General features: G+C 45.1%; 2 protein-coding genes across 4 annotated transcripts; both read right to left on the bottom strand.

Moving 5' to 3' along the window:
• Window positions 1–24815: 24815 nt before the first annotated feature.
• CABP5 (calcium binding protein 5) lies at window positions 24816–30188 on the bottom strand. The gene is made up of 6 exons (XM_003766396.2): window positions 30126–30188; window positions 29346–29376; window positions 28750–28893; window positions 27140–27249; window positions 26350–26497; window positions 24816–26133 (listed from the first exon to the last, which is right to left on the bottom strand). Exons 1-6 carry the CDS (start codon window positions 30186–30188, stop codon window positions 26108–26110), a joined length of 522 nt encoding a protein of 173 aa, XP_003766444.1. The 3' UTR covers window positions 24816–26107.
• Window positions 30189–37120: 6932 nt separating this feature from the next.
• On the bottom strand, window positions 37121–54544 carry LOC116422913 (zinc finger protein 664-like). 3 transcript variants are annotated; one of them, XM_031963382.1, is made up of 4 exons: window positions 54489–54544; window positions 49908–50080; window positions 41251–41766; window positions 37121–38913 (listed from the first exon to the last, which is right to left on the bottom strand). In XM_031963382.1, the coding sequence occupies exons 2-4, from the start codon at window positions 50076–50078 to the stop codon at window positions 38212–38214; spliced, it is 1389 nt and encodes a 462-aa protein (XP_031819242.1). In that variant the 5' UTR covers window positions 50079–50080; window positions 54489–54544; the 3' UTR covers window positions 37121–38211. The 3 variants fall into 3 exon arrangements, with proteins under 3 accessions (XP_031819242.1, XP_031819240.1, XP_031819241.1); XM_031963380.1 differs by lacking the exon at window positions 54489–54544 and adding an exon at window positions 53470–54465; XM_031963381.1 differs by lacking the exon at window positions 54489–54544 and adding an exon at window positions 52653–52996.
• Window positions 54545–60948: the final 6404 nt, after the last annotated feature.

Here is a 60948-nt window from a genome sequence, read left to right on the forward strand (position 1 = left end):
TTTCAAAGTCCAATTCTTTTTGTACAGCAAAATAATTGTTTGGACATGTATACATATATTGTATTTAACATATTTAACATGTATTCGTCAACCTGCCATCTGGAGGAGTTGGGGGGGAAGGAGGAGAAAAGTTGGAACAAAGGATTTTGCAATTGTCAATGCTGAAAAATTACCCATGCGTATATCTTGTAAATAAAAAGCTATAATTAAGAAAAAAAAAAGTAGATTAGGCCAAATGGAAAAGAACAGATCACTGAAGAAAATAATTCCTTAAAAAATATAATTGAGCAAACACTAATGACTTTACTTTGGGGAAAAAATATATTCATTTGATCTTAATAATAGTAATAAAATAATATTTGTACAGAACTTTAAAGTATGCAGAGTGATTTACTATGTTATACCATTTTATGCTCACAGTCTTGGAAGTTAGGTATAATCATTATCTCCACTTTCCAAATTAAGAAGCTGATGCTGAGAAAGGATTAAGTAGGCTAGTAAATGTTAGAAGCAAGGTCCTGATCTGGAGGTCAGGAGAAAGAATGCTGGATGTTTAGGTTTGGGAGTTGTCTACAGAGAATCCACAGATGCCGATAAAGTTCCCGGGGAGAATATGTAGAGAAAAAAGGAGGAAAGGCCCAAAATAGAATTTTGGGGAACATCCATAGTTAGGGGATATTATATAGATGATGAATGAATAAAGAAAACTAACATAGGGCAGATAAACAGGCCAGAGCATCTAGATAGCGCAGTAGACAGAGAAATGGACTTGAGTCAGGAAAATCTGAGTTTCAATATGGACTCAGATACTTAATAGCTACGTATACCTCTGGTCAAGCCTCTTAACTGATATTTGTCTGAGTTTCCTCAAGTACAAAACAGGAATATTAGCATACCTCCCAGGTTTGTTGTTAGAATCAGGTAGATAATATTTGTAAATGACTTATATAGTTCTATATACTTGTTAGTTATTATTATTATCATTGGTATTAGAAAGAAAAGAACCAGGAAAGAGTAGTGACTCAAAAAGAGAGAATATCCAAGAGGAGAGGAAGATGTATAATGTGAAAGGCTGCATAGAGATCAAGAAAGATGAGGATGGAAAAAGGGCCATTGTATCTAAGAGTTAAGAGATGACTAGGACCACATGGAATTAGGAAAATGAGAGGAGAATGCAATGAGATACTTAGAATCCAAGGAATATTCCAATGAAACCCATTTTCTAAAATTTATTGGTAAGTTGGTTTGGATGACCTTTAAGATTTCCTTCAAAATCTGAGAGTCTGTTTCTGAGAAGAAATGGTGATCTCCCTTGTCCTAGAAAATATTTCATCAGGGTTTACTGAGTACATGTCAAGGATTTTGTAGCAGGAGGTCTTGGTCAGCAAGGGACTGAATCAGTGGCCTCAGATACCCTTTCCAGTTTAACTTCATTCAGAGGTCAGCAAAATACTACATCCTCTTTAATACCCTTTCAGATTTCCCCAGGTATCAAGACCATCTCCCTTCCCAGATTGCTTTGGATGGATTTTTCTTATCCCCAGGAGAACGAAAGCTTCTTTAGGGCAAGGACTGTCTCACATTGGGCTTTGCCTCTCAGTGGACATAGTAAGCATATAATAAATGTCCATTGTATTGAAGGGAACAACATGAGCAGACATGGAGGTAAGAGAATATGGAACCTGGGGATGGGACAGAGAGCCATCTAATTTGGCCAAAGTAAATGTAGTAAACCAGGAAGGCTGGAGAACCCTGAAGAGTCAGGTTATGAAAAGCCTCAAAAATCAAGGAGAAAAACCAAAAACCAAAAACCAAAACAAACCAAAAAAATCAAGGAGAGGAGTCCTGAAATTTTCAGGTTTCAAACCAGCATGGACAGAGACATGGAGATTATTGAGGTATTGATCCAGTTGGGGCAGGGAATAGGTGCCCCTAGCTATCCCTCAGGCCCCTGGCCAAATTCAGTACTTTATGCTTAGGACCAAGAACTTCCTGCCCTTGATGGGGCTATATTGGGCTTTGCTGGGGAGCTAGTGTCCTCTTTAATTCTCAGCAGGAGTTCCTATAATCCCCGGAGGGCCCTGGTTCCCCAAGAAGCCCGCATGCCTCTCTGGACCACACGGACTTTGCCAGGCTTTCCGCCTGAATCTCATGTATAAATCTATAATTGAACACATTAATACCAGAACTAACAAAAATATGATTATCTCTACAGAAGCAAAAAGAAGCTTTTGATAAAATACAGCACTTATTCCTATTAAAAACACTAGAGCATGATGGAATAAATGGAGCTTTCTTTGAAATGATAAGAAGCATCAGTCTAAAACTATCAGCAAACATCAGATGTAATGATGATAAACTAGAAGCATTCCTAATAAAATCAGGGGTGAAACAAGGATGCCCATTATCACCCCATTATTTAATATTGTAGTAGAAATATTTGCTTCAATAATAAGAGAAGAAAAAGAAACTGAAAGAATTAGAGTAACCAATGAGGAAACAAAAGTATCACTCTTTGTAGATGATATGATGGTATATTTAGAAATAATTAACAACTTTAGCAAACTTGCAGGATATTTAAAAATCCATATAAATCATCAGTGTTCTACTTGTTACCAACAAAATCCAGCAGCAAGACATAGAAAGAGAAATTCCATGTAAAATAACTGTAGACAATATAAAGTATCTGGGAGTCTGCCTTCCAAGAAAAGCCAGGTACCATATCAACATTATTACAAACGCTTTTCACATGAATAAAGTCAGATCTGAACAACTGGGAAAAAATATCAATTACTCATGGCTAGTCTAAACTAACATAATACAATTCTACCTAAATTAATCTATTTATTCAATGTCATCCTGATCAAACTGCCAAAAAATTACTTTATACAGCTAGAAAAATTAATGACAAAATTCATATGGAAGGACAAAAGATCAAGGAAATTAATGGAAAATGCTAAGGATGATGGGCTAGCTATACCAGAACTAAAATTATATTATAAAGTGGCAGTCATCAAAACCATTTGGGAGTGGTTAAGAAATAAAATAGGATCAATAGAATAGATTAGGTCCACACAATAGCAAATGACTATAGTAATCTAGTGTTTAATAAACCCCAAAATTCTAACTTTTGAGATTAAAAACTCACTATCTAACAAAAATTACTGAGAAAATCGGAAAATAGAATGACAAAAACTAGGCATTGATCAACATCTCACATTTTATACCAAGATGAGGTTGAAATGGGTTCTGGATTTAAATACAAAGGATGATATTATAAACAAATTCGTAAAGCAAGGGATAGCCTACCTGTCAAGAAGGGAAAATTTATGACCAAAAAAAAAAAAAACCTAATGAACATATAAAATATAAAATGGATAATTCTGATTACATTAAATTAAAAAGGTTTTGTGTAGAGGGCCAGAACTCTGAAAAGGTGTACTTAAATTTAGATCAGGATGGTGATTATAGTTAAGTACCTTTTCAATGTGAGATAATGCTTCTCTATGGTAATGTAATGGTTTCTAGTGCTCATTGTGGTATAGTGATGTAATTGTACTGAATATTTAAGGGCTGGGACAACTGGGAATGCTCTCTCAGCCACAGACACAAGAGAAGATGCCAGATTCCAGACTCCATCTTTGATCAACCAAAGGCTCTCATGCCTCCTGCCCCCTTCACTCCTCCACTAAGACCAAGGACTCAGACTGGTCCCAAGGTCCTCCAGAGAGCTAGTCCAGACATTACAGTTTTGCACAAACAAATCAATGTAGTCAAGATTAGAAGGAAAGCAGAAAGCTGGGAAACAATTTTTATCTTCAGAGTTTTTCTGAGATCATTCATATGGAAGCAATTCAGTTTCCTAGAATGCCACTAGTATACTATCCAGGTCCCTATATAGCATCATTCTGGTAAACATTCTAACATCTCTTCTCTCCTATACTTCCTTCAGGAGCCTCTCAAACACTAAGCTAGCTCTGGTAATGTGTGCATCAACCTCATCACTATGTTTACATCCCTAAAAAGCATACTGCCAAGGGAAATGAACTTATTCACCGCATTTAAAATTTCATTATCATAACCAGCGGTTCTATGTAGGAATGCTATAGTGCTGATGGAGAGAGAAACTCAGTTTCTTTGGTGTTAATTGTCTGGCCAAAATTTGCACAAGATGCAGAGAGTCCATCCATGGTCTGTTGCTATTCAGCCGCAGCAGTTGCATTAAGTGCACAATCACCTGGGAATAAAAAAGCCATGCACTAACACTCCCTCCACTTTAGTATTCTGCCTAAAAATCTATTTTACAAAGAACTTTCACTAGGCAAGGCACACGGATATCCAAAGAAGTGATATAAGGACCCTCTCAAGGTCTCTCTGAAGAACTTTGGAATCACCTTTGAAGCAGGGAAAACATTGGCACAGACCTGCCCAACGTGGCATGCCATCATCAAAGAAGGTTCTGAGCTATATAAGTAAAGTACAATTGAAGTAGCTCATAAAGAAACATGAAATGTGCAAATTTAGAAACCTCTGTACTTCTGATGTTCCTATGGACCAATCTGTGCCCAATATGTGCCCAATCTGTGATAGAGTTTGGTCTGATCATCCATTGTTCCTTGACTCCAACATAGTGATTTCATTTTGGTTCTCTTCCAGCACGCAGGACAACTTTTAAGCACCCAATATATGTAAGGCTCCCTCCTGAATCACTGACTTATCATGAAAAGTTCAATGAACTATGCTATGTGGGTTACCAAGGTGGATGGGTTATAGTGGAGAGTTCTAAAAATAGGTGATCCACTGAAGGAGAAAATGACAAACTAGTCTGTATCTTTGCCCGTGAACAGTGTCAAAATTGTAAAAGACATAGAAGATGAGACTCTCAGGTTGGAATATGCTACTGGGGAAAAGCAGAAGACAGGGACAAGTAGCTCCAGCGTTAATGAGGCACCGGGTTCATAGCCAAAAGTAAGCTCAGCTGGAAATGTGTCTGTGGATGAAAAAAGACACTGCTTCTGTAAGGATCAATATTGCATGGAAGCTGGAATGTAAGATCACTGAACCAAGGAAAGCTGGGCATGATCAAACAGGAGATGGAAAGGAAAATTTAAGCAGTGACATCTTGGATTGTCAGTGAGCTAAAAAGGATGGAAATGAATGAATTTAAATCAGGTGATCATTACATATTCTACTGGTGATCAAGAATCCCTTATGAGGGTGGGAGACATCCAACCCACAGGCCGTATAAAGCCCACAAAATCATTTGCTAAGGCAACCACAGGCAATGACGACCTGAAAACTGGCCATTGCTTGAGTTCTATACATTTTCAATGTTGTATGGCCTGTGAATGATGTAATAAATAGCCAAATGGCCCTTGACAGAAAAAAAAGGTTTCTCATCCCTGTCTTAGAAGAAATGGAGTCGCCCTCATAGTCAGTAAAAGGATGAGAAAGGCATTATTGGGGTATAATCTCAAAAATTACAATATGATATATATTCAAATGGAAGGTAAAACATTCAACATCACAGTAATAGATACAAGTTTATGCTGCACAGCCTTTTTTGTAGTTTCAAGAAACAAAACTGAGTGGATGCCCATCAGTTGGAGAATGGCTGAATAAATTGTGGTATATGAATGTTATGGAGTATTATTGTTCCATAAGTAACAATCAGCAGGATGATTTCAGAGAGACCTGGAGAGACAGAAACTGATGCTGAGTGAAGTGGGAAAAAGCAGGAAAACAACAACAGCAAGATTATATGAAGATTAATTCTGATGAACGTGGCTCTTTTCAACATTGAGATGATTCAGGCCAGTTCCAGTGGTCTTGTGATGAAGTGAATCATCTGCCCCAGAGAGAGGATTGTGGGGACTGAGTATGGATCACAACATAATATTTTCACTCTTTTTGCTGTTGCATTTTGTTTTCTTTCTCATTTTTTCCTTTTTTATCTGATTTTTCTTGTGCAGTATGATAATTGTAGAAATATGTATAGAAGAATTGCACATGTTTAACTGTGATGACCGCATATTTTAAAATCAGCCAGAGTCAGGAATTCAGGTTAAGGGAAAATCTTCAATCTTTATTCTCAGTAGAGGTGAAGAAGGATCGGAGGTGAAGGGGGGATCACGCAATGTGTGCAGCTGCAACAGGAAGCCAGCCAGACCAGAAGCCAGCCAGCTCTTCCTTTCCCCGCCTCTCTTCCTGACCCTCTGCCTCCACCCACCAAAATCTTCATTTCCTATACTACACATCAGGACTTGCACAAAGAGTGGGCGGGGGCCATTCTTTCTCCAAGTATATATATTAATAGAGTATGGTACAATTACTATTTAACCTCACATGCTTGGGACCTCAGTGCATCAACTTGAGCTTCAGCCCATTACATTTAACATATTAAATTAACATATTGGGGAGGAGGTGGGAGGAAAGGAAGGAAAAAAATTTGGAACACAAGGTTTTGCAAAGGTGAAACTTATCTATGCATATGTTTTGAAAATAAAAAGCTTTAATTAAAAAAAAAGTTTAAAAGTCTATGCTACAATCACTAATGCTGAAGAAATCAAAGTTGATCAGTTCTAGGAAAACCTACAGCTTCTAGAAATAATACCAGAAAAAAAAATGCCACATTCATCATAGAGTATTGGAATACTAAAGTAGGAAATCAAAAGATAATTAGAATAATAGGCAAGTTTGTCCTTGGAATACAAAATGAAACAAGGCAGGTAATAATAGAGTTTTGTCAAGATAATTCCCTGGTCACAGCAAGGACAATGTTTCAGCAACTGGAAAAGCAAATCTACACATAGACATTACCACATGATCAACATCAAAATCAGATTGATTATATACTTTGCAGCCAAAAGTAGAGAAATTCTATAGAGTTAATTAAAATAAGACTTGAAACTGACAAAGACTCAGATCATGAGTTGCATTTTTAAATTTTTTATTTATGGAACAAAACAAGTATTTTCATAACACAGTACAATAAGAAAAACAATTGTACATGAAACTATAAATCTACTACGTACAACTTACTATTCTTTTCAAATACACAACAAAAATTTTCATGTAAATTTTTTGTTTTTTTAATTCTTCCCTCCCATCACCCTTACTCTAGAAATGGCTATCATTAGACACAAATAAGTGTATGTGTTTGTGTATATACCTATACATGTATGTATATATATTCTCAAACATACATGCATACATACATATATCTTCAAACATGTATGTGCATAAAATTGTTCTGATCATACTTCCATGTATTCATTTTTTCTCTGGATGCAGAGAGCATTTTTCTTCATATTCCTTTATGGTTAATTTGGGTATTTATAATAGACAAAATAGCTTATTGACTAAAAGTCATTCTTAAAACAATATTGCTGTACAGTATACAATGTTCTCTTGATCCTGTTCATTTTGCTCTTCATTATTTTTATTAGTTTTTCCATGTTTCTCTAAAATCATTGAACTCACCATTTCTTATGGCACAGCAGGATTCCATCTCAGTCCTATACTACAACTTGTTCAGTTTAGAATCCTTACAAAGTAGTAAGTCACTGGAATTGATAAAAACAGTGCTTATGTGCTTGGGTTTACAACTTTGAGAGTTCACGCATTGGCTCACACATTGGAGTTCACAAGTCTGGGAGATTCACAGAGTTATACCTCTCACAATCCCACTCTCAGAGGAGGACTCAATCTCTGGGTTCACACCTTTAAGAGATCATATATAAGAAGCTCTTAGAGTCACTGAGGATTCAGTTGAAGAGATTGAAAGCCAGAAGCCAGTCAGTTCTAGAGACTGACAGAGTCAGAATTCAGTCGGGAGATTGAGAACGAAGGATTCGGAAGAGGAGAGGCTAAAGCTGACAGAGGCAAAAGACTAGCAACGAGAGCTCTCAGAAGCAAAGAAAACTAACCGGTCTATTTTGGAAGAGAAAATAAAAGACTTGAACTTTTAACAACTGATTGCATTTGGGGTGATTATTACTCTGAACTGAAACTAAGGCTGCCTCCAGAAATCTCCCCAAGAAACCTGCTCCCAGAGAGCCATCATATTATAGAAAAGAAGAGAACACCACAGTTCAGCCCTTCCCCAATTGATGGACATCTCTGCGATTTCCAATTCTTTGCCATCACAAAGAGAGCTGCCCTAAACATTTTAGAACATATAGGTTCTTTTTCTTTTCCCCTAATTAACTTTAGAAATAGATCGAGGACTGATATTAGTGAGTCAGAGGGTATAACTCTTTGGGCATCATTCCAGATTGCTCTCCAGAATGGTTGGATCAGTTTATAATTCTACCAACAATGAACTGGTGTCCCAATTTTTCCACATCCTCTCCAATATTTGTCACTTTCCCCTTTTATCATTTTAGTCAGTCTAGTAAGTATAAAATGATATCTCAAGGCTTTTTAATAAAAATTTCTCAAATCAATAATAATTTAGAGCATTTTTATATGACTATAAATTATTTAGATTTCTGCACTGGAAAACTGCCTGTTCACATCAATTTATCAATTGACCAATTATCAATGACTTGTATTCAAATTTCCCTCCATCTTATTGTTATTCACTATTTTCTTTCTCAATCTCTCTTTTTTACCTTATCCCTGTTGCCTTATTTTTTTCCTCTTGGTCTCTTATTCTTTATTTATCCCACCACTTTAAAATTCCTTCCCTTATCTTCTCCCTCACCCTCCTAATATTATTCAATATACCCTTTGCAAAGTCCCTCCCCCATGTTATCCCCTAATTTTCTCATCACTCTAAAAATTCAGTAGACTTCTAAATCTCTTAAGAAGTTCACTTTGTTTCCTTTTCAATCCATGTGAGCATAAAGTTCCAGCATTACTAGCCCTGGACACCCACCTGCTTACATTGTATTCATTTTTCCTTTCATGTCCTGTTTTTATGAGATAAGTGTTCCTTTTTTTTTACCTATTCCTACTCAATTTTGTTTTGTTTTTAGAACCACCCACTATACACAAGTCAGTCATAACTTTTCTTTCAAACTACCTTGGAAATGATAATATTTTTAAGAATACTAATAACATTTTCATATATCATAAGTAAACAACTTGACTTTGATCAGTGTCTTATCATTATTTTTAATAATGTCCTTATATTTCTTCTGTATCTTTTATATTGTTTTCCATTGAGTTTTGGTCTTTTTGTTACAAATTCCTGAAAGTATTTCAGTTTATTAAATATCCTTTTTTTCCATTCAAGATTAAGCTCAATATTTCTGGATAAGTTATTTCTAGATGCAGCCACAGATCCTTTATTCTTTGAAATATAATGTTTCAAAGCCTATAGTCTTTTAGTGTAGAAGCTGCTAGGTCTTGTAAAATCCTGATTGTGGTTTATTTGTTCGTTTGTTTTGTAGAATTTAAATTTTATTTTTTTTCTTTTTGTTTGCAATATTTGTTTTTACTCTAGGGATTTTGAAACTAGCCTGTAACATTCTGTAAGTTTTCTTCCTAGGATCTCTTTCAGGTAGTGATCAATGAATTCTATTAATTTCTATTTTATCTTGTTCTAAAGTGTCAGGACAATTTTCCTTAACAATTTTTTTGTAATATTGTATATAGATTCTTTGTTTTTCATCATAATTTTCATGTAGTCTGACAACTCTTATTGCATGAGTTTCTTCTTGCAAAATTCAAACGTAAATTAAAGAAAGTGGAGAAAGCTATTAAACTTTATATGTATGACCTAAATAACTTCCTTTATGAATATGAAAGAATAGATTTATGAGAATAGATCTTGTATACAGAGTGACTGAACAAGAATGGACAGAGGTTTGTATGGTAGTATAGGAGGCAGTAACAAAAAAACAGCCCAAAGAAGAGTAAGAAAGCATGACTGCCTGTGAAAGCAAGAGACATATGGGATGATGGTTATGGAGCTGATCTAGAATAATATCATTCGGGAGCTTAAAGGACTCTGTCTTGGCAAGGAAAAGAGATACCTCTTCACATGAGACAGAAATGCAAAAGGAGATAGTGGAGGAAATCACCCGAATGATGTAAAATGAAGAGGGAAGAAAAGGGAGCCCTGGAAGATGACTCCAAATTTTTCAGTGAAACTGAGGCAAGGTTCTCAGCTGAGGCAATGAGGGCAGGTGGAACAAAATAGATTTGAGAAGGTATGAAAAGATTTATAATAACCCTGCAGTGACTGGGAGAGTAAATGGATTAAAGAAATATAAAAAGATTGTCTCAATTCAGTGGAGCCCTAGTTGCTTTTATATGGTATAACTTTCTAGTGAATCCAGTCAGTACAGTTTTATGATTTTCTCTAGCTTTATTCAGCAGCACATAAATAAACAGAGGAAACAACAGATGGTGAGAGACATCCAGGTGTGAGGTTTGGAAAGACTAGATCTTCAAAACAATAAGGGGGAATGAGATCGGAGAGAAAATAATGTAGAGTTGAACTGGTTAACCAAGTGGTCCATCAGTGTTGGGAAGGGAGAAATATGTATCTAAACAAGGATGATGGCCTGGTGAAGAGTAGAAAGAAGAGTAAAGGTCTAAGGATTAGAGGAAACAATGAGGATGAAGAACAGAGTCAGGAATCCAAAAAGAAAGAGACAAGTTGAATGATAGTAGATTGTGATTTAGGGGAGGAAATTGCAAGTATTTTGTGAATGATGGCAAGATCAAGGGCTTTACCATTTCTTTGATAACTGAGATGTGATAGAAGAAGAATTTATGAGAAATGTGCAAGTTAAAGAACTGACAGTTTAGGGTGTTTGAAAGGTAGGTATTAATAGGAATATTGAAGTTTCTTAGTCTGAAGAAAGCCAGGAACTGGGGAAGCGCTCAAGATTGTAAGCCCTGGCAAAAAGGGAACGGTATTGGAGGTCAATAGACAATAGCTACCAGAATCTTGGTTCTAGGCTACCAAAATCTTCAGATCTCAAGTCTATGAGCCAATATGTAATCTTATTCATAAAGGTCATATGCTATACTGGAAAGCATGACTGACTTCAAAGCCTTCTATTCTTTACTACTTCATGTTGTTAAGTCTATGTTTCCTCATCTGTTAAAAAAAAAAGGTGGGGGGGGGGGTTGGGGGAGGATTGGACTAGGTGACTTCTGGGATCCCATTGATCTCATAAGTATTTATTCAATGAATGAATGAATGAAATGATTGCCTACAATCCCCATCCTTTGAAATTTTTGATGAACTTGCTAGCAATGTTCTTTCAATAATTTGAAACTTTTCATTTTCAAATGTCAACACAATACAGAAACACAGGAAGGAAGTTTGATTTTTTCATGGAATTCTCAAGATTCTGTCTATATTTTTTAAGTTTTAGGTTTTAGAAATATACTTTCCCACTTTCAACTTATATGAGTAATAAGATGGAGTACTAGACATTTTCTTTGCTTCTCTATGACTTTTCAAAACTCTCTGAAACAGAAATTAGAAGAAAAAACCAACTTCAAATGTCTCCACGGTCTAGGGCACCAAGGATGCAAGAACAGGTTTAAAAAAAAACCAAATTCATGAACTGATGCCCTGAGCTCACCCTGCACCTTTCCACAACTCCCATGCTATCTACCAGTGTTATGATTACATTAGCAGGCCCAAAGAAAAAAAGAAAAAGAAAGTCAGATAGAAACAGCCCCTAAGGAACAAAAGTCTGCCAGTGGCCACAAACCTGTAGCACCAGCACATCAAAGTTCTGAACCTGGTGCTGCCAAATTAAGAATTAAGGAAGAGAGGGAGTGGGCAAGGTACCAGGACAGAATGTCGTCTGTGTAGGTGGGTGGGTGAGTGTGTGGGGGTGGGGGTGGGGAGGAGAGGGACAGTATGAAGCATCACACTAAGGCTGAAGGAAAGAGCACCAAATACAGTTTGTAGCTTTGTGGCTGGTTCTGACCAAGATCTAGGCTAAAGAATCATGAGTTGCCCATCATGGGAGGAGGCTGTGTTGTGAAGAGCAAGGAAGCTCAGAATGCAGACCAGCATGACCTATCCGGCAATCTGAGCTTAGCCAAGCTGTGCAAAGTGGGGAGTCCGATAATAAGGAAGATTTTGAAATGAGAAGCGAAGAGATTATTTGCTTCTCAAATTCTCCAAACAACAGAAATTCAGACGGAATAATTCCACAAATACAACGGCAACAGAGTGACAACTGAGAGACCAGGGGTGAAGTCATAAGTTTGATAGAGTTAACAATGAAATGGCACAACAAGGGGTATGGTGGACAGAACCTGATGACAGAACCTTGTTCACAGGTGAATCGATGGTTTTCTGTGGAACTATAACATGGGAGGATATATGAAAGGGAGGAAAGGGAAAGGAGAATGGAAAGGAACATGTGATGAACCAAGGTTAAATCTGCTAGCAGTGAGAGAAAGGTGACCTCTGTGATCTCCAAAAGAGTGGAGCCTAAAGGGGAGTGGGTGAGAAGGAGGTCCTGAATTTCCTAACTATGTGGCTTTCAGCAAGTCCCTTTCCTTCAGGGTTCCATCTAGCCCCCAAATCTAATGACAGAGTTACATTGGAAGAATCCCCCAGATCAAGGTATTGGGGGAGGAGGTTGGTTGTGTTCCTCCCTACGACCCTTCTGGTACACTCAGTCTCCAATCACTGGATCCTGGTCAAGTTCGATTGTACCCCTGTCCTGGGTTCTTTCCAAAGGAAATCTAAAGAGCCCCTAAATCAAAGAGGAATTGGACTTGATTGCCTTAGACCTATAGGGCATATCCTGAGAATAATAAGTGGAAGGGAATATTCCCCAAACTTCCAGCAGTCCCAAAGTGGGAGGAGGGCTCCCTATTCAGGGAGATCTTCAAGTAGAGGCTGGGTGACCTCTTGCCTAAGTTACTGAGATTCTGACTCATATGTTTGCCTCACAAGGTCTCTGAAATCCCTTCCAGCTTTGATTCTTAGCTTCTGATTTGATGATCTCTAACTCTGACAATCCATAATTAGGCAGGGGAGAGGGGAGAAGCTGGGAAGGGAGATGGAGACATATACCTGTCCCAGAAGCATCTCAGAGACAAAAAACTTTCAGGTGTCCTTGAGTCCAGCTCACTCCTGGACAGCGTGTGGAATTGCCGGAGCGAAGAGTTCTCATGGGAATATAGCCTTCAACTATTCTTTAATTAGGACTTGAGATAACAAATAGAGCTATAGCTAAAAAGTTGCAGGTGGTGTCCCCTCCTATTCCGCCCCCACTTCTTAATTAGCATTTAAGTTTTTTTTGTAAAGGTGATGATGGCTTTGAGGTCTCTATCTGCTTGTGTATCAGTTCTCTAGGGAAACTTAAATTAAGAGTTTATTATTATTCATTTGTATCCTTTGTTTCTAGGTGAAAGTTTCGCTATTAGAATATAAGCCTGGACTCCCCCAAACAAAAAGAGAAAAGGCCAGTCCGGTGGGATGGGGGCTTCAGGGGCTTCTGCATTTAGGCTATTTCATCTTGTGTTCCAAAGTGATTCTTGGCACTCCTTACTGACAAACACCTTGTCGGATAAAAGGTGCCCTTTTCTAGAGATGGTAATAAACCCCTTTTTGCTTTTTCTCACTCTGAGAGTCACTGATTGTTTTGTGGACTATCCTGTCTCACACAGCAGGAAGTTTGTCCCCAAGCCATCTGGGAAATGGTACTGTCCAATTTCTGCCTGAGCAACTCCTTTGAGGAGGAGGAATTCACTTGCAAGTAGGGCCAAGATTTTTTTTTTGGGGGGGGGGGGGGGGGAAGGGGAAAGGAATTCAGGGCTCCTAGGCCCTCAGTGGGAGAGAAAAGGACAACCAATCCTCTTGCAGTCAGCTCAGCCCAGCCTGTGCTGGCCCAGGAATAGAAAATAGTGTTCCAGAATACACTGTTCCTGCCCTCGGGGCCAAGGCTGAGTCTTCTCTTAATTGAGTTAGAAGGGACCCACCCGAGGGCGAGCGCAGACTGCAAAAATAGGAGAAGGGCTGATTCTCTACTCTGACCCCTACATTTATTCAGAAGGAAATAGCCCCAGAGACAGAAGATTACACAGGTAGTCGCACATTATCAAAGGGCCAGAGCTAGAAGATGACAGCACCTGAGAGCAGAAAGCAACCTCAGGGGCAGCTAATCCAATGCAGAGCTGAGCCAGAATTTCCCCTATACCATCCTAACACTTGGTCATTGGGGATCCAAAAATCACTACCTCTTCATCCCCAGATTTTGGCCCCAGTTGAGTTGCCCATTGACTAAGTCATGGAGAAATGGTGAGAGGTAGCCCCATCATAGATCCCCAAATTAATCCTTGAATGAAACAGTCACAGAGTTTTAAAATCTAACTATTGCTACTAATCTGAGGGTGGGCAGTTACTTTTCCCTTTCTGAGCCTCAGTTTCCCCCACTTGCTCTAAAGGGTCTCCCTCAGCTCTTTGGATTCATGCACTTGTTCCAGTTGGGTTCACTCCTAAGGGACACTGGCCTCTAATAAGTGGGAGAGGGGACTCCCCTCGATCACATTCTTCAACTCCTTAAGCCCCCACTCTGGAGCAAAGCTGGAAAATTGCTCAAGGCTTAGGTTATTTCAGTCCTCCCCCCCCCCCCCCATTAATCATTCACCAATGATTTTCACCTCTCAGAAATATACCCTTTCCCAAAGGTATTTAAAAAGCATTCAGGAATCTCCCTACTTTTGTCTTTGGTTACTAAGAGAAAATTTCTTGATTATCAACTGGCCATATTAATAAATTGATTATAAATTATCCAGAAACTCTGTCCCTCAGGCTTTTCATTCATCTCAATATTCCATGCTTTAGAGTTTCCCTTTTCTCTCAAGGTGATCTATGAATTCTTTCGATTTGGATTTCATTTTCTATATTCAGAAGTTCTGGGCAATTCTCCTCTATCACTTCCTGCATTGTTGTATTAAGGTTTTCCATCCTCATTTCTTCTGAGAAAACTATGATCTTTAAGACTGTTTCTATACATCCTGTCTTCAATATCAATATGTTCTAATTACATAATGAATATATTTTATTTTAATAGCACTTTTTTTGCTTCTTTTCCTCTAGATTTTCCTTCACTTCTATGTATTTGCATTCTCAATGCCCTGCTCTTTCTTTTGTTTCTTTGGTGAGGTTTGCCATTGCAAATTCAATTTTTTCTATTCTGCCCATTATTTTTGCTAGGTAGACCATAAATTCTGTTCCCATGATGCACATTTCTCTTTTGAACCATTCAGGGACAGCGTGTTGTAATCCCATATTCTCCTGTCTCATCAACTGTTGAATTGGTTTTTGTTTTTTGTTTTTTAAATCTTGATTCAGGTCTTGGCCAGCTCAAGAAAGCAAACTGGAGAAAAGAAGGGCAAAAGTATTACATTAGCACAACAAACAAGCAAGAAGGCACAGATTTCAAATTGTTCTTCTGCTCTTTGGAGACAGAAGGAGGCAGCTTCCACCTAAGGGTAAAAGTATGTAGGTTGGTATCAGTATGTGAGGAAGGGGAATCTGTGCCATCTCGGCAACTTGTCTGTGCCTAAGTGCCCCGAGCAAGGTATTTCCTGCCAACCATGACCTCCAGGCTGGTTATACATGTCCTCAAAGTCTATGCAAGGTTTACACAAGAGATGAGGGGTCCAGCCAAAGACCTGGTCCCTGGTAGCCACCCCGTACCTGAGTGGGCCCCAGGGAGGGACAAGCTGACCCTATAGAATTATCTTATACAGATACATCATGTGTGGACCAAGCTGTGCCATACTAAGGGCCATGTCACTTAGACACTCTGGAGGTGAAGCTATAAATTTCCAAGACTGCCTTGTATCAGCAGGAGGACAATGGCCACCAGCTGCTTTGCTGATGCACACAGTGAGCACCGTTAGCGTACCTTGCTCCAAGTCCTTCCCCAGTAAAGGACCCACTTTTCTCCCTTGTTAACTGTGAGTTCATCAGGACTTTGCCCACCTTATGACATTGCCATAAAGCTTTGCCCTCTGAACCTGTGGATTCATGACCCTTCATCACTGTCCAATTTCTGCTTTTTTCCTGCCTTCATCCCTCAGACCGACTTTGCACGGGTGATTGATTCAGCCCAATCTCCACTTTGGTATTAACCATACTCAAGGCCATGGTGGATATCATTCAGTCATAGTCCCCTCTGGCAGCTTCTTAGCAAAGATTCTGGAATGGTTTGCCATTTTCTTCTCTAGCTCATGTTATAGCTGGGGAAACGGAGGCAAATGGGTTTAACCAGGGTCTAATAAGTGTCCAAGGCCAAATTTAAACTCAAGAAGTCGCCCGATACTCTTTCTACTGCACCACCTAGCTGCCACCTTCCTTATGGTACAGCACCCCAGTCAGACCTTCTATGCTCAATTGTATCATCTTATTCTCTGCTGCTTCTAATTTGGAAATTGGATTAGGATACAGTTCTTTGCACCAAGGGAAATGCTTGTTTCCTTCTTATGGCCAGCAAAATCTTGTCTCCTTTCTTAAAATGCACCAAAAATCTCTCTTTTTAAAATGTCATAGATCAGGTTTCTTTGTTTTAAAAACAATAACCTCTCGACAAGAACATTTCATGGTTCTTTCCTTGATAATTGTTCTTATTTATGTTTCTTATTTTACTTAATTGTTGCAATAGATAGGGCAACTAACTCTAGCATCAGGAGGATTTAAGTTCAAATCTGGTCTCAAATACTGGACAAGTCACTTAATGCTGTTTGCCTCAGTTTCCTTATCTGTAGAAATGAAATGGAGAAGAAAATGGCCAATCAGTCTAAGATCTTTGCCAAGAAAACCCCAAACAAAGGGTAGGACTAAGCAACAGTACCATGTTTCCTATAGTACATACTATGAGGAAGCTACCGACTCGATTCAAACTGACAAGTTGGTTCCCCAGAGAACCACTAACTTGCCCCCTCAGAGTTTTCAGGGATCGGAGATTATTTTTTCTAATGTCATAATTCATGAGCTCCCCCCAGTGTCCCTTTATTGGTTATCAATAATATCAATTAGCCAGACAGATTTAATTAACTTTCAATATATAATAAATAAATAAATTTATAAATAATAAATAATAAGATTTATTATATATTATTAATAAATAATAATAAATAAATTTATATATAAATAATATATTGTTTATAAATAATATGTTTATAATAATATAAATACATAAACAATAAATTAAAAGATTATTTATGAAAATGATGAATTAAGTAAGAACAGTTCGTGCAAAACAACCATCCCTCCCCATCACAGTGTGTGACACAATCTCTTGCAAGCACACAGGGTCCAGCAGAGTGTGGGCTCAGGTTTAGGCCCCCCCGTGCCAATGGACACAGTTCCCCACTCCCGGAAGGCGCTTTTGCTGGGATCTTCACAGGGTTCCGTTTTGTCTATAGCACAGCTGGGCTCCTGGTACAAATACGATTAGCTCTTATGGAAACACTGCTGGGAAGATGGAAAGTCCATCCCTCAATATCTCCAAAATAAAGCTCATTTATCAGATCTTTCTCTAGCCAAGAGGAAATGGGCAGAGGAAAAGGCTAGAACACGGTCCTTCCCTCTAGACCTCTTCCTCAAGGATATGGATGGTGACAGTTCTCATGGGAGGTATTCACGCAGCGGTAGGTGTCCCTACCCAAGCCTGGGACTTTGTGCTCCAGTCTTGGTCAAATGGAGACTGATGGGGCAGGAGACCTTGAGGGAGCAGTGTGAATATTAGTTTTCTGGTCGTTATTTGGGAAGAATTTAACCTTGCTGGGACTCCATCTTCCCTGGATTTAGCTGTCATTACTCTACATATGGTGCATAATTCCTTTTAAGCAGTGGGGATGGAAGTAGTTTAGAGACACTGACTAATCCACCCTCTTGCGGGAAATCTCTTTCCTCTTCTTTGACTAATCTCTGGGATTTACAGTCCCCAGATGCTTGGGTGAAAAACAGACTCTCTTGCTAGGACTCCTGCCCTTCCTGAATCCCCATCGCAGCTCAGCCCTGCTCTATTATTAGCAAAATGCCCTTCATCCCACCTTTCTTCCTCAGGCTCCTTTGCTGGATCCTGGTTTCTGCTCCCACCTTAATTGGGGGGGTCCCCAAGTCACTCCCCCCTTTTTCTTGTGCATCTTTATGGATTTTTAGTGGTTGAATTCCATCCCATAGGTTCAGCTGTCATCTCTATACTCCCAGTTCTTCCTAAGCAGGTCTAGCTGGTCCCCTGCAATTGTCTGCTGGAGAGCTCCACTACCGGCTCTCACACTTCTCAAAAATCCAAACTGCATCCCCCCCCACCCCCACCCCAATCTCACACTCATCCTAATTTCCCCACTTGTGTGCCCTTTCAGCCACCTTTAGGGTCATATGTCACCTTCCCTCTCCATCACCGCTTATCTAATTCGTTTCCAAGTCCTGTCAATTCTACTTCCATAAGACCTCTCCGAGCTCCTATTTGCAGCTAGATGGCATGGAGGATAGATAGCCCATTGAGCCAAGAGTCCAAACCAGCCTCAGACACCCTCCAGCCTTTGGACTCACAGCAATCTCCATCTCTGTCTGCCCCTGCTTCCTCTGAAATAAAATGAGGGTCCGCCTCTAAGGATTGTGAAAATAAAGCAAGATCATATCTGTAAAACTTTAAGACATACCTGTAAAACTTTAAGCACATAATAGGTGCTTAATAAATGCCCATTCTTTGCATTTATTTGCTCACCATCCTAACTCAGGCCCTCATCACCTTTCACGCGGCCCATTGTAGATGGCACCTCATGGATCTCCCGGCTGGAGAAGTTCCAGCAATGTCTTATTGTCTCTAGATCAAAATACAAACTATTCTATTTGGCTTTAAGTTGACAAGACTGATTGAAAGTATGTGGGAATACAAGCCCCACTATCGTTATTTTTTTTTATAAAAGCATTTGATTCAGTATATCAAACCCTTAAAGGCTGCCTTCCAACTAGAGAGGGAAACAAGCACTTATTAAGTACCTGCTGCGTACCAGACATTGTGCTAAGCATTTTTGACTGTTATCTCATTGTGATCCTCACCACAGGAATACCTGTGAGAAAACTGAGGCAGGCAGAGGCGTAATGGTTGTCCCAGGGTCACACAGAGAGTGAATGTCGAAGGCCAAATTTGAATTGACATCTTCTTCCCTTCAGGCTCAGCACTATATCCACAGTACCACCTACCTACCTTACAGAGTGTATTTAATGCCTGAATGAATATCATTCAAATCCAGAGCAAATACAGCTACAGAGATAAGTTTATTGAGCTATGTCATTATTTCTCACCAAGTGAACTGTGTGGTATTAGACACCTATTGACTTCCCAGAATCAGCCAGCCAGGATGTGTTGGAGGTGAGACTTGACTTCAGACTCGAATCTGAAGCCAGTTCTATAGCCACTACAACCATGCCGACTCTTAATAATAATAAGCAATTGTATTTTTCTTTCTTTTTTTTACTAAAGCTTTTTATTTTTCAAAACATATGTTTAACCCTTGGAAAACCTTGTGTTCCAATATCTGCCCTTCCTCCCCCCTTCCCCTAGATGGCAAGTAGTCCAATACATGTTAAACATGGTAGAAATGTATGTTAAATTCAATAGAGGTATACATATTTATACGATTATCTTGGAAAAATAAAATCAAACTGGAAAAAATGAGAAAAAAATAAAATGCAAGCAAATAACAACAAAAAGAGTGAGAATGCTATGTTGTGATCCACACCCAGTCCCCATGGTTCTCTCTCTGTGTGCAGATGGCTCTCTTCTTCACAGGATCATTGGAACTGGCCTGAATCATTTCATTGTTGAAGAGAGCCATGTCCATCAGAATTGATCATAACCATAACTTTTTCAGCCATACCCCAATTGATGGGCATCCACTCAGTTTCCAGTTTCTGGCCACTACAAACAGGACTGCCACAAACATTTTTGCACATGTGGGTCCCTTTCCCTCCTTTAATATCTCCACATCCCCTTCAACATTCAGCATTATCTTTTCCTATCATCTTAGCCAATCTGAGAGGTGTGTAGTGATGTCTCAAAGTTGTTTTAATTTGCATTTCTCTGATCAATAATGATTTGGATCACCTTTTCATATGGGTAGAAATAGTTTCAATTTCATCATCTGAAAATTGTCTGTTCATATCTTTTGACCATTTATCAATTGGAGAATGGCTAGAATTTTTATAAATTTGAAATTTTATAAATTTTTATAAATTTATAAATAAATTATAAAATGATTTATAAATATACATTTTAGAAATGAGGCTTTTATCAATATTCTATGTAAAAATGTTTTCCCAGTTTATTGCTTCCTTTCTAATCTTGTCTGTATTAGTTTTGTTTGTACAAAAACTTTTTAACTTAATATAATCAGAATTATCTATTTTTTGTTCAATGATGAGCTCTAGTTCTTCTTTGGTCACAAATTCCTCCCTTCTCCACAGATCTGAGAGGTAAACTGTACTATGTTCTTTGAATTTGTTTATAATATCATTTTTTTATATCTGGATCATGAACCCATTTTGACCTTATCTTGGTATACAGTATTCAGTGTGAGTCAATGCCTACTTTCTGCTATACCCCGAAGGTTTTGTCAAATAGTGAATTCTTATTCCAAAATCCAAGGTCTTTGGGTTTGTCAAACACTAGATTATTATAGTTATCGCCTATTTTGTCCTGTGAACCTAACCTATTTCACTGATGACTGGTCTATTTCTTAGCCAATACCAAATGGTTTTAGTGACCACTCCTTTATAATGTAATTTTAGGTCTGGCACAACCAAGCCACCGTCATTGGCATTTTTTTTTTATTAATTCCTTTGAAATTTTTGACCTTTTGTTCTTCTGGGTGAACTTTGTTACTATTTTTTCTAGATCTGTAAAATAATTCCTTGGGAGTTTGAGTGGTATGGCACTGATTAATAGCTACTGAATAAGTAGATTAATTTAGGTAGTATTGTCATTTTTGGTTTATTTGCTCAGCCTACCCATGAGCACTTGATGTTTTTCCAATTGTTTAGTGCTGACTTTATTTGTGTAGAAAGTGTTCTGTAATTGTGTGCATATAGTTCCTGACTTTCTCTTAGCAGATGGATTCCCAAATATTTTATATTATCATCAGTTATTTTAAATGGAATTTCTGTTTGTATCTCTTGCTGCCAGACTTTGTTGGTAATATATAAAAATGCTGATTTTTTTCTGTGGATTTATTTTGGATCCTGCAACTTTGCTAAAGTTGTGGATTGTTTCTAGTAGTTTTTTAGTTAATTCTCTAGGGTTCTCTATCTCATATCATCTGCAAAGAGTGATAATTTGGTTTCCTCATTACCTATTCTAATTCCTTTAACCCCTTTTTCTTCTCTTATAGCCAAAGCTAATATTTCTAAGACAATATTGAATAGTAATGGTGATAGTGGGCAGCCTTGTTTCACCCCTGATCTTGAGAATGGTTCCAGTTTGTCCCCATTACATATGATGCTCCCTGATGATTTAAATAGATGCTACTGATCATTTTAAGGACAAGTCCATTTATTCCTATACTTTCTAGTGTTTTTAGTAGGAATGGGTATTGGATTTTATCAAATGCTTTTTCTGCATCTATTGAGATGATCATAGGTTTTTGTTAGTTTTGTTATTGATAGTCAATTATGTTTATAGTTTTCCTAATAATGAATCATATTTTTAAAGTGCTTCCCTGCAGACTGTGAAAGCAATGAGGCACTATGAGTAGTGAAAGCTCATCATCCTCACTTTACAGAAGAGGTAATAGACTCCAAGTGGGTCAGTGACCTGATCAGGATAAATCTGCCAAATGCCATCTGGGGCAAGCTTTGGACCCAAGTAGCTCCTGGCTCTAGCTGGGTTCAATGTGCTTTCCACTAGGCTGTCCCACCTCTCATGGCATAGATCTTGACCAGCACTACAGATGGAAAGTGAGCTGGGTCCAGACTTGTCCAGGAGGGAGAAAGGAGCTTGGATTCCCTGGGAGAACTAGGGCTGGACTTCCTATCATCTTTAACTACTGCTCTATGAAATAGATATTTGAACACCATTAGCTTTCTGAGCAACTAGATGGTGCAGTGAGCAGAACTGGGGCTGAGGTCTCAAGGATTCATCTTCCTGAGACCAATCTGGTCTTGGGCACTTCCTAGGTAGGTAAGCCACTTATTTGTTTGCCTTGGCTTCCCCCTCTGTAATTCAAGTCAAGCTGAGAGTAAATTCCATGTCATACCACATCCAGTGGGAAAATCCTGCCAGTTATGTTGCTGAAATTGGATTCAAAGCAGCTGGCTAATCCAGGATTGACCCTCTATGACCTGGGACCTCAGTTTCCTCATCTAAACAATGAGGTCATTAGAACAATGATCTCAAGCTCTAATTCTATAATCCAAATGATGGGGTCCTTGGTCCCTGATATCTAGAAGAACCATAGGGAGATGCCTTGACTGGAGAGAGGCAAGTTGGGAGTAACACTGATTATCTCAACCCTTTGTTTAATCAGGCCTTTTGTTATCCTAAGTACGTCTTTGTAGCAGTAAGCCCAGGTGGAATTCCTTGTTCAATTCCTTGCACTGAGAAACTCCAATCAAAAGACCAAGTTATGATGTTAACCCCTGAGGTTATTTTTCCCTCTAAAAGAACCTACTTGTACCCCACTTCTTCCTGAGTTCATTAGTTGTCCTGCCCATCATCTGGAGCAATTCCAACATCTAACTCCTTTTAGGGTTAGGCCATTGGTTAATGACATAATTCCCCAATTCTTGCTGGTTCATTAGGATCCACCAGCTTTATGGCAACATCTCTCCCCTAGATATGGAGTCTTCCCCCTGGATAATGGCATGTTTCACAACAGATTCTTTTGAGATGGCTCGCAACACTGACCCCAGTATATCTGGGAGGTCCAACCCCATTTCCCAACATTTGGTGGACTGTACTAGGAGAACTCTGAAACTCCAATATATTTTGGGGCTTCAGTATTTCTGCACCCCATCACTATGACCTTCACAAAATTGCTTTTTTTCATTCACCCAGCTATACCTTTATTCAGACTCTAGTTACTTTCACCTGGACTATTACAATAGCTTCTGACCAGAATCTTTCTCCTGTCCCTGCTCAATAAACTTCAATGGCTCTCGATTGCCCTTAGCTTCAAATACAGCCTCCTTTGTTCAGGATCTAAAGCTTGGTCTCCAGGAACCTTTCCAGCATCTTTTTACATTTGTCCCCTTCTCTCACTCTTCAGCCCAGTCAAATTTACCTCCTCTCAGTCCTTCTAGGTCCCTTCTCCATGCCTTTGTTTGGACACATCTTATACCTGGCCCATACTCCCTCTTCACTTCCACCTCTTTGAATCCATCGCTTTCTGACAATCACTACCAGTAGATGAAACATTTCCTATTCCTTCCCCCCACCCTGGCTTCCTATGCTTTCCCCTCAAAATTGCCTCATATTCAGTTTGCATTTGTCTATGTGAAGTTTATCCCCATAGAATGATGTTCCTTGAGGGCAGAGAAGACTTTTGTGATTCCCAGCACTTTGCACAGTGCCAGCCTCTGTGGGTGGATTAGAACTCCAGTGCTTTATAAGGGATTAATAATTGACTGATTGCAAGACCCTGGAATTGGGATGCTGGGATTAGTGAATAAGAAGGATATAAAAATGAGTAAGATCTCAGTGTAATCACAGGCTAGTCCCAACTCCAATCCAAAAATAAATAATCCAAAAATAAAAATAAAAATAAACCCATGTAGCTAATTCAGTAAAATTCTGCACATGTGGACTTGATTCACCCCTGCTCAGCTCTAGGGAAGATGTGGAGGCAAATAAGATTCATAATTAAACACTCATCTGTCTTCCTGATCCTTTAAGTGCCCTTGACCTGCCCTTTCCCAGGAGGCAACGACATAAACTGAGATATTTTTTTTTTTGGGGGGGGGGGGGCCTGGATGTAAACTGTATCCTCTTCAGGAGCTCCCAGACCCTGGGAAAAGCCTGCAACTTCCCAGTTAAGTGGCTTCATTCAGTTGGAGATCTTAGTCAATCATCTTCCACTGAATTGCCACAAACAACTCTCAGTGGCTCAAACATTCAATTTTAAATTGAACTGAAAATCAGTCTCTCAGGAGTTGCCCCCCCTTCCCCCTCTCCCCCCTCCAGGCCAAAGATCAAAGCAAGCCCCAATATATCGAGGTCTACATGCCCAGATATTTTTTATAGACATCTTAATAGACCAGGCCCACTAGTGAAGCTATGCTCTCCTCAGCCATCTTCCTATCAGGACCTTTTGGCCACTAAGAAGTCTGACTCCCTGGCGAGCTGGCTTCTCAGGGCCCATTAATCCCTTTTGGCCCCAATTTTGGGATTCTTTCCCTAGGATCTGCAGTTGGGACCAGAGGGGATCTCCCAGTCCAATTCTCGCTGCTCATCACAACTACCACTAACCCATCGTTTGCACTTCGTCACCAGCAGTTGGTTCAGTATAAAGAGTCCAGGGTTAAAAATCAGAGGACCTGTGTTCAAATCCCAGCCTTGCCATCAAGGATCCATATCATCTGGAGCAAATGAATCCCCACTTTGCTCCTGCCCGTCCCACCATTCTCCCAATTCCTCGTCTGCAAAGCACGACCTTTAAAGGCCACCCCAGCTCTAAATCTGTGATCCCAGCATTCATCCTTCCCCCAGATAGACCCCCTGTCTCCTGCCAGCTGAGGGTCTCTGAGGGCTAAATGTAAAAACTTATACCTGGGTTTAAAGAAAAAGAAATAGTGTCACAAGTCGACAACGAGAGAGTCATTTAGGAGAGATCAAACACAAGCCAGAGATTGAATGAGAAATATTTATTGTACCTGGAGGAAAACAATTCACCAGTAACATGGCCGACAGTAGCGGAGGACTAGGGTGAGAGATGAGGGAGAGGGAGGAGAAGGGTGACAAGGGAACCATCCAGTCAAGGGAGGGTCTTGAGCAAGGAGGGGTACAGAGATGGGAGAAGCCAGGACTTGGTTGAAACTGAGAGGATGAGCTCCCCATCACTGAAAGGGAGGGGGCAGCAGGGTCTCCTCCTTGAGAAAGGTGGGGGGACTGGATGATCTCGGAGAACCTTCCCAACTCCACATTTCACCAACCCATCCACTTTTGCACCTGCTAAATCACTTTCCGACATTCTTTCTTCCACTTCAGTATTTTATGTTCCAAATATGTTCAACTCTCACTTCTTTAAAGGGATTCTCCTTCACAGGTTTCCCCGCCCCCCCCCACTAATTATGGGGGGAAGGGTTAAATTCTATGTTGATGGTCACAATATGGTTCAAGACAAAGAACATTCTGCATTTGGGGTCAAAGGGCCCCTCAACCTCCAAGAATTTACAATGTGTGACCTTGGACGAGAAGGGCCCCAAAATGGTCCATTGGACTAAAGGAGCTCTACCGTCCCACCCTGTTCTAGATCTAGACCCTGATGAGAAGCAGCAGACAGAAGCGGGGACCTGGGAAATTGGATAATCTGACTGCAGCAAGAGCTTCATAACCGGCCTTCTTGTTCCCGGGGTCCTCAGCTCCGCACACTTGACTTCTGATGAAAGACTCGGAGGGATGGAACTCTGGATGGGTCCACGCCAAGCTAGGGGGCGGGGGAATGGCCTTGGCCTAGTATTTCCCCCAAAGATTAACAGTCCAAGATCCACTGCCCCCGAAGGGGCAGAAGGCCAGAGCTGCTGTTAATCTGATCTGGGGATTAAACTCCATCTCGCTGAGAGTTGGGGCTCAGGGAAAGGACAATATCCCAAAGGGCATTATGGGTGGGGAGCATCTCTCCCAGCTTACCATCACTGAAGGGAGCACCGGATTGGGTCCGGAGACTTCCCCCCCGCCCCGACACACACACATCCAGGCTCTGGGGGGGGGGGACCCGCCACATGACCCTGTGTAAAACCCTCCTCCCCATCTCTCGGGTTTATTCCTCCAGCTACAAAATTAGGCAATTGGATTTAATCCCCTCTAAACTCTAATCTACTTCTAAATCCTGTGATCCCATAATGCTCGGCCTCCTGGCCCACCTGGGGAAGGTGGGACAGCTCCTGCCCCGCATTTCTGAGCTTCTCCTGGACAAGGAGCCGAGGCCAGGACCAGGCTCTTCAGCGGGACATCATCTTCACAAACTCTGGGAAGGAAGGGACAAGATGGCGGTCAGTGCCTCCTCCCCCGCCCCTGCCCCTCCTACCCACCCCCAGTCCTCAGGATTGTTTTCCCCAATCAAATGGAGAAGGGGGAAGGGCTAGAGGATCTCTAAGCATCTTCTTGCTCCCAGAAAACTAAGCAACTGGACTGTGCCTAGAGGGAGGGGGAAACCAGCTGTGCCTGGCGGGGCCTGTGTCACCTTCAAAATCCACGGTGCCATCTCCATTGACATCAGCCTCCTGCACAACCTCAGAAATCTCGCGAGCACTGAGCTGCTCCCCCAGCAGCCTTTGCAAGGCCTGGCGAAGTTCCACCAAGGTGATTGAGCCGTCTCCATTGGTATCAAACTGCCCCAGACAGCCCGGCAGCAAAGGAGGAAATGGAAGAAAAGGATTGATCTGGGCAGACTTTGGGGTGGGGCAGCCAAAGGGAAGAGCAGAGCCGGGGGTGAGGGGGTGGGGAGGTTCCTTCTGTAGCCCTCCCTGCATTTTATCCAGCTCAGAACTCTGAGGTGACAGAGGAGCACTTCCCTCAGCGTGCTCAAGTCTCTCTGTCTCTGTCTCTGTGTTCCTCTCTGTCATTCTCTGGGTGTGTCTTTCTCTGTGTCCCTCTGTCTCTGTCTCTCTCTCTCTCTCTGTCTCTGTATGTGTGTGTGTGTGTGTCTCTTCTTTTTCTTTTTCTCTCTCCTCCTCCTCCCTCTTTCTCTTTCAGTTTCCTTGCATATCAAATAGACAAGTTGGGCCCCATGATCTCTAAATACCCTTTTTATACTGCACAAGGGTTCCTGGTCACCCTGGCCTCCTTCATTGTCCCTGCACCTTGTCCATGGTACTGAGTGATTGTGACTTGGAGACTGCCATGATTCATGGGTTCATTGATTGTCCAGGCCAAGGGAATCCTTTCATGAAAGGAAATTGAGGCCCAGAAAGTGGGCCAGAGGGCTCCCCTTTGGAGTCAGTGGGTCCAACAGCCTCCCTCTCCCTGCTCACCTCCTTGAAGGCATCCCGCATCTCATGCACTCCGATCATCCCAGCTGTCTCTGCCAGAAGCTTGGGTGTCATTAGCTCAACAAAATCCTCAAAGTCAACCCTGCCCCCAACTAGGGATAAGAAACGTTAAGAACAGAGAGAAGAAGAAGAAACAAAAACTGAGCCTGAGTCTCAGGTTCCCTAGACTACCCCTCCTCAGGGGGCCCTGGAGCATATCAGGCCCCCCCCCTTTCTTCCCCCAGCCTGGCCAGGAGTTTCTGCTCAGGCTCCTCAAAGAATGTATCCCACCTAGCACCCACAACGCCAATCCTGGCTGGCTCCTAATCTGCGTCTTTGATCAATCAGTCAATTAACAAGCATTTAATAACTGTCTAATTCATGCCGGACACACTGATAGGGGCAAGAGATATAAAGACAATAACAAAGTAGTCACTGCCCTCAAGAAGCTTACATTCTACAGGAAGAAACACTGTGTGTACACAGATAAGTGAAAGATGTTCACAAAATAAATATGAAGTGATTTCTGGGGACGCAAACAGCTGGGAAAAGCAGGGAAAGGCTTGTGTAGGAGGCTGAGCTTTGAAGGCGATGCACAGAACCCATCATGAAAAAGTACAGGCCTGAGAGTTGGTCCTGATGAAGACACAGAGATGGGAACTGGGATGGGAGGCAAGCAGCAGCCATCTCTGAGGCAGTAAGGCTCTTCAGCCCCTTTATCTCCTCCCCTCTCATCCTATCTCCTCCCCCTGACATTATCTCGTGACCATGGAGAAGCCCCTTAGCCTCCTATACCTCACATTCTTCATAATGAATGGAGTCTCCTATACTCATGGTCCTGTAATCTCCCTAATCCTGCCCTCCCCATCAAATTCCCAGTCCCATCATTTCTATTTTCTCATTATCTCCTCAGCTCTCTTGATCTCACTTGATCTCCTTGACCACATCATCTCCCAAAGTCGGCCCCATCATCATCCCATCCTCATCATGTCCTCACCCGATTAGCTGCTCATCCCCAATCCTCCAAACCACAGATGAAGATCTTCCTGTGCTAATGCTCCCCTCAGCCCCAGCCCCAACGTCTCCCTCCCCTCGGCACTCCCAGCCCGAGCTTAGTTCCACCACTAAACCTACCATATTTCTCAGCAGCTTTCCCACATTTCTATCACCCATCCTCTGCCTTAGCCATCCGCCACTTCTTTCTCAAATCAGTCTCATCTCGAGCTTCACTTCTCTTCCCATTGCCTTCCTTCCTCCTTCCTCCAGATCAAGCCCAACTTCTTCCTTGAATCATTGGCTTGACTTCCTCACTTTACTTACTTCCTTAACCTAGTAACCTCTCTCCTTCAGGGGTCATAGAAAGAACGCTTCACTCCATTTCAGAAACCCTGGTTTCAAATCTCAGCTCTTCCACTCCCTAACCGTGTGCCCCTGTATAAATCCAGTGCCTCACGGAATCTCAGTTTCCCCATCTAGCAAATGGTGAAAACCATACTTTGCATTGCCTACCCAATAGGGAAACCCATTGAAAACCTTAGGTAGTTGTGGAAAGTTAAGGGATTTGTATCATCTCTAACCCTACCCATCTTCCTCTGCCCCACCCCAATCCTCACGGTTCATTCGGATCTGCTGTCCCAACTCTGCCAGCTCCATCTCAGTGGGCATGTAGCCCATGGTCCTCATCAGATTCCCCAGGTCCTTGCAGGAGATGAAACCGTCTCGATCCTTGTCAAACTCTTGGAAGGCTTCCCGAAGCTCTAGGGGAAAGGCAGGGAAGGGGGAAGGTGATCATGAGGAGCCTGAAAACTACCAGGGGGAGAGGAGGGAATCTAGGAAAATCCCTCCTGGGAAAGCACGACTTGGCCTCTGAATGAGACCTTGAGGAAAACTTTCTAGTGGTGGACAGAGGAGGGATTCCTCCAGCCAATGGAGGAAAGTGGGGAACTCCTGATACTGTCATGGGGAGATGGATGAGGGTAAATCAGGACTAAAAATCAGAGGTCTTAAAGCTGCTAAGGAAATATACAGGTGGACGTCAAAGCCACCCTTCAAGAAATGAATGGGAACTTAAAATTAGCAGGAGAGATTGAGTCTTGGGAGACTGGGGTGGACATAGTGAGAGCACTGTTAGAGTAGGAATGAGGAGGATGTGGCAGAAAAATAGGGTCTAGTAGAACTACCTGGGAGGGAGGGAAGAGGGGGAAGTTACCTTCGATCTCATCTGGTCCTAGTGGACGATCCTGAGGAAGGTACAGGAGGAAAGAATAATGAGGAGAGGTAGAGACAGGAATGGCCCTCTTCAGGGCTACTCAATGACCCTCGGGCTCTCTCCAGGGTCCTGAAAGAGGAGGCTGGAAGCCATTCACATTCTCTCACACCCTCTTTCCTGGCGGCCCCTGTGGTTACCAACCCCTTCCTCCATGCTCATCCAGTCTCTACTCCTTCCCCCACCTGCTCTTTTTTATTCCTTCCTTGACAATCTCTTCCTTCTCTCCCTCCACCTCCTTCCTTAAACTTTCTTCCTCATTCTGCTTCTTGTTCTAACCTTCCAGCTCCTTCTAGCTACTTTCTCCTTTTTCTATCCTTTTCCTCATGCTTCCCTACTTCTCTAGCCTTTTCCCTAATCTTCTGCCTCCTTCTGCCTTCTCTCCCTTCTTGAGTTCCTCCATCCTCTTCCAGCATGAAACAATGGGAGGAACACTGGCCCCAAAATCAGGGGACCTGAAAGCAAATCTCACTTCTTTTGCTACCCCCTGAGACCCTGGTCTTTTTTTTTTTTGTTAGTACTAAGAGTATATATGGTGCTGGAGGCTTGCAAAACTCTTTACAAATACTTCATTTTATCCACCTGAACCTCAGTTTCTTCATCTATAAAATGAAGGGGCTAGACCAGATGGTCTCAGAGATGCCTTCCAGGTCCAGATCTCCATTCCATCCCCTTCTGTCTTCTCTCCCTTCCCTCCTTCCTCTTTCCCCATCCATTCCTCACCCTGTGCTTCTTCGCAATCCCTTTCCTCAGGAAGATGCAAGCTGGTCCCATGGGGACCTCCATGAGGCCTAAGGGAGAGCAAGATCCAGGATCTTGTGGAGATCTCACAGCTCACCACCCTCTTCTTGCCTCTTTTTATAGTTCTCTGTCTCTCTCTTGGGTTTTTTCTCCTTCAGTCTCTGGATCTCCTCTGTGCCGTCTGCTAAGTCTTCTGGTCGGTCAATTTGTCTCTTTCTGTATGTGTCTCACTCTTCCTCTGTCCCTCCTTATCTCTTTTTTCACTCTAGTCTGTCTCTGTCTCTGCTTCTGTCTCTGTTCAGTCTTAGTCTCTGAATCCAGTGGGTGACAGCTGGGATCCAATTTCCCCTGAGGCATGGGGGAGGAGGGTGACAGCTGGGACCCAGACTCCCCAGGGGTTTGAGGGAGGAGGAAAAAGACAGGTGGAATTGACCTCTCCATCTGCTTCAGGACAGGAAGTCATCTCAGTTTGGCTCATTCCCAGAACAGATTTGTGGCAGGGAATTCCTGAGCAGGGCGATTATGAGTGGGTAGGGCGATTATAAGTGGACATAGTGTGTGTGGAGGACCAGGGACATGAGTTCCCCAAATCTTCTTAGGAAAGTCAGAGCTGGCTTTTTATAGCCTCAATTTCCTGGCTTGACAATGCAGGATTTCAATGACCAGGTGTCCAGAGTCAGGGGCATTCTAGGCTTCTTTGGGGGCAGATGGGGAGATAGACAGATAGACACATGAGCCAGATGATCCATCTGGAAATAGAGATGCTGATACTGGTCTCCCCATTGGTCCATAGGTTACTGTTTCCTCTATCTCTTTGAATCTCCATATATGCCTGTTATGTCTGGTTGTGTTTATTTGTCTCTTTGTTTCTATCTTCTCTAGAGATCTTTCTCTGTCTCTCTCTCTCTCTGTCTCTCTCTTTCTCTCGCTCTCTCTCACTCTCAATCTCTCTCTCTCTCTGTCTCTCTCTCTCTCTCTCTCTCTCTCTCTCTCTCTCTCTCTCTCCTGCCTCCCTCCCTTTCCCATGATTCCTTGTTTCTGTCTCCATGCCTTCATACAATCTCTCATGTCTATACTCCCACCTCACTTTCTAAGATTTCCAAGACTCAGATAAAGCATCATATTTGTTTTTAAATTTTTATTGGTACCTTTTGTTCCCTGTCCCTGCCTCAGAAAGCCATCTCGTATGATAAAAGTTTTAAAAGAAGAAGAAGGAAATTTTGTTTAAAAAAAAATAACATGAAAGTTGCTGTAGTCAGTGTAAAAGCTGCAAAGTCTGGAGTCAGGAAGACCTGAGATCAAATATGCATTCAGACACTTACCAACTATGTGACTCTGGAGAAATCACGTGTCTGTTTTCTCAGCTGTGAAATGGAAATAACAATACCTACCTCACAGAGTTGTTGTGAGATCAAATGAGATAACCTTTGTAAAAGCACTTAGCACAGTGCCTGCTACTTTTCCCCTTCTCCAGCATATTAAAAAAATGTCTGACATGAGATGGGGTAATCCAGGTCAAGAAGAAGATTTTATTAAGCACCTAGATTGTGTTGGGCATGGTGCTAAGCACTGGGAATGCAAAAAAAAAAAAAAAAAAAAAAGGTTAAAAAAAAAATCTGTCCTGAGGAAGCTCACTGGGGGGAAACAATCATATATAGATAAGTTATATATACAGAACAAATCAAAGAGAACAACAGAGAGAATGCATTATGGTTAAACAGACCAAAGAAAAAGTTTCCTGTAGGATATGAGACTTTAGCTGAGACTTGAAAAAAAATCTGGGGAGGGGAGGTTCCACCTCCATGGTCCTCCACCTCTATAACATGTCTCTCTATTTCTTCTTTCAGGTTTAACTTTGGAAATTTCCATTCCAATTGCTTTGCTGATATTGTTCTTCCCATTAAGATTGTTGTACGTTGGTTCCCCGATTCTATAGACTTATTGCAGCCTTTCATACAAGTCTTCCCATGCTTCTCTATATTCTTCAGTCATCATTTCTTATAGCATGGTAATATTCCATTTCATTCCTTTTCCATGATTGTCTTTCCATTTCCCAATCAATTATCACTGACTCTGACCACAAAAAGTCAATCACTACCTTCAACCTAAAGCCTTGCTGACCTCTCCCATTGCTCGTTCTCTCCTTCCCTAAACGATCATGCACTGATTGGGGACCTGTTCAGTATATATATGCTCTCAGGTGGGGATGTTGTCTCCTTCATAGAATGTGTGCTCCTCGCAGGCAGAAATTATTTCACCTTCTTCTTTGTATTCCCATAATCCGGTACAGTACCCAAAACACAGAAGGTGTTTAATAAATATATGATGTAATACTTTAACATGTTTAACATGTATGAGACTGCCTGCCATCTAGGGGAGGAGGTGAAGGGAAGAAGGGGGAAAGTTGGAACAGAAGTTTTTGCAAAGGTCAGTGTTGAAAAATTACCCATGCGTGTTTTGTCAATAAAAAGCTATAATAATAATTTAAATAAATAAATAAATGACGTATTTGGCTATTTGTTTCCTTGGGGTGTCTCTCTGTTTTGGTCTCATGTGTCATTCTGTCTCTTCTGACTCTCTTAGGCTGTATCTGGATAGTTTCCATGCATGGTTCTTTTTCTAACTCCCTTGTCCCTCCCTGCATCTTGTTGACTCCTCTAGTTCTCTGTGTCTGTCTCTCTTCTAGGACTTTGACTTGGCAGACACAGGGAGAAGGGGGAGGAACTTGTAATATTGGAGCTTGGGTGTGAGAGCTAGCCTGGTACCTAGAGACTACACAGAGAATCATAAGAACATAAGAACATGCTTGTTGTCTGTTAGCACAGTGGCTGGCACATAGTAGGAGCTAAGGTCAGAGCTAGCAGTTGCCATTGCTTTCTGGCCTTAGTGGAGATCAGTTATAACCCTTGAACTGGGTCAGAGAAGCTGGTATAAGGGAATTGGATGTAAAAGTCAGCAGCTATATGAAAGTGGGTGGAAGGCCCTTGACCTAGAACCATCCTTAGCTCCCCGAGATAACTCTTTGATATTCAGTAGTACTTGGTTTCCTCCAACATGTATGGATGCAAACACCTTTCCAGGTCCAAAAGGATCTCCTTGTTTCCCTCTCCCATAATTTACTCTGTGTATAGTTTGTATGTACATTGATGCATTGTTTCCCCATGAGATTGGGATGTCTCTCTGTTTTGGTCTCCTTATATGTCTCTGTTTTGCTCTCCTTGTATCATTCTGTCTCTTTTGACTCTCTTAGGCTATACCTGGATTATTTCCATCCATGTTTCCTTTTGTAATTCCCTCGTCCTTCCCTGCATCCTGCTGATTCCTCCAGCTTTCTGTATCTTTATCTTTTGCCTTTTTTATATCCCCAGTGTTTACTGGAGTCAGAGAAGAGTAATGAATTAGGAGATATACTTGTCGGTCACTAGGGTGTTTGTCACTGATTACAAGGAAAAGGATGTGTCCTTGTTAGTCATTTCCACTAGGTCAAAGAGAAGAAAGCTTCATTTATCAGTTAAGACAACAAGGAGCCGATGTTTCTGAGCTCTTCAAGTTCTCAGTTTCAGTCATACAGCAATTAAAAAAAAATAGAGAAATGCCAAAGAAACAGCATGCTTTAAGCTGTTCCTGCAGTGTGGGCTGAGAGACATTATTTAGCAAAAAGTGGCAAATATGGGACAAAATGGCGACAGTCATGGTAGCTCTCAACACACAGCTGAAACTCCCCCAAATCCACTCTAGATTGTACTAACCACCACAAATAGGACAGCCAGCCAGTTCTGCCTTCAATGAGCTCAATTTCTAATTGGGGAGAGAACCAATGTAAGAGTTTCAGCTCCAAAACAGCTGGAAGGACTGGGTTTTTGATCTACAGTGGCTAATCAAACAGTACTGTATTTAATTTCGCTTCCATTAAACGAATCATATCTGTTTCTGATGTTGGATCATTTGACGCAAGGACGAGGACTTAGATGCTGAGAAATCTTCCATGAGGAAATGCTTCTTACTTTTTTATTTGCTAGTTCTCTATCTTGGCTACTAGACCCATGTCGGAGATGAGTAGTGCGATGTTTTTCTCAGTCTGCAACTTCCATTCTTCATTCAAGCAAAATTATCTTTTTTATTCAGGGTGATCTCCATCCCTTGTTTGGTTAAGAAGTCTTTGGGATTGGGAGGATCGGGATAGTTTCCATGCATGGTTCCTTTTCTAACTCCCTTGTCCCTCCCTGCATCTTGTTGACTCCTCTAGCTCCCTGTGTCTGTCTCTCTTCTGGGACTTTGACTTGGCAGACACAGGGGTTTAAAATGGTACCCAACCTCTCCAATGTTTCCAATCAGACAGAAGCATCTGAGGAGACATCCATGGAGTTGGGGGGACCAAAGTCCTTTCTGATTCCAGGACAGCCATCATTCCTCCATCTCATCAGAAAAATGAAGGCACACAGCAGACTGTCATTGCATCTTTTCCAAGAGAGGTTTACAATGGTGGATTCAATCCATGACTGTGACCTGATGTCTAAACCTCTGAGACTCCCTTAGGGAACCTCTCCTCCCTTAGATCCCTTAAGCAACGTGAAAAGAAGTTTTAATTTAGTCTGTCCTTCCTCCTCCTCTGAAAAGAAAGACAAAAAGGACAGAGCAGTTCCCTGCCCTTTCAGGGAATCAGACTGTCAGTGAGGAAGGAAGTCCCAAGCGATCTAATTCATCCTCCACCTAAACAGAAGCTCTCTCCATCTCCAAGAAATGTCACACTTTCTTTGCTTGCAGACTTTTTGGAAGAGGCAAACAAGCCCTCCCAGGACATCTTGTCTAGCTTTAATTGTTACGAAGCTGTTTCTTTACATCAGGCCAAAATTAGTGCTCAGAGATCCAAGGGAAAACTTTCCTGTGACTGCCTCATCCTCCTGTAATGCAAGAGCTTAAAAAAATCTATTACAATCAGATTTGGAGTAGGTCTGGAAGATAAATTGGCCCTGTAGCTGAGGGCAGGCAGCAGAAGAGTGGACCAGGGAAGGTCTTTGGGGAAGGAGAGGGCTTTCCAACTATAGCTAGCACAGTGACTGACACACAGTAGGTGCTTAAAACATGCTTGTGGTCTGTTAGCACAGTGGCTGGCACAGAGTAGGTACTTAAAACATGCTTGTGGTCTGTTAGCACAGTGGCTGGCACAGAATAGGTACTTAAAAGATGCTTGTGTCTTTCTCTTCCTCTCAAACAAACTAATCAGTGGACAGGGTTAATCTGGCTATCTTGATTGGGGACAGAAATGGGAGGCCTTAAGCACCATGGACAGAGACCACTTTTCCAACAGTCAATCAGCCTTAGACAACAGAGCTAAAATTTATTCCCTCTCAACCCTGTGTCTCTGCTTCTGCCGTTCGGAAGGTGTCCATCAAAATGGCTGCCTCCTGGCCCTGGAACGGCCCTCATCCATGATGGTCCTGACTTCCAATAGCGGATTTCTTATGGTTCCTCATATTTTGAGGACAGACCCAAATTCACAGACCTGGGCTCACCAGCCTTTCATTTAGGCCTCTCTCCTCCCCCCCCCCCACACACACACACTTGAGCTCCCTTCTATGTATTGACTTTCATAATTAGAATGCAAGTTCCCTGAAGGAACTTTTTACTTATATTAGTATTCTCAGCACTTAGCATTATAGCTGGCACATAGTAGGTGCTTAAAACATGTTGTCTATAACTATATATATATATATATATATATATATATATATATTTCCATATATATGGAAAGATCCTTAAAAATGCTCATATTACAAAGGGACAACTGAGGCCCTGGGATGAAAGGGGCTTGGGCCAAAGTCACACAGAACCAGGCACATCAAGGACTCAGCCCTAGGTTTCTTTCCATTGCACAGATCAAGCTCAACCCCACCCCCACTGCCTCCCCTCTCTGGGACCTCCCATCATTGCCCCTCAGCAGAGGCCCACAGTGAGGTCAGGCCACAACTTCTGGGAAGTTCCAGGTGATGGGGGAGAAGCAGGCTCACCCTGAGGAAACTTCTAGTCATGGACGAGAGCAGACTGGCCATGGTGACTCCAAGTCTGAAGGGAGATGTGGAGTCCATCATTAAAAGTGAGGGGGGAGGGGGAGGGGTGTACTGCTCCACTGTTGCAGACAGCCCAAGAGTGCTGACCCAGGACCAGCGGGGCCCCAGTGAGATGGATGAAAAAGCTGACAGAAATGGACAGAAATAACCTTGACAGGGTTGACGAGAGGGAGGTCGCAGGTCATCAGATCATAGGAACCTCAGAAGGCATTAAATCTTATTATTACTCTCCTTCCTAGAGAAGGAAAAAGAGGGGAAAGTTCAGTGATCTGCTTGAGATGAAAGCATGAGGCAAAGGCAGGATTGGAACCCAAACCGGGGCTCTTTCCCATGCATTGCATTCAGCCACATCTGGGCCAAGGGACAACTTCCCTGGGCGTAAGCCCTGGGGCCAGACTCCAGTCCCTCTTCCTCTGACCCACCCTGAGGACTGACTTCTGCCCTGGGGGGCCTAGTATAGGGCAGTCATCCCCTCCAGGACGCTGGGGTTAGCTCCCCTCAGGTCCTGTTAATGGGTCCCAAAGACTGGCTTATTCTGATTCCTGCAGGAAGGACCAGGAATTTCCTGGAAGCCGGGTGCTAGCTGATCTGGGCCAGCCAGACGTGAGCCCAGAGTTCCCCACTAAGAGAGGTAACCAAGAGAGAAAACTCTGGGCCTGGGCCTTGTCTTTCTGGCCCAAAGTGAGTAGTCTGAGTGTGAAGAGGCTGAGCCAGAGTGAGTGATGGCTTCCAGTGGAGGAGCAGGAAGGGTCGGGGCCACACACACACTCACACACACACACACACACACACTCCCATTCATGACACACTCACACACACTGACACACACACTCACTCATTCACATTCATACACTCTCACAGACTCACACTCACACACTCTCACAAACACACACACTGACACACTCACACTCACACACACAGACACAGACACAGCTCTAAAGTCTCAACTTTCCCATTTGCTGCCCCTCCCCCCAGTTCTCAGCCTGCCCCTTGGGGCCAAACAGAACACAGAACAGTCCTTCAAACACTTTAATGAGACAAAGGAAGTGGGACCAAAGGACCCTGGCAGGGAGAGGGCCTTCCCTGCCTATGCCGGAGGCACCAGCCTCTCCCACACCTGAAAGGCTCCTGTCCACCTCTCCCCTCTTAAACAACTGACCCCCCTCTACACTCTGACCGGACCCCCAGCAGGGGACAGGAGGTCTTCATTGGGCCCCTCCCCCAAGCACAGAAGTCTCGGGAAGTTGGCCAGGTTAGCCAGTGGGCCAAGCTGGCATCCCCCCACTCCTCCACCTCTGACACCCTAGAAGCTGGAGGGAATATTGTTTGCTTCCCAAAAGGCCCAGCAGCATTCAAGGAAGGGGCAGCAAACTACGCCGGAAGCTGGGCTCCCGAGGAACAGGAAGGCCATTCAGTGACCCAGCCTGTACTGCCCAGGGGACGCAGGGGTGGTGGAAACAGAAAAGAAAGGAAGGACTAATGTCACCCACAGGATCCTAGACCCTCTCTTGAAATGTGGCCCCTGGAGCCCACCCTGCCTCCTGCCTAGTCCCTTCCCTCCACCCTACGGGCTCCGGGATTCCATTTCCAAAGTTCCCATCTCGGCACTCAGGACCCGCTGGGGCTCCCACTGTGCTCGGTGAAAGCCGGCCCGGAGCAAGGTCCCAGCCTCCTGGGCACCCCTGCCACTCATTTCACCCCTGAGACTCCAAAAGGACACGTGACAGCTCTGGAAGGGCACCCTGGGTTCTGCATAAAGCAAGCTTGGGGACCCGACTTGTGCCCGTCCCCATTTCCCAGAAGGGCCCGGGCTGAGGCAAGGCTCCAGCTGCTGTTCGGGCCTATGGTCACGTTCCCAAAGCGTCACCCCACCTGCCCACCTCTGCAGGCCCCCCAAGGCAGGCAGCCCTCTGGGGCCGGTCCGTCCCGCCCCCGGGTAGGGGCCGAGACCACGCCCGTGGGCCGCCGCCCACCCGCTCCCGGACTCCCTCCCCGGGGCCTCAGCCATCGCCGGGGGCCCTGCCGAGCTGCAGCGGGCTGCTGGGGAGGCCGAAGCCCTCGGCGCGGACGCGGCGTCTGCGGGGCGCGTCCCCGGCGTGCCCCCTCTCGTGCACGGCGCGGTAGGCCACGTCCTTGAAGAGCTTGGGGCAGTGGCGGCAGGGGAAGGGCCGGGCGGGGCTGTGCACCCGGCGGTGCTGCCCCAGCAGCGAGGGCCGGGCGAAGGCCTTGCCGCACGTGGCGCACGCGTAGGGCCGCTCGCCGGTGTGCGAGCGCTGGTGCACCGCCAGGTAGGAGGACTGCTTGAAGGCCTTGCCGCACGTGGCGCACGCGTACGGGCGCTCGCCCGAGTGCACGCGGCGGTGCGAGGTCAGGGCGTTGGACTGCTTGAAGGCCTTGGCGCACAGCGGGCAGGCGAAGGGCCGGGCTCCGGTGTGCACGCGCTCGTGCACCCGCAGGCTGTGGCCGTAGGTGAAGCGCTTGCCGCACGCGCCGCACGCGTGGGGCTTGTCCTGGCAGTGCTGGCGCCGGTGCAGCAGCAGCGCGGGCCCCGCCGCGAAGGCCTTGCCGCAGTCCGGGCAGGCGAAGGGCCGCGCCGAGGCGTGCTGCGCCGAGTGCCGCTGCAGCTCGTACGGAGACTTGAAGCGCTTCGGGCAGGACGGGCAGGGGAAGGGCCGCTCCCCGCTGTGGATGCGGCGGTGCTCCTGCGGGAAGGGGAGGCCGGAGCTGACCGTGTGCCCGGCCTGGGCCTACCTACCCTCCGGGGGGGGGGGGGGCTCACCCAGCCCCGCCAAGGCAGCCCTCGGCTCCCTCCTTCTCGCCTGCCTGCACCGCCCCGTCCCGCCCCTCCTGCCTCCCCTGACACACCCCTCCTCCCTCCCCGTCCCGCCCCAGTCCTTCCTGCCTACCCCGCCCCTTCTAACCCCCCCACCCCCTCTTCCCTCTCCCGCCCCGCCCCCAGCCCGCTCCTCCTGCCTGCTCCACCCCGCCACTCCTGCTTGCCCCCCCACCTGCTCCGCCCCGCCCCTCCTACCTCCCCGTCCCGCCCCTTCCCTCCTACCTGCTCCGCCCCGCCCTTCCCACCTCCCGCCGACCCACGCCGACCCACCCCTCTCCCCGTCCCGCCTCCCCGCCCCGCCGCAGCCCCTCCCCTCCTGCCTACTCCGCCGCGCCTCTTCTGCCCCCCACTCCCCATCCTTCTCCACCTGCTGCTCTGTCTCTGTTCTGTCCCCGGCCTTCTCAGTTTAAGTCGACCCAGTTCAATTGTATCAGTAAGCATTTATTAAGTGAATACCGCGCCAAGCCCTTAGTTGAAGTGGGGGGCTCAAAGATAAAAGGGCTGTAACTCTACCGCTCCTGGGAGAGCCTTTGCCTCAGTGGCCACCTACCCTCGGCCACTGAAGGGGTGTGGCCTCGGTCAAACACTCGTGGAAGACCTGAGCTTAACCGAGCCCAGGCCTCCCTCTGCCTCCGAGGCTACGTCAGCTCGGGCCCACGTACCCAGGGGGCTCTGGAAGGGAAAGGGGGCAGGGGACCTGCAAATCCCCTCCCCCCGGTCAAATCCAATTCACTCTCACGTCATGGCCTCGCCTGCCTGACGTCATGGCCCTCTTGGAGAAGGAAGGGCAAACAAAGCACAAGCAAATGAAATAACCTTTGTAGTCCCTGCTCCACTAGGCTCCCCCTGAGCCTGGGGACACTGAGGCTACGGGATCTTTGGGTCCGACGAGGGAACTTGGACTCTGGGTGTTAGCACTGAACATAACTTGCTAAGAGGTGCCTCTCCCTAAGAGATGGGGAGAGTGGGGGTGCGCTTTTATATTGGAGTTGGGAGCTTCACGTGATAAAGTGTAGGGAGGACAAAGAAAAACAAAGGTAACTGTTCTTGGGGGGGGGCGTCTGAACCTTGTTACTGGGAAGGGTACTTTGGTAAAGAGCGGATGAGGAATTAGCCCCTCACCGTGAATTCTGGGGAAAAAAAACAAAAAACAGTGTGTGTGCTGGCTAAAGAGAGGAGAAAAATGGCTGCTGTGACATTTCCTAGAGAATGAATTTAACCCTTGAGGAGCAATATATGAAGAGGACCGGGAGGTTTCACTCAGCATCTGAAATGAAAGGAAAGGTGGATTTGGCTTCCACATGGGAAGAATCAAAAAGAGACTTTTCTGGATGTGGGAATAAAAGGAAGAAGCCAAGGAGGGGGGAGCTAGGAGCGGGAAGGGGGGGCAGCAAGAGGGTGAGCTGCAGGAGGAGAAAGCCCCAAAGCACAAACAGCGGGTTCCATTTTAGGGGTGCAGAACACCAATGGGTGAGCTGAACCCAGCAGCATGAAGGACTGCAGAAATACATGATGAGGGCTCCAGGGGGCGTCCCGATGAAGTGAAGGTTTTGTAAAGTTGGGAGAAAAATGGGCATGTTTGTGAGCAAAAGAACTTTCATATGGATGAAAGAGAGGAGGGAGAATGAGGAAAGAAGCAAGCTCCTGGAAAGGGGAGGCAGGGGGGGTCCCTGCTGCTTTTGGCTGGAAGGGCCTCATCATTCTGGGACTGTAACAGAGAACGGGGAAGATCAGGGGACAAGCAGGAACAGCTCAGTGAGGGCGCCGACATCCATCTGGGCTCTGCCCAGTTGTCCGACTTCACCCAATAGTTCAGCATCTCGCCAGAGGAGACAGATGGTGGAGGTGACCCAGGTCGGGGCTTTTGAGAAGATGAGGGGCCAGGGGTTTTTGGGGAAAGAGGGCTGAGCATAAATGTCAATCACAGCGTCAAGTTTGGGCAAAGAGGCAAAGGAGACCAGAACCTGAGGGATGACGGCCCTCCTCCTTTCCTTCTTCCCCCTACATCTATCCTCTCCTCTTCCTTTTGTCCCGCCTTCCCCATTGCTTTCTCCCTGTTTTTCCCCAGAATCCCCCACCTTCTCCCTCTCCCCTGCACCTTCTCCTTCTCCCCCTCACCTTCTCCCTCTCCTCCCCAGCTTCTCTCTCTTCCCCTCCCCCCCCACCTTCTCCCTCTCCCCCGCAGCTCTCTTCCCTGGCTCACCTGCAGGTTGCTGGCCCTCTTGAAGCCCTTGCCACAGGCCTCACAGGTGTGGGGCCGCTCCTCGCTGTGCACCAGTGCGTGGCTCTTGAAGTCAGAGTGTCTCTTGAAGGCCGCATCACAGAGCTCGCAGTGGAAGGGCCTGGCCGAGTTGTGGACCACCTCGTGGCTGAACAGCTCCCAGGCCCGCTTGAAGTGTTTGCCACAGGCCACACACAGAAACCGCTTGTCCTCCATGAGGCCCTGCCCTGAGCCGGTACCCCCTGATTCTTCCTCCCCTTCTGGCTCCTCCTCATTCTTCGCCACGGCCTCCCCAGAAGCCTCCACCCCCATCCTGGCCGCTGCCGCCACCATTGTGCCTCGAACTAAGCGGGCTGTGGAATGGACTCCATCATTGCTAATGAAATGGACCAGACCCGGAAGGGAGTCTGAGGGGGGCTGCTTGTGCTTGGCTTCCTTCTCCAGCTCCTCCCCTGCCCCCAGTGGCTCCTCCTCTTCTCTGGGGGACACTTTAGGCTCCTAGGAAAGGAAGAAATGGCGACTTAGGTGACCTCAGAAACTGGCCAGGGAGAGTCAGTCCCCTTCAAGTCTCTGGGAAAGCCAAGGACCCTGACCCTCCTCCAGGCCCCCAGGGGCACAATCTGGGAGTCGTCTGGGACTCCTCACTTTCTCTTACCCCCATATCCAAGCTGGTCCAAGACCTGTGGAGTTCAGTTCTGCAGAACCTCTCACATAAACTCCCTTCTCTCTGGCACTGCCCCCCATGCTCTTGTAGGCCCCCAGCCAGACTCTTGCAGTAGTTGGGAGGGGGGGATTTGCCCATCTCGTTTCCCTCTCCATGTTAGACCATCTGCTTAGCCAGCAATGGGACTTCTCTAAAGTGCACATCTGACCATGTCGCTACCCACCAACATCAACTCCAGAATATCGTTTGACATTCAAAGCCCTTTCTCACTTAGTCTCTCCTACCTCTCCAATCCCTTCTGTGCAGTCCTTGACACCAGCCTCCCAGCTGCTCCTGGCTCTGAACATGTTCTCTGTGTCACACAATTAGAATGATCTCCCTCATCATCTCTGCCTTCTGGCTCTCCTGGACCCTGTTGTCCCAGCTTCTCACCTTCTTTTTTTTTTTTTTTTTTTTTTTTTGCTAAGGCAGTTGGGGTTAAGTGACTTGCCCAGGGTCACACAGCCAGGACGTGTTATGTGTCTGAAGCCAAATTTGAACTCAGGTCCTCCTGACTTCAGAGCTGGTACTCTATCTATTATGCACCTAGCTGCCCCACTTCTCACCTTCTTTATCAATTTTCATTTCTGTGCTTTCCTTCTATTAACTATTTCTTATTAATCTTCTATAGATCTTGTTTGCATATATTTGTTTTCTTGTTTCTCTTCCATTATAATATAGAGAATCAACTAAAAACTATTTGAAATAATTAAATATTCCAAATCACTATTGATTAGAGGTTGTGTCAAGAGAATTGTTTTAATCTGCATTTCTCTAATCAAATTGGCTAATATGACAGGAACAAATAATGATAAACATTGGAGAGGATTAATACATTGTTGGTGGAGTTGTGAAATGATCCAGTCATTCTGGAGAACAACTTGTACCTATGCCCACAGGGCTATCAGACTGTGATTACCCTTTGACCCAGTAATACCATTGCTAGATCTGTATCCCAAAGAGATCATTAAAAAGGGGAAAGGACCCATGTATACAAAAAGATGTATAGCAGCTTTACTTGTGGTAGTAAAGAACTGGAAATTGGGGGCATGCCCATCAATTGGGAATGGCTGGATAAATTGTAGTATATGAATATAATGGAATACTGTTATGGGCCAGAACTTGAAACAAGGTGCTAAGTCACTGGAATTGATAGAGACAATGCGTATGTACTTAGTTCACACCTTTAGAGTTCACACCTTTAAGAGAGTTCACACATTAGAGTTCACACCTTTAAGAGAGCATATATAAGGAGGAGCCCATTTAGCCCACTAGAGACTTTAAGAGATTCACAAGTCAGAAACCCACAAGCCCACTCTCTGGCAATCGGAGTCAATTCATTCCATTTTCCATCTTTCTGATGGCTGGAGGCTTTGGATTCAGAGAAAGCTGGAGGCTGAAGCTGGAAGACAAAAGGATTAGCAGCAAGAGCTCTCGGAACCAAGGAGAGAAAAAGGCTTCTAAGAAAGCTAACTGGGCTATTTTGAAGGAAAAAACAAAGGATCTGGACTTTAACTCCTGGCTGCATTTGAGGTGATGATTACTCAGAACTGAAACTAAGGCTGCTCCCAGAAGCCCCGCAAGAAACCTGCTCCCAGAGAATTTTATATTTTAGAGAAGAGACCATTACAGAATACTATTGTGTTACAAGAAGTGAGCAGACAGATTTTAGAAAAACCTGTAAAGACTTAAATGAACTGATTCAGAGTGAAATGAGTAGTTAATAAGGAGAACATTACACACAGTAGCAACATCGTGCAATGATCAACAGGCTTAGCTTTTCTCAGCAATACAATGAGCCAAGACAATTCCAAAAGATTCATGATGAAAAATGCTACTCACATGCAGAGGAAGGACTATAGAATCTGAATGCAGATCGGAGCATAACATTTTCACTTCTTTTTATTTTTTTGTTATGTTTTTTTTCTTTTGTTCTGATTCTTCTTTCACAACGTGATTAATCTAGAAATAGGTTTAATATGATTGCCCATGTAGGTCCTATATCAGAGCTCTTGCTGTCTTGGGGAGGGAGAAAAAAAATTGGAACTCAAATCTTAATGTTGAAAACTGTCTTTTCATGTGATGAGAAAAAATAAAATATTATTAGGGAAAATAAAATATTATTAGGGAAAATAAAAAGACTATCAGTTACTTGTGGAGAGGACATGTTTCTGCCTTTCTTTGTATCCCCAGATCTTAATGCAATGCAATGGCTGGAACACAGGAGGTGCTTAATAAATGTTTGTTGATTTAACCCACTAAGACCCCTTCTACACTTCTGGCACAAGTGGCAACAAGGGGTGCAGGAGGGAGCCAGAGTCAGAGAAGGAAACATTAGCTGATGATTTGAGCCAGAATCCTGACATTGGGGGGTGTCCATGGGCTGTGAAAAATACTTCTCCCTGGGGGGTCTTGGGTTCCACGGAGATGGCTTCAGAGGGCTTCCCCTCAGCTCTCATTCTCTCTAATTGTGACTCTGTTAAGACAGAGGTGGAGGAGGGAAGAAGGAAGGGAGCACAAGGACTGGGTCCCCAGGGCAGTGGGCCTAGTCTATCACCCTTTGACCTGAGGCCTGACCAAGCCCACAGGAGCTGCCCCTATTGTCCGTCAGACCATCAGCTCCATGTTCTTTGACCAGGTATCCCCATCACTTGGCACAGTGCCCGACATAGAAAGACTTAATTGATGTTTGTTGATTGACACACTGAATTTGCAGTCTGCTGGGTCATTCCAGGGCAGCAGCTCTCCATCACGGCTCCCCATTATGTAGCTGGAAAGCTGAGTTTTTGAATAAAAGAATATGACTTCATATTTCTCTATTAAGTTCAGCTGCTGTGATATGGCCTATTATGGGTCAGATCTTCAATCCTGATCAAACTACATTCCAGCATTCCCCTTAAAGGCACACAGTAGGCACTTAATCCATGCTGTTCTCTTCCCTTCCCCAGATTGCTGGATCCTGTTCCCTCCCCTCCCCAAGCCTGGAATGAGATGAGTGCAGCCTCACTTGACCCGGAGGAAGCCCCTCCCCCTCAGGGTCATGGCTATCCCTCACGGATCCTCTCCAACCACCCTCACCACTTCTTTTTGAAAACCTGGCCTGCCAGAGTATCAGCACAGAGTGTGGCAGGAAGGATTCTGAGGACACTGCCCGGGGCACTGGCCCAGGATCATGCAGACAGGCTGGGAAAGGCAGACTTGAACCCGGCTCCTCCTGACACAAGGCTCCCTCTCCCCTTCAATCATCTTCAGGGGGTCTCCACAGGAACTGAGGTGACACTCACCCCTGACCTCTCAGAGGCCCCGGGCAGCCCTCAGTCTTTCCTTCAGCTCTGAAGGGCAGCCCATCTGGACCACAGCCCGTGGGCTACTTTTGGTGTTCAGAGAAGGCCAGGGTCCCAGCCCAGTCACTACGTGTGACCTTGGACAAGAGTGTTCCCTTCAAAGGGCCTCGGTTTCCTGATCTCTAAAATGGGGGAACTGCCAAGATGCCATCTGAGACTCTTTTGACTCTAGAGGCCTCTGGTCTGAAGGCTTGAATATGGCTTGTGGGATGCGGCTGCTGGGACGTGGTTGCTAGGACGCAGTTGCTAGGACGTGGTTGCTAGGACATGGCTGCTGGGATGCTTTCTCTGAGCTGCACAGAAGCTGCTTCCACCAAGTCGTCCAATAGGACAAAGCCAACTCCACCAACATGCACTTATTAGGTGCCTGCTGTATACCAGGCACCAGCCTAAATGCTGGGGAATACAGAAAAAGGCGAGTGTGCTCTCAGACCCACCCTAGGGGCAAAAATGATCAAAAAGGCAAATGGGAAATGCTGGGGGGGTGGGGTACTACAAGAAAACAGGAACCCCGATGCACTGTGGGTAGAGCTGTGAATGGGCCTGGCCATTCTAGGACACAACATGGAAGGACACACCAAAATTTACCTTTGACCCAGCTATGCCCCTGCTAAGATCAAAGAAGTCCCACTTGGACCAAAACTATCCAGAGCAGCAATTTCTGAGAGCTAAAAACTGGAAATCCAGGGGATGCTCATCAACCGGGGAACGGCTAAATAAGCTGCAGAGCATGAATGTGCCCAAGAAATGAGGAAGCAGAAGGTAGACAAACACCTGTATGAACTGATGCAGAGGAGGGTGCAAAATCAGGCCATTGGGACCCTAATATCAACATTTCAAAACAACAATTCTGAGCACTTTTTAAACTAAAAAACAATGAAATGAGGAGAACCAGGAGAATAATTCATGTACTGACAACATGATTTAAAAAAAACAAACTGGGCAGCTAGGTGGTGCAGTGGATGGAGCACAAGCCCTGAAGTCACCAAGACCTGAGTTCAAATCTGACCTCAGACACTTAACACTCCTGGCTGTGTGACGCTGGGCAAGTCACTGAACCCCAATTGTCTCAGCAAAAAACAAAAAAAGCTTCAAGAGCTCTAATACCATTCAATATAACAGAGAAATGGTGATGAAACATGTCATCCATGTCAGGGAGATGATGGATTTAGGGTATGGAATTGATGTAACATGATTTTGTGGTTCCTGATTTTTTTTTTGGAGGGGGGGTGGTTCTGTTCTGGCAATAAATCAGTGACTCTAGATCTTCTGGCTTTGGAGTCTACCTCAGGAAACTCCCACAGCCAATCTTCTGATTCTGGCCACTCCCCATGAGGTCAGATAGCTTCTGGTCTCAGGATAGTCCCACAGATCAAACTCCTGAGACAATAGTGAAAAGACCTCTCCTCAATTCATTGCTGATCGTCAGATCGATAATCTGTTGGTCAGTGATAACCAAATTCTGGAGACCACTCCTCAATTCCTTGCTGACAGGTAATCTTGTCAGCAAGAACCAAATTCTGGAACCCACTCCTTCTTCCTACCTATGAGCCACAGAATTAGCATATCGATGATTGAAAGCCAGATAAATCTATCTCCTTGCTTCTGTTTCTCTTAGAATTCCAGTCCACTTTGTAATGGTGTTACTATTACAATAAACTTTGCCCCTTGGCTAACTAAGGAGATGGGTTCAAGCCTGCAAAATCTTATGAGACATTTCCGACACCAGTATGTAATCTCAAACTTTTGGGGTCCCCCTTTCCAACTCAACAAAATAAAACATATATTTTTGTTACATTACTGGGAGAATTTGTTTAGTATAAACTGCATATTTATTCTATTTTTTCTTTTTTTAATTCAATGAGAAGGGAAAGAGGGAGTGACAGAAAAATACATTTCTGTTAACTTTTTTTTTAATAGAGGTGGGAGGATGCTACAGATGCAAATTGTTGCATTCACTTCCAGATGAATTCACTGTGGTTTTTTCACTTGTTTTGTTTTGTTATGAAAGACATCTCACAAGTGGGAGTAACCTGTAAATGTATGTAATGTAGAAAAAATCAATAAAATTAAAAGTGACAAAAAAATAAAATAAACCATGAGAGAAGATATTAATAACAGAAGGTAACATAGGTTCCAAATCAGCTGAAAGAGTCCAGATAGCTCTCAATAAATGTGGACAAAAGAAAATAAAGAAAGATGTAATGATTGGAGAGCTTCTTGAGATTCCCTAGAGGGCTAGGAACCACAGCGGGGTGTGCCAGCAGGGATTAAAAAGAGAAAACAGGGTTGTGAAAGCAGAATTTCTGGCCTGCAAAGCAAAAACAAAAGATAAAATTGAAAAAATGTTAACTCCTTTGTGGCTAATTTTAAAGGAAAAAAAAGAGAGAACAACTGATTGGTAAGAAGAGAAAGACAATCTGGAAGAAGACAAGCTAAAAGCAGTAACATAAGAAAATATGATCTCCATATGTACAAGTTAACACAATGCAGCAAAAAAAATTAGAAAATACTCAGATCCTTTGAATACAGAAAAGAAACTGCAGATTAAAAGAATACAGTCACCTCTAGGGAAGACAAATAGTGATTAAACTTAACAATTCCAATGGCAAACCACAAATTTTGCCATCAACCAGAGGAAAAAACGTTCATATATAAAAGAAAGACAATTCAAGAAACACAAAACTATTCTGCATTCACCAGAAGCTGCAAGAGATAATGGAATAATGTGTCTAGAGAGTAAAAGCATTCTGTAATATAATCTACAAACCTGAGCCTAACCATTAATGAAAAAGGTGGATATTCTATTTTTTTAAAAAAGAAGTATATAAAACATACCAGCCCTGAACAAATTATTTGCTTTGCAAACACCCTTGACCAAAAGAAAATAAAAAAGTAACCGATTCGGCAAGGCACAAAGAAGGCAACAAGCAATAAAATAAATGCCCTCGAAATTTTTTTAAAAAGGAAAAAAACTAAAACGAGAAATATTCCTGTGAAGTTAGCAACGACAAAATAACATTACAGAGCTCACTGATAAATTTCCTCCTAAAATAACAGGGAGACTGGGATGAAAGCAGAAGCCAAACAGAGGGGCTGATGAAGAAACACACCCAAAACTTCTAGGACTGAGCACTTGTCTACAAGTCAATCAATGATTTTTGTGGGACTCAATTACAGAATAGAAGGAAACAAAAGGAGGAAATGAAGAAGATGGGGAGAATATACACACTAGTCAAATCAAAGGCTCCAGTGTAAAGATCACTCTGCTTGAGAGAGAAAACAGAAATAAAGCCTGTATTAAGCAGCCCTTAAGAAGAAGTTATCATCCTCCCATACGCTCTGCAGCTGTTTCTTCTTCCTTGGAGTTTCCTTTCTCCGGACAGACAGAAAACCACGCACACAAAACGGTGCCCATTCTCTACACCAGAATCCGGTGCTTCTTGCTCCTATCTGCGATCATTCCTGACCAAATCCCTTGGGATTACTCCCAGCATCTGCCTCCTGAGCTCGTGTTTCTGGCCAATAAGCATGACTGGTCGTGTTTGGGGGAGCCCAAAGGCTGCTGGTGCCCATTCCCACCTCCAGACCCCTATCACTCAGTAACCTTTCCTACTCTGAGGTTCCTCAATCCATGTTTTCACCAACTGGCCCTCGGAGGAGTTGTGTGCGGCTCAGTCTCCCCTTCCCGGCTCTCCTCATTAGAAAGTCCCAACCTGTCAGGTCCTCACCTGAGCTACTCCTGGGCCCGCTCCTCCCCTCCCCTCCGCCACACACAGTCGGGTCCTGCCATCACCTGAGCTCCACATCACAGTGCTCCATTCCCACATTCATAGATGCTGAAATCCCTTTATGGGATCAGAGCATGCTGGGATCCATCTTGCCTTTGCCTTACAGCTCCTAATTCCGTTCTCTGGCCTCCCATCCCACAAGCCCTCAGTTCTTTCCAGGCCATCGCCTCTGCAAACGGCCTCCACCAACTCTAATCCAAGCTTGGCAAGCAACGTCTCCCAGGTCTTGTACAGCCCCCAAGCTGACAATGACTTTTCTATTTTTAAATAAAATTTTATTATTTTTTATGGCAATCGATTGTAGCAAGGACCGTACGATAACCGTGGCAGCTAGCTTTCCTGGGCAGAGTCCGTCCACCTGCCCTGCCGCCATCAAAGCAGCTGCCCCCAGTCCTGATGGCCCATCTGGCCTCCCTGCCCTGTGAGCCCGGGCAAGTCTCTGCATCTGTGAAATGGAGACAAAATCTGCCTCCCGCAGCTCCGGGGGATGGAGGCCCTGAGCTGGCACACAGCGGGCACTATGTACTGAGGATGGTGATGATCATACGAGCTCCCAGCGGCAGGATCGCCTTTCCATCTATCTCTGTGCCCACTTTACACCATACACACCCACTTGCATAATGTGTGCTGGGCTTGGCTGGATCCCTAGAAGCCAAGCTCTGAGTTCTAATCCTGGCCCCTTCCCACTAGATCCGTGGCCCCTCCTCTCCAGGCTTTGCTTTGTCCATATCTCCCTCTCTGGACTCCTTCCCCCCTTCACTCCCCCAGGACCTGGCCAAAACAGAGCTATCTGTCACCTACCTTGACCTTCAAGGCCTCCAGTGCTCCAGGGCCCTTCTTCTGGCCAGGACTGGGGTACAGGGGACCCGCTTCCCTCACGAGATGATGCCTCCGAGGAAATGCCTGGCAAGGGGGTAGGGCCCTGGCCCCTCCCCTGGGCTGCCCACCCCGGCCTGTAGAGTGCTCCTCCATGTCTGCAAGAGAGAAGAGAGCTCTGAATACACTCTGAGCCCAGAAGCAAACCCTGGAAGGCTGCCTGGAGAAGGAAAAGGAGGGCTTGGCCAGGAAGGTGCATGATGCCCCGTGGGGAGCCATCCCCCATTGGGAGACAAATGCTGCACCTCAGAGAAGACTGGGGGAGCCCCTGGAAGCCTCAGTCTATGTCCCTCCCTGTAGCCGGCAGCGAGAAGGGCTCAGGGACCCCTGGGGAAAGCGGGTGCTGCTCCAGGAAGCCTAGATGCACACCCCCTCACAGTGACCCTCAGAGGAGGGCAGGATCCCTCACCCTTGCAGCCCCCCCCCCAGGGGGGAGCCACTGGCTCCCTTCAGTGATCTGTGGTCACTCTGATTCCTTCTGATAGGCCCCCCAAAAAAGCTGCCCCTCCCTTATCTGGACACCCATGCCCCTGCCTACCCCCAGACCCTTCAAGTCCTAGTGCTGCAGAACCCCAGCGGATGCTCCTCCTTCAGACCCTGTTTCCCGGCTCCCCCCAAAGGTCTGACCTCAATCTATCTGGGGCCCAGGCAACAGGAGCAGAACTCTTCCTCCTGGAAGGCTTGTCTTTCCGGACAATGTCACAGGTGTCCCAGACAAGGTGGGCTTTAAGTTATTATCCCCATTCTCCTCATGAGGAAACTGAGGCTCAAGAGTAGCAGCATGGCCCCACCAAGAGGTGGAGGGGAAGCCCTTTACCCATCACTGTTTCTTTGACATGGGACCCCACCTCTGGGGGCCTCTGACCAGAGGCTGAAAGGCCATGTGCTGGGGAGCTGGTGCCTCTGTCCCTTTCAGCTCTATCGGTGAGTGGGTGAGCCAGGTTGGGGAAGGTTCAGCCCCAGGGCCCGGTGGGATCCCTTCCTGCTGAGATCTGATTCTGACCCCCACATCCCCCAATGCCAATGAAGTCCCCCCACCACTATCCCAGTTTCCTCCTCTCAGCAGGCACATCATGCTCCCCTTGGATGGCCAGCCCTAGTGTCCGGGCCCCCACCAAGGGAGGTGTGACCTGAACAGGGTCTCCCTGCTCACAGCCCATCCTGAGCCAACCCGGCCCCTGTACCTGGCCGCCCCTGCTCCCGCCCCAGCCTCAGCTGAAGGCCCCTGGGACTCCTCCAGCAGTGCAGGAGGAGTAGCTGCCCAAGGCCCGGGCAAAGTGCACGCGGATGGACTTGGGGCATTGGATATGTGGGCATGTCCCCTCACTGTTTCAGGCCTATTTCTTCACCTCTAAAAAGAGGGGCTTGGACTAAATGGCCTCTGGAACCCCCCGAGCTCTCGCTTGTGGCCTCAGCTCCAGCCTGCTCCCACATCCGTGGCCATGGCGGACTCTCCCAAGAGGAGGCAGGCTCCTCAGGCAGACTTGTTGGGTCTCTGGCTTGGACTCTGGCCCAGGCCTGGGCTTGGAGCGGGCCTGGATGTGTGGTGCTTGTGAGTCAGCTCCAGCTCCTTCAGAGACTCGGTGGGGCCCCCACACCCAGCGGCTTCTCCCTCACTCCCCCTTGGACCACCAGCCTCCCAGCGGGCAAGGCCCCTACTCTGACCCAGACCGGAACAAGAACTCCCCCACAGCAGCAGGACAGCCCAAGCTGCTCTGAGATAGCCCCGGTCTACACCTGCTCACCCCGAGGCTGCTGGGCCCCGCGCCCTCAGGGGGGTGGGCCCTCCTGGCAGCCCTGCCGGTCTCCACCCTGCTCTGGGCTGGCTTCCACCAGCTGGAACACGCCCCTCTCCCACATGTGTGGGACAGACTCCAAAGCAGCAGGAGGGCCCTGGGGGGACTTCTCCCAGCTTCCTCTCCTTCAGACTACATCTCCTCCATCAGTGGGCCCTGGCCCTGGAGGACTGATGTCACCTGCAGCTGTCAGAAGGGCTGGAGGGAGGGGGGGGAGCTACTGCAGGTGTCAGGAGCCCCACCCAACAGATGGGCAAACTGAGGCGCAGCCCCCCCCCCGCTGGTGTCAGAGCGGGAAGGCTCTGCCCCAAGCCACCACCCCTCGGGGGACACGCAGAGCAGGGGACCCCTCCCGTACTGCAAGCCCAAATGGGCCTGTGCAAGGTCAGAGCTTAGACCCTCCCCCATCAGCCTGATCCAGGGCCAGGCATTGAGCCTAGGAAAATGGGGGGAGGGGGGAACTGGGGCCGGGGCCCAGCTGGAGATGCCGCTGGAACACTGTGCTCCTGCGTGTTCCATGAGGTCTGAGGGGAGATCCCCAGGGTTTGAGGCCCCTGGTTGGCCTGGGCCTGGGCTAGCCCTCTGCCACGCGGCTGCCAGGGCACGGCCGGGAGAGGCTCAGGTGGGCAGCAGCCCTCCCCCGGGGGAGCCCGGCCCGGTCACAGCGGGAGGCCGCCTTCATAGGCCCGCCCCACGGCCGAGGGGGGGCGGGGCGGGCAGAAGGGGCCCAGGCAGGGATTGGGTGCTTGCTGCCCCACACCCCGGGAGAACGCCAGGAGCAGGACGGGGCTGGACCCCACGGACCTGACCTAGGCCTCCGACTGCTGGCCAGGAGGGCCCCTAGGAAACTGGGCCACACACGGGGGCTCCTCACCGCAGCGCTCCCAGGCAGCGCATCTCGGCCGTGGGCGTGCCCCGCTCCTGGCAGTCGGTCCCGGACAGTGGGCGTGCCTGCCCAGTCTGGTGGGCGTGTCCCTCCCAGTTCTGGGCGTGGCCACTGCTCTGCAGCCACTTGGTCAAACGCCCTCCCTGAGGAGAACCCCACCTCAACGTCAGCTCCGCCCTGGCAGTAAATTCTTCTGGCAAAAAACACTCATTAAGCGCCTGCTGTGTGCCAGGCCCCAGGTGCGGGGAGGGCTGCCTGTGAAGCGGGAGGGAACTGTTTCCTTTGTGTTCCCTTTAAGAAATTGTATTTCCTTTTGATCTGTGATCTCTGAGTCTCAGCCCCTCCCGGGGAAGGCATATCCCACCCCCCACCCCCCCCCCCGCTCCCCCCCAGAGAAGTTGTCTTTCCTGGATGCCAGGGCCTTTGATTCAATTAGAAATCCTGGTCAAAAAGCCCCCCTTTGAAGTGTTCGTTCCAATAGGAGATCCGGGCTGGAAACCGATAAGCATCTAAGCCTGGGAACCCCGGCTCCTGAAGCCCCAAGACTCCTTTAAGGGGGCAGCATCTGCACTCACTGTTCGCAGATGGCCCGTGCACTTTGCTGGTCCCTGCCCGCCCAGCATTCTCAGCGCCAAAACTCCATTTCCCATAGATCTCTGCCACTCCAGAAGTCAGTCCCTTAAAACTGGTTTCTATCCAACAATAAACTTTCATTTTGCAACTAATGATTCGGGAATGAGTGAGTTCTTGCACTTTAAACCTAGGCCGATTAAGGGCATCTTTAAGAGCTCTTATTGCCACTAACCTCTTGACCACCAGGAAATGAGAGCATTCAAACCGCATCATTTGGGCACACAGGAGGCACTTAAGCAATGCTTTGATGACTGGAGGGGAAGATGGACCTGGGAGAACCTGGAAAGGTGGAGAACCTCTGGGTTCAGATTCTATTGTAGGCCCCTTGAGGGCAGAGGCTGCCTTCTGCACCTGTCAGAACTGTAGGCACTTAATCAATGCTTATCACCCACTGGGGGGTGTGACCTAGTGACCCCACTTCCCACCCCCACCTGCTCTGGAGCGGGATCCCAGGAAACCGGGTTCGAATCCTGACTCTGGGACCAAGTAACTCGTTTCATTTCCGGGGGCTTCGTTCTCTGCTGTGAAATGGATGCACACGCCCGCCCTCCCGCCAAGGAGACCCTTAGCCCGCCTGACAACCTTTAAAGCACCCCACGAGCTTTCCCTCTGCAAGTCTGTTCCCCGCCTTTCCGCCACCCCAGCACTCACAAGGTTATCTCCCCAACCCCACTTCAGACAGTGACCCCCGCCCACCAATTTCTAAATATGGACATACCCCGCCCCTCCATGCCCACGCAGGCGCACTGAGCTGCACAACGATTTCTAGCCCCTCACCCATCGTGATTCCCTCCCCTCAGCCAATAGGCACGCCCACCCCTTCCCTCCGCTCAGCCAATAGGCACGCCCACCCCTTCCCTCCGCTCAGCCAATAGGCACGCCCACCCCTTCCCTCCGCTCAGCCAATAGGCACGCCCACCCCTTCCCTCCCTCAGCCAATGGATGCGCTCACTCCCTTCCCTCCCTCAGCCAAAGGGCGCACCCACCTCCTCCTGCTTGTTCATTGGTTGGGTTCCGCCGCCCCACCCCACCCCCGCGACTCCGCGATAATGCTCTTCCTCCCGCTTCCCCGCTTCCCCCAGAGAGAAGAGGGTCTCTCGCCCACTCCAGGCGGAGCCGCGGCCCGGAAGAAGCCCTCCCTTCCGTGTGAGGGGGTGGCCGAAAGGCCAAGGCTCCGAGTAAGGGACTCACCGGGGCCGCGGCCGCCAGCTCGCTCCTCACCCCCCTTTTCTGCCCTTCACCCCCGCCTGACGGCCCCCCCCAGCCCCCCCCCCCCCCCCCCCCCGCCCGAAACAGCCCACACTTCCCTTTTCCCGGTTCTCCCCAACAGCACCACGTGACTGGGACTGCAGCGCGACGGCGGCATCGCGATGCGCATGCGAGCCTTGACTGGGCCCCGCGGGGGTGCTGAGCGCGGAGCTGCACCAGTGCGCAGGCGCATTCGCATCAGTGCGGGTGGTCCCCAAGGCTCCGGCTCTGCCATCCCCGGAGCGTAAATACAAAATCTGTTCATAGCTTCCCTCCTGAAGCTTGCCTTCTGCTGGCGAGAATGATAGACTTCGAGAACCTGAAGCGGGAACACTTAGCCGGGGGCATATGGGTAGATTTCACAGTCTGGGAAGTTGTAGGGCTGATGGAGGGAGATGGACATGTTTATTTTCATTTGCCGCTAAATAAAACGTAGCACTTCTTTCAATTATTTTTTAAAAGCATTTTCCCGAGAAGGGGTTCAAAGGTTCCACCAGGCTGGTAAAGGAGTCCATATCAAAGAAGTTAAGCACCCCTGGTTTAAAGGGAAAAACTCCCCGTGTTACAGAAATCTTGGGGAAACTGGAAAGCACTTGGGCAAAATTTAGGGCAAAGAAATAAATGATAAAATTTACTTGACATGTAACTGGGGGGAATAAAATACTATTGAAAAATAAATTAGGCCAACAAAATACACCATGTTTTTCAAATATGTTCCAAATAGATATTTGAATTTAATTTTAAAAGGTCCTATCGCTGTCTGTTGGCTCCTTGTGTACTACCTCTAAACATGTTCCTGTCTTCCTCATCCTCAGAAATAAACCTTAACCATCTTCCACTATCTCCAGCGCTTGAGGAAACCTTCTAGAATCAGGAGCTAATTATTCGCTTACTCTCTTTTTAGGTACTAAAATGTGTCCCCCGGAACTGCTCTCTCCTAGATGACCAATGATCTCTCAGTTGTCAAATCCAAAGGACTCTTCTCATTGGTTCTTTTTAACTTCTCTGCAATCCTTGATACTGTCACTCTCTCCTCCTTGAAATGCTTTTCATTCTAAGTTTTCAACAGATCTCTCTCCTGGATCCCCTCCTCCCTGAAGGACCACTCCTCCTGTGTTTCCTTTAGGATCCTCATGCAGATCGCCCCTTCTAAGTGCCGCTGTCCCGCAGGGCTCTGTCCTGGACCCTCTTCTCCCTCTGAACTCCCGAAGCTCCCATGGACATAATTATCCTCTCTGTGCTGATTCTGAAATATTCTAACCTCCCTGCTAAAGTCCAGTCTCACATCTCCAACTTACCTTGCGGGCATCTCAAACTGGATGGTCAGCAATAATAACAAGAATTAACCGTTATATAGTGCTGTGTGTCAGGCACCGCACTAAGCAATTTTTTGTTAACAAATATCTGATCCTCAAAAACAACTGTGGGATATAGATACTATTATGATATCCTGTTACAGATGAGGAAACTAAGGTAAAGAGGTAAACATTTTTCCATAAGTGTCTGAGGCCACATTTGAACTCCAGTCTTCTTGACTACAGGAACTGGACTCTTTCTGCTGAACAACTTTAAACTCAATGTGTCCAAAACTGAATTTCTTATCTTTCCCCTAGATCTTCTCCCCTCTAACTTTCCCTGTTACTATAGAAAACATTGATCCTCCCACTCCTTTGGGCTCATGACTAAAAAGTAATCCTAGATCTCTCTCATGATATTTCCAAGCTCTTGGTCAAGGCTTTCATAACTATCACAACAAAAAGAATCCTTTACAAAACAAGTAACAACACAAAAATAAATTGTAAAACTTTTGCATGAACAAAATTAAAACTTTTGTCAATTGAGAACAAATCTGAATCAGATCTATTTCTGGTAAGAGTCTGCTATACATGTATGTGTGTACATATATACACACATAAGTATATGAATATATGTGTGTGAATTAACCCATATAATTGGTTAAAGGATATGAGCAAAAGTTTACCTCAACAAATGAATTGCAATCTATAGGTAGCCTTAGAAAAGATTGCTCCAAATCTCTAATAATAAAAGAGAGGCAAATAAGAGAGGCAAAAAAACTCTGATATTTTGTTTCATGCCTAACAAAGATGATAAAATATATAAATAGTGTCAGAGTGGCTTCACAAAGACAGGCAGTTAGAGGAACTGGATAGCAATCTGGAATTACTCTTTAAAAGCGACTGAGATGTCCATGCCTTTTGACCCATCAATTTCAATGCTTGTCATACACCTCCAGGGAGATGAAAGACAGCATGTGAGAGCCCATATGAGCCATTATAAAAAATAACAGTACATTTTGTTGTGGCAAAGAACTAGGGGAGGAGAGGGCAGGCAGAGAGTAGGTACAAGTCAGGGAGCTCACAGACAGCCTAAATAAGCCCCATCATTACCCAAGATTTCTCACTCATCCTACGTTGGCTCTGGTCTAGCTTTAAGCAATCTCCAAAGCATTCTGGGGAAGTTTTTTGATATGTTTCTACAAACTACCAACTTGCCAAATAATTGTAAGGCTGTTTTACTTTTGTATTTGTCTCCACAGCCTGTAGCATTGTGCTTTACACACACCAAATACTTAACAAATGATTTTTCATTTGTCCATTCATTCCAGAAGGTAACTTTTTAATGGTTTGATTGGCATGAAAATAGATTTATAAATCAATATATGTGGTACTGTTACTTTTATTAGCTTAGCCATGAACAGTGAATTTCCCTTTCCTTGTACAAAACATAAATAGTGTATTATTTTCTCCCTGATTATAAGTTCCTTAAGGATAGGGATTGTTTTTATGGTTTTGGGGTTGTTTGTTGTTGTTTTTGTGTCTTTAACACTTAATATAGTAAATATTTGTTGATTAATTGAGTCTCTCCTACAGGATTGGTAATCACCAGAGGTGCAATGGATAGAGCACTGGTCTGAGAGTCAGGAAGACCTCAGCTGAAATTGAGACTCGGAAGCACACTAGCTGTGTGACCCTGGGCAAGTCACTTAACTTCTGTTTGTCTCAGTTTCCTCAGCTGTAAAATGGGGATAATAACAGTACCTATCTCTAAGAGTTGTCATGAGGATCAAATGAGATAATATTACTAATAGCACAGCACCTGACACGTAGGTACTATATAAATGTTTATTCCTTTTCCTCCCTTTCCTGTGTCTTTCCTGTTCAAAGTGAATGATTTACCTCAGGTAAACCTATGACCGCTTTTCCTGTTTATTATAGTTATTTTGTTTGGAACTGTTTATGATAGTGAACAATTGTGAAAAGGTATCTGATTTGATATATCCCACCAGTCAGGAAACAAGCATTTATTACCAACTTGCTACGTGCCAAACATTGTGCTAAGCACTTACATAAGGAAGAATAAAAACAGTGCCTGCCCACCTCACATAAATAACTAGGTACAAACAGGACATATGCAGAATAGGCAGAAGGTAAGTAGTCTACCTCTCTGTGTCCTTCCTTCTCTGTGTCTTCTTCTCTCCTTCTCTTTCTAACTCTTCCTCTCACTGTCTCTTTATTTCCATCCCCATTTCTCTCCCTGTCTCAGTCTCTGTCTGTCCATCTGCCTGTTTCTGTCTCTCAGAAAGATCCATTATCTAGTCTGTCTATCTCTGCATGGGTATACATCTTTTTTTAACTCCCCTTTGCTGTCAGAGATTTTTGTTTCTGTAGAAAAGAGATCTGTGATCCCCGTGTGCAGATGAAAGGTATACTATCCCCCACCTGTCTCATAGAAGGGGATACTCCAAGAATTTGCTTTCTCCTATCCCCATCACCATAGCTAAGAAGTTGATGCTTTAGCTTTAGGGTAATAATGGTGTAGTGGGCTATGGACATCAGCCCCCAAAGCATGATATTCCAACCTGGGTCCAGTCCAAGAGACCACATAGTCTGGAACTGAATGGACTACACTTTGTCCCTTTCCCTCCCTTCTTCTTTCCAGTTTTGAAGCCTGTGAATGAAGAGATGGGATCCTATGTATTCCCCCCCCCCCAAATGTAAGCTGTGAGCACATGGCTGCCTCTATTTCTTTAATGTTCACTCTTTCCTGATCTTAGATGAATGAAAATTTTGAGATGGAACTGTCCAGGTGGTGACCTTTTCATCTTTGAAAGATTCAAATATCAGGGGAAGCCAGCAAGACAGTCATTGAGACTCATTATAAATGCCCATTTAAAAGTTAAAAAATAACATAAATACTTTTTTATTGTCTGATTTGTTGCTGATATAACCACTAGGGAGTACAACAGACTTAGTCTCATGAGCTAATGGCCCCAAGTTAGTTGTTTTTCTGCCCTTGGAATGGTGGTCATGAAATATGAATGGCTTGTGATGACAGTCCCAGTTACAGTCATATTACAAAGTCTCCCTGACAAGGCTCTAGTTATACAAGTGATTCCATTCCATCCCATCTTCTCCAGCAGATTGCCCCATCATCTCCTTGTCTATTGGGTCATTCCTTGTTATCTTCAAACATATTCACGTCTTACTCATCCTCAAAAGAATCCTCAGTTGGTCCGTCCATTTCCCCTGGTTATCATCTGCTATCCCTCACAGATATTCTCCAGTGGTCCTCAAACTTTTGTTCTCAGTATCTTTATCCTATTAAAAATGATTGAGAATCTATCCAAAGAGTTTTTGTTTATGTGGTTTATAGTTATAGATATTGATCACATTAAAAATAAAAACTAATTATGAATTTGTAGACTCTCTGAAAGGATTTCAGAAATTCCCAGGATGCTCTGGACCAGACTTTGAGAACCACTGTTCTAGGCTGAGCTGTCTATGATGAATGCCTCCTGGTCTTGTCCTGGTCACTTCTTAATGATCTGTAGTCTAGCTTCTGACCTTACCACTCAGCTAAAACTGCTCTCTTCAAAGCTGGCTATGTCACCCCCTTACTCATTAAACGCCAGTGGTTCCATATTGCCTCCAGGACCTAATAGAAAATCTTCTGTTTAACTTTTAGGACACTTCATAAACTCTTCTTCCTTCCAAGATTGGATTTGGAGGGATGAGAGAAAGTCCTCAAGAGCAGAGGCTTTGTCCTCCAAACTAGGGACTACTTGAAGACAGAATATGAACTGTCTTACATCAGGGGCTCCCCCAAATACACATCTCTACTCATATCAAGGGCCAGCTGAAGAGAGCAAGAAATGAGCAGAAAGAAAGCTGAGTGGAAGACAAGCCCCAAACCTTAGTATAGCTTTGCCATGGAGTGACTTAAAGTCCATAAACTCTAGTGTTTAAAATCTCAGCTCTGTCACTGACTCCCTTTTTGAAGTAAATATAAAGTGCCCAATATTTTCCAGGGCTCTATTTCCTGTTTCATAAAATGAAGTTTGGGACCTTTCCAATACAATCTGTCTCTCTCTCTCTCTCTCTCTCTCTCCAGTTCAGTGTCTCTCTCCATGGTTCTGAATGCCTCCCACAACACTAAATCATTGACTTCATCCCTAATCTTTAATCTTGCCAGTGGAGCTCTTCTTCCCTCCTAATCACGTTGTCTTTCAGGACCCATTTCACTAATTAGGAAAGCATGGATCAGACTCAACAGGTCCTGCAGAATCAGTTTCAAGATGCTTTTTGCTTAAACCAGGAGATACACGGGCAACAAGAAGATCATACTATGATCAAGTCTGATGGACATGGTTCTCTTCAACAATGAGATGATTGATTCAAACCAGTTCCAATTGTTCAGTGATGAAGAAAGCCAACTACACCCAGAGAGAGACTGAATGTGGTTCACAATATGGCATTTTCATTTTTTTGTTGTTGTTTGCTTGCGTTTTATTTAGCTTCTCTTTTTTCTTGTGCAGCACGATAGTTGCATAAATATGTATACATACGTTGGATTTAACATATATTTCTATCATATTTAACATATATTGGACTACTTGCCATATAGGGGATGGCATGGGGGAAGGGGAACAAATTGGAACACAGGGTTTTACAAGAGCTAATATTGAAGAATTGCCCACTGTTTTGAAAAACAAAAAGATTTGATTTAAAAAACCCTGAATTCCATTTGGGGTGCTCCAGATTTATGCTTAAATGATAATGCCTTGATAAGAGAAAAAAAAATGTACTACATTTTTCTTGAAACATTTTGCCTGAAAACATAATGGGTGTACATATATTAAACATATTCTTACAAATGTCAAAAAAAAAAAAAAAAAAAAAAGATGCTTCCTGCTCAGGAAAGCAGGTGTGAAAAGAAGCCTTGCTTCCTGTTAGCCCCTGGAGCCACCTTTTTTTGGTATGAGGAGCTTCTATCAGGCTTAGATAGGATGAGCTTTGTCCATCATGTGCAGCCCTTTGCATGAGTATGCCCCGGGGCTCAGTTCTTGGCCCTCTTCTTCTTTTTCTATCCTCTCAGTGACTCT

The sequence above is a fragment of the Sarcophilus harrisii genome, chromosome 3 (genome assembly GCF_902635505.1).
Source record: "Sarcophilus harrisii chromosome 3, mSarHar1.11, whole genome shotgun sequence".
NCBI classification, from domain to species: domain Eukaryota; kingdom Metazoa; phylum Chordata; class Mammalia; order Dasyuromorphia; family Dasyuridae; genus Sarcophilus; species Sarcophilus harrisii.

Bases quoted from the DNA above. Each gene is read 5' to 3' on its own strand.
- CABP5 (XM_003766396.2), bottom strand. From the start codon at position 30,188: ATGGAGGTCCCCATGGGACCAGCTTGCATCTTCCTGAGGAAAGGGATT. The intron at 29,377-30,125 runs GTGAGGAATGGA...TACCTTCCTCAG, and splicing joins GGATTGCGAAGAAGCACAGG to GATCGTCCACTAGGACCAGA. The intron at 26,134-26,349 runs GTGACACAGGCC...CTTCCTTCCCAG, and splicing joins TGGCACCGTGGATTTTGAAG to AGTTTGTGAAGATGATGTCC.
- LOC116422913 (XM_031963382.1), bottom strand. From the start codon at position 50,078: ATGGAGGAGCACTCTACAGGCCGGGGTGGGCAGCCCAGGGGAGGGGCC. The intron at 41,767-49,907 runs GTAGGTGACAGA...TTCCTTTCCTAG, and splicing joins TGGAGGCCTTGAAGGTCAAG to GAGCCTAAAGTGTCCCCCAG. The intron at 38,914-41,250 runs GTGAGCCAGGGA...CCCTTCCCGCAG, and splicing joins AGAGGGCCAGCAACCTGCAG to GAGCACCGCCGCATCCACAG.